Here is a 65,304-nt window from a genome sequence, read left to right on the forward strand (position 1 = left end):
ATTTATAATCTCTCCATATTTTTGTTTGAATTTGAAACACCTTTTATATTTAAAAACATGTCTATTGAAACTTTTTTTCTCTTATATTTATATTATTTATTATATATATATATATATATATATAAACTTTATTTTCATAAAAAAAATTATATATTACAAAAAAAATTTTAAAAATTTCAATATATAATTGTTATAATTTATATAAAAAACATAAATAAATAACAATATCAAGTCTTCACGAATACTTTAACTTTTAAAAAATTATTTTAAAAATTAGTAAAAGTATTAAAATTCTATATTTATAAGCAAGTAATGTAAATATGTTATTTTATTAGTTACCTAAAATAAAATATAAAAAAAATATTTAAAAAAAAGAAAAGAAATTATTAATAATTTTATAAATTAAAATATATAACTTACACTTTAATTTATAAATAATTATTGGTTAACATTTAAATTCAATGTTATGAACCTAAAATTGCATTATTAATATTATTATTGTATTTATATAATTATAAATATATATATATATATAAATCTATAAAATATTAAAAAATATATAAACTAATAAATTAAATTCATTTACTATATTAATAATTTATGATAATATTTTATTTTTTGTTTAACACTTATTTAAAAAAAATATAAAATTAATAAAAATTAAAAATATAAATAATTTTTTAGATAATATATAAAACAAATATTTTATAATAATTATTTAACTTTATTAAATATTTTTATTATAAATAGAAATTAAATATTAGTATAATATAAATAGATAAATCGGTGTTAATTATAATAAAATATTATATGTTTTAATATAAATTTATTATTTTAAAATATTTTTTATTATATTATATGTTTTTTAATAAATTAATTAATCAGATATTAAAATATTTATACTTTATTTAATTTATATAAAAAATATATTTTAATTTTCTAACTCAAATATTTTACTTTTTTTTCTTTATAAATATTTTAAATTTGAAACCCGGTATTTTTATATAATATAAAATTTAAAAATTAAACTTGGTTTAATATATATATATATATATATATATATTATGTAATTTATTATTAAAAATATAATTTCTTAATAAAAAAACTTGTTTCAAATTACTTTTTATTTTAATTTTGATATTATGTAACTTCATTCAAATTACTTTTTATTTTAATTTTCTTATATATCTTATAATTTTTATTTTATTTTCTGATTTTGCAAAATAATCTGATAAATAATGTCAATTTTTTTAGTATATGTTTCATTGTCAATTTATTTTATATTTTGGTGTGTATAAAATGATAAAGTTGATAAAAAATTATAATGAAAATTTCTAAAGTAAAATATGTTAAAAAAAATAAGTATAAAAAGTATTTGAAGCATTTAATGGTTAAAAGTCTAGTTTTACGTGCTTATATATCTTCTAATTCAGGTTTAACAGTGCAAATAATATCTGAAATTTTATTTATGTAGGAGAAATCAGTCTATGTTGATAAGATCATGTTAAATTTTAAAAATATAAATAATGACATGCATGATGTTGTATAAAATATAAAAGTATTATTATATATTTTATTTAGCTCATAAATATATAAATATATGGTGAATGGTGAATATTTTAAGTTCTAAGGGATTATCAAAACTTATTTTCTTGAAAAAAAAACTATTCTCAATGCTATTATATGTTTATGTTGTAACTTTCTATATATTTACATCAAAATCATTTATTATATCTCTATATTACTTTTTGAGTTTGATACACTTTTTATAGATATAAACATAAAATTCTATATTGTGCAGTTTTTCTCTTATATTTATTATATATTTGATTTTTATTTATTATATATATATATATAATAACTTTATTTTCATAAAATTTTAAGCATAAAAATTTGACTTACCTGTTTTCAAATAATATTATTATTTTTAATAATAGTGAAATGTATTTTAAAATTTATATTTAAAATAACTTAAAGAAAGAATTAAAATATATTTAAGGATTAATTATTGTAATAATTAAACTTTAATTAGAAAAATTATTCTAAAAATTTGAAAATAATTTGAGGATAAAATATTGTAGTTATTTTACCCAAAATTAGACAAAAAAAGAACTTAAAAATATTTAATTGTGATTTAATCATGAATTATGTTTAATTTATAGTTTAAACCAATTAAATAAGATACCCCAAAATTCCTAAAAATACCTTAAAAATTAAATATGAACATAATTGTTATTGCGTTGATAAAAATATTTTTTTATGGATTTTTTGGTGAAAAAGTGAGTGACAAAGGAATTAAAAATCGATTTTTAATAACATTTTAATAAAAAATAAAATCTAATAATCTGGTATAGCAGAAGTTATTTTTAATTTTTGCAGCATGATTCTAGGCCATTAGATCGATCTGGATTTTCATCTAGTGCTCAGAAAATAGCCAAGCTCGCACGCGCCTGCCACACTAGATCAACTAACGGGATGGACTAACCCCATTAGTCAAAACTGCGGACCGCGGATGGAACTCGAATGATGTTAAGCAAAACGACGTAGTTTTAGTCTTCTTCTTCGCCGAAAACGCGACATCGCCGATACGTTTCTTCCAGAGAGGAAAACTTTGTCACTTCTCGACCTTATCCACTGATTTATTTGCATACACATTCGTCTCATCATCGCCTATCATAGCCCTAGACCTAGGTTGTACACCTCGCGCTAAAACGGGCTGCCACAAAGAAGATAGGATTTAGGGATAAGACTGGAAATGGGCGAATTCAAGTTAAATTGGGCTTCTTCAACCGACCTTCCTCGACTATAAATATCTCTTATGCTCTGTAAATCAAATCATCAAACAATTACACAACTTAACGATTTGAATCAAGATTTGAAGAATCTGGCAAAGACTAATTTTTGTCAAAACCTCCTTTGGCGTCTCTTGCTTCGATCCAGGCTTCTAGATAGCCTCCAACACATCCCAAGAGTGTTCTCCAAGTGTTTGTATGAATCCAGAACACTTGAATTTCAGATTATAATTGAAATTTTGATTTTTTTTTCAAATTTTCTTGTTTGATCGGGTTTGATCTATTCTTGAGCTTGATTGTATGATTTCATTGTTTAGAATCATTATATATCATGTATGAACTTTTTATTGAAAGAAAACATATCAAATCAACATAAATCAAGAATTTCAAAAATTGAAATTTGAAAACTAGATTTTTTAAAATATCATGTTCTTGAGTTTAATCCGATTTTTTTGATTCAATTAGTTTCTATACAAAGTGGGACTCGGTCATAATCATTGGTCCAAGGTCTAGGGTTCTTAGTCTTAGGTCAAATTAAGGCTCGGTCCTAGGTTAGAAATATCGGTTATAGGCTAAGGGGAGGGCTCGGTCCTAAGTCAGAAAACTCGGTCTAGCTCCACAGTCCTAGGCTAAAACCATCAGTCGCGAGACTCGGTCCTTCCTCAAGAACACTGGTCCTGGTCCTCGGTCCTAGCTTAAGAACATCGGTCCTGGGTCAGAAAACTCGGTCTTAGGATCCTCAGTTTTGGGTGCGTTTTCTCGGTCCTGGGTTTTGACCAAGGGTTCGTTTTCTCGGTCCTAATTTCGAACTCAGGATTTGTTTTCTCGGTCCTAAGCTAAAACCTTAGGACCGAGTGTTCTTATTTTGGTCTAAAATTTCAGAAGTCCATAACTTTTGATTGGGATCATGAAATCATGATCCGTAAGCTACATTAAGTTTATATGATCATGAAGAACAAAATCCCTAAAATAAATCACGATTTTGAAAACTTTACGAAGATCAATTTTAAAACATCATTTTTAGGTCATATTTTGGAATCTTTTAAATTATGCCATTTCAATGTCTGATTTTTGTTTCATTAGCTTTGAGATGATAAATATAGTTAATCTAAACCAAAATAAGAACTTCATAACATCATTAAAACAATTTTTGAAGATTGAATTCAAATAAAAAAAATTAAAAACAAGATTTGATAAAAAAAAATGATCAAAGTGATGAAACAGTTACTTGAAATTCATCCTAACATGTTAACAAACATGTATAACAACTAATTGGATAAAAAAATCTAGATTAAAACTCAAAAACACATAAATTAAAATTCCAGTTTTAAGCTTAAATTTTCAAATTTCAGTTTGATCAAACATGATCAAAACGTGATTACATATGTTTGAGAATCATTCTAACATGTTAATAAACATGTATAGCAACTAATTGAACCAAAAAATCGGAATAAACTCAAGACATGAGATTTAAAAAAATTCAGTTTTCAAGTTTGATTTTCTCAAATTTTTTATTTAGGTGGATTTGATCTTATTTCTTTTGATAGAAAACTTATATATGATATATAGAATGATTCCAAACAAAGAAATTTCACAATCAAGCTTAAGAACAAGATCAAACCGATCAAACTTAAGAAATCTGAAAAAATTCAAATTTCAAATCACAAATAATGATACAAATGATTTTAAAGCATACCAACAGCTAGAGAACACTCCTTGGAGATGTTGGATGCTTTCCCAAAGCTTGAATCGCGATTGGGATCGTTCAAGACAGTTTTCATAGAAACTGTTCTTTGCCGGAATTTGGATCTGTCGATTGAAGCTGTAAGGGACTATGATTGTTCGATGTCTTGGTAGTGTAAGGGTGTTGGAGTATTTATATTGCTCTAAGGTCGGTCGGAGATGGGTAATTGAAGTTTAAATTTCCCTTCGATAATCTTATCCCTAAATTTTATCATGTAGTTGGCAACCTTATCTAGTGCAAGATAAGGCTGGAGGATAAGGGCGAAGTGTAGGCATCGATGAGGGGAGCACGTGGCCAAAATTTGGAGCGAGAAGGATGCCCGTAGCGTGCGTTGTCCCTTTTGGAAGAATCGCGCTAGCGAGGTCACGATTCTGGCGAACCTTGCGTCCCAACAAAGAAGACGAAGGAAACGACGTCGTCACAATTTTATTTTATTTTTGGTATTTTTAGGAATTTTGGAGTATTTTATTTAATTGCTTTAAGTAATGAATTAAACATAAATCATGATTTCTTTGGTCTAATTTGGGTAAAATAAATACAATATTTTATTTTCAAATTATTTTTAAAATTTTGAATAATTTCCTTAATTAGAGTTTAATTATCACAATAATTAACCCTTAATTATGTTTTAATTCCTTCTTAAGTTATCTTAATATAAAAATTCAAAATACTATTTAATATTATTAAAAATAATAATATTATTTGAAAATAGGGTAAATCAAATTTTCATGCTTACAAACTGTAATAACGTTTTGATCATGTTTGATCCAACTGCGTTTTAAAATTTAAACATAAAAAACTGGATTTTTGATATCTTGTGTTCTTGAGTTTAATCTGAATTTATTGATTCAATTAGTTGTTATACATGTTTGTTAACATATTAGAATGATCTCCGCAACTGTAACATCGATTTGATCATGTTTGATCAAATTGTGTTTTTGAATTTTTTTGGATTTTGATTCAATATTCAAAAATTGTTTTAATGTTTGAATAATGTTCTTATTTTGGTTGAGCTCAATTATATTCATTATTTCAAATCTAATGGAACAAAAATTAGACATTGAAATGACCTAATTTAAAAAATCTCAAATTTTGACCTAGAAATGGTGTTTTAAAATTGATCATTGTAAAGATCTTGAAATCGTGATTTATGTTAGGCTTTTGTTCTTCATTATCATATGAACTAACTGTAGCTTACAGATCATGAATCTATGATCTGAATCAAAAGTTATAGACATTTAAAATTTTAACCAAAATAAGAACACCTCGGTCCTAAAGTTTTAGCCAATGACCGGTAATCATCGGTCCTGTTCTTCAGCCACGATTGAGAAAACTTAGCCTCCGGCCGAGGACCAGAATCTGTGTTCTTCAGCTCCGACCGAGAACCAAGACCGGTGTTCTTTAGCTCCAACCGAGGATCGGGACTGGTGTTCTTGAGGAAGGACCGAGTCCCACGACCGATTGTTTTAACACAGGGCGGAGGAACCCAATCGAGTTTCTCAACTTAGGACTGAGTCCTCCCCTTAGCCTAGAATCGATTTTTCAAACCCAAGACTGAGGAACTCGACCGAGTTTTTAAACTTAGGACTGAGCTTTAGGACCGATGTTTCTAACCTAAGACCGAGCACCCCTTTAACATAGGACCAATGTTTCTAACCCTATGACTGATCATTCTCTTAGCCTAAGACTGGTAAACCTAACCATAACCCTAGACCTAGGACCGATGACTAGGACCAGCGAACTTGACTCGGGACCGAGTAGACCGAGTTCGGGACCGAGCCCTTTAGTCCCTTGACCCATGCGTCAAAGCCCTAGTCCGGACCACCCCGGCCTTGACCGAGCCCGATCGAGACTAGATCGGCTAAACCGTACCCAAACCCTAGGAATCGGGTCCTAAGGCCTATTTGGTTCCACTTTTCAAAATTCAAAATTATTTTTGTAATTTTGAAACCCAAATCCATTTTCAAATATTTCTGAAAGGTTAGAAAATAATATTTTAATATTTTTGGGATACTTCATAAACCAATGTTTTGGCTAAGGTCCTGGTTGAAATTTATTTTTAAATTCTAACACTTTTTTTTATATTTTTAGGTTTTGTACTCAGATATATATCAACGCAGTCGCAGGTACGCCTTCTAAATATTTTTGTAGAATTATTTACGCAACTTAAGTCTATCCTTGTTTAGGACTCTCGGACTACTAATTGAAGAAAATAAATGTTTAAAGAAAGTTTTAATAGCTATAGTATTTTTGAAAATAAAAAAGATGTCGTCCTTTAACGGGCGCGAAAGCCCTTTCTCGAGCGTAACCGGAACATGAACCCCTTTCAGAAATGCTGGTATAAAATACGTTTATACACATATCATTTTATTGATTTTCATAAAATTACTTAACGACTCTGATTTTTATAAAATAATCTTTTAAATTAGTTATGTTTAATTAATTTTAACCGAGTTTTGGTAAATTGTTATTTACAAAGGATTAATTATTTTTACATAATTATTTTCTTACCGTTCTAGGTATTATCAAAATATTTTAAAAACTAAATGTTTCATTTTAAAAGATGTTTGACACGCAAATCAAAATTAAAACGCATCGAACCTTGAGTCACTCCGTGATGTGTTCCCTGTATTATCACGCGTCCACGGTGCATGCTAAGCTCCAGAACAAGGGGAAACGATTTACCGGGCTTACAAAAATAATTATAATATTACAAAATTTTATTTAAAAAAATATATATTAGTATATATTTGTTATAATTTATATAAAATAAAAACATAAAAAATATCAAGTATTCAAAAAAAAAATTAATTTTAAAAAAATTATTTAAAGAATTAATAAAAATATTAAATCATTATAGTTATAAGCTAGTCATGTGAATATATGTTTATTTATTTTGTTAAATGTGAACTGAAAACTTGAATAATTTTATAAGTTACCTAAAATAATATATTAAAAAAATTAATATTATAATAAATTTTATAAGAAATTATTGTTTGTTAATATTTAAATTCAATGTTATTAAATAACCTATAATTGCATTATTAATAATAGAGGAGTGATAGTGGAGGAAATTTGAGGGAGAGAATGATGTGTCATACATCACTGGTTGAAAAATGATAAAAGGTTGCGCTATCTCATTCTCTCTTCCCTATCATTTCTTTTAATAATATTATTGTATTTATATAATTATATTTTTTTTCTCCAAAAATATGAAGAATTATGTAAACTAAAATTAAATTTATTTACTTTATTAATAATTTATGATAATATTTTGTTATTTTTTATTTTAACTCTTATTTAAATAAATATTTAAATAAATATTTTTAGAAAATATAAAAAAAATATTTTATAATAATAATTTGGACTCATTAAATATTTTTATTATATATAAATTAAATATATAATATAAATATATATAATTCAAAAAATTTAGTAAAATATAAATAGAGAAATGATTGTGATAGAATTTGAGGAAAGGAATGATGTGATTAGCAAAATTTTCCTTTCTTCTACATTTTATTTTTTTTTTCAAACATGTAGTGACACATCATTCCCTCCTAATTCTCTCCCTCAAATTTCTTCCCCTATTACTCTGCATATAAATAAATAAATAAGAGAAAAAAATATTAAGCACTAAAGATAATAATGTTAATTATGATAAAATATTATATTATGAATGTATTATTTTAAAAAATGTTTATATTACATTACATATCATTTCAATTATTTTATTAATTAAATATTAAAATATTTATACTTTATTAAATTTTAATTACAAAAAATATTTTAATATTTTAACTTATATAATAATTATTTTTCTTTATAAATATTTTAAATCTTATATAATATAAAATTTAAAAATTAAACTTGGTTTAATATATATATATTTTAATTTATGATTAAAAATATAATTCCTTAATAAATTTTTTGTATAACAAATAGAGAGAGAAGAAATGTTTTACTCAAACCCTAGCTTTTATAATCATAATCTAGACCTAATTAATATCATCTATCTTCTATTAGTTTAGAAATTGAAGATAATATGCATATAGATAGGGTCAGCGGATCGAAGAAGTCGTCCTGGATCAGCGGGGGACCGAGCGATCGGAGACGGATTAGCGACTCGCTGGATAAACAATCGGAGAAGTCTTCTATGTCTACATCACAAAGAGGTCTTCGAAATGGAATCAGCAAGGATAATGAGAGACCGACAATGATTTCGACGCCTATATCTAGAAAGTTTCAGCAGCAGCAGCAGCAGCTTGATAGCCGTGATAATCGTTCTTCGTCTACTCTAACCACTATGAACAAATGTTCTGATGGTTAGTATAACTTTACTTTGCAAAAAATTACTGTGATTAATTGTAACTATTTGTGTATTTGATGAATCCCCATATTTAAATCTGTACTGTAGATGAATCTGAGACAGACAGTGAAGAAGAGTCTGATGTTAGTGGATCGGATGCAGATGAAACATCTTGGATACCATGGTTCTGTAATTTGCGGGGAAATGAGTTTTTCTGTGAAGTTGATGAGGACTATATTCAAGATGACTTTAATCTTTGTGGATTAAGCAGTCAAGTTCCATATTATGAGTATGCATTGGATCTCATTCTGGACATTGAATCCTCTAACAGTAAGTTTGGATGAAACGAATTATTGATTTTCTTCCGTGTTCTTCGATTGATTCATAACTCTTTTTTTACTTGTATTCAATTCAGAGAATAAGAAAGGTTTGTTGCCTTGAAGCATACAATTTGTTAAACTAAACTATTCATAATTATGTAAGGAAAACTAAATCAATGGAAGGGCTAACCCTTATGTTTCAGTTTTGGAGTACTGTAGTGGTTCCATTCTGACACTGATTTAAGAATTTGATTCCAGAGAAAGGGCTTTTGTTGTTTCGCAATGTAAAAGTTAATTTGACATTGGATCAGTATGTGAGAAGATTGTTTTATGATATGGATTTCTTACTTTCGAGTATCTAGCGTGGTTTTATTGATACCCTTGTAGCAAATTTGATGGTGGTTGATTTTTTATCATTGTTTTAACATGCGTAGGTGACACTTTCAATGAAGAACAGAATGAGTTGGTGGAATCAGCAGCAGAGATGCTATATGGTTTGATTCATGTTCGTTACATTTTGACAAGTAAGGGAATGGCAGCAATGGTAAGGTCCTAAATTCTTCATCTTTTTATTTTTATTTTTTGTGTGTCCTAACAAAATTTCACCATTTTTTGACATCCAGTTGGAGAAGTATAAGAACTTTGATTTCGGAAGATGCCCAAGAGTTTACTGTGCTGGACAGTCTTGCCTACCAGTTGGTCAATCAGACATTTCACGTTCAAGTACTGTCAAAATCTATTGTCCAAAGTGTGAAGATATTTACTATCCTCGGTCCAAGTATCAGGGCAGTATCCTTTATCACCTGTTTCTCATTGTTATACCTTAATAGCTTTATGAAAATTTAGTCTCTTCCATCATAAAGTTCCTTGTATAGCCTGTGTGGTAAAATCTTGAACTTAAGACATCAAGATCTCAAGTGTGGTTTTCACTAAAAACCACCTCCATTGAAGTGGGGGTCATGGTTTTTGGATGTTATTCAATCCTTTTTAATGAAAATTAAGATATGGTCTAAGAAAAGACATTTATGCGAAACTGAAATTTATTTGTTATCCACTTAGGTAGCTCAATTTGTAACAGTATTGAACTAAGAGGCGGAGGTCTCAAATTTGATCCCCACCCAAGTTAGCTCACTAAAAACATCTTATTTGACGTGAGGGAGTTATAATGATAGTATTCTACGCTACCCTCCTTCAGAGAAAAAAAAACTCTGGTCTAGAAAAGAAAAAATGTTGTTTTGTCGCATTATTAGAGGTTAGGTATCATGTTAAATTTTCACTAAGAATCACTCGATTGAACTGGGAAGTTACACTTGCCTCGAACAAATTGTTTTGTCACATTGTTAGAAGATTGAACTAAGTGGGGTTAAGGTATCATGTTCAGTTTGAAGTGGGGATTTGGCCTGGGAAAGAAAAACTTATACTTTGTCACATTTTCTTATATATAAATATTTTGCATGGATTTAGCTTTGTTTTGCTCACCTTTGTGGATTTTGTAAGTAATCCTTGACGTTTCAAAGATATTGATGGGGCTTACTTTGGAACGACATTTCCACACTTGTTTCTGATGACATACGGGCAGTTGAAGCCAGAGAAGACGATTCATAGCTATGTTCCTAGGATTTTTGGCTACAAAATCCATAAGCCATAAAGTAGAACACAACATATATGTCTGTTACGAAAGTCTTGCTTGCAATTTTTATTGTGCAAGTTGTGTTCAAACATTAGAAAATGTTGGTTCCATTGTTAGGAATCAAAGATTTTTTTACTATTTGATGAAACAAAAACCTTAGACTTGAAAACTTCACTGTATATGCACAATGAGATCTTTTTATGTAAGATTTTATTTCTTTGGATGATAATCATGTATTAGTCTTAAATTGATTTTCATGGGTTATGATGATTAATGATTGATATGATATTTGGGCTTTGTAGTAATCATTCATAGTGTTTTTCTTTAAAACAAGGTATTTTTTCTTGGTAGAGGTTCAATTAGGGTATGTTATTATGAATCGAATTTGAGATTATAACCGATATTATTTTAATTGCCATTACAACTTATGGGTTCGAGTTTAGATGCTTTGAATGAATAAGTTAAGGTACTTTTCATTTTTTTTTTACCCGAATTTGATCCTTAGATATAATTCCTTTTAATTCATAGTGGTTTAGTGAGAAATTGAATTAGTGTCAATTGAATTTGAGACTATTATTTTTAATTGACTTTGAATGGATAGGTGTATTTATTTAATTATAAATGGTGAGATTTTTTCAGTGTCCTTTTCTTAAATTTGGGCCTTGATCGGTTTAATTGTGGTTATCAAATTATTCTTCGTTCAATTTATTAATCAAAATATTAAAATAATTTTTAAAATTATCACCGATCATTTAAATAATTCAGTTATTTAAACTACTCGAATCTGAAAAAGGTGTTGAATTATTGGAGTTGATCTTTTTGCTATTCTAAGGGTTGGAGCAAAGCAAGAAGATCAATTTAAAACGGAAAGGATCAATTGGCCGGCAGCATGTCATTATCATTAATCCTCTAGTGGAATAAAATTAATGGAAAGTAATTATCACAAAAGAATAAAATTAATATATTTACCCTTTTCAAGCTCTAACCATTAATATTAATAAAGTTGTAAAAAAGACTTTAATTTTAATTTTTTTGTACCAATTCCATCTGATGAGCATACTAATGGATTGATTTGAGATATGTGGTAGGTTCTTTAAATAATAAATTATTATAATTGTCTAAACAAAAGATATCTGGTAGGTTCTTTAAATAATAAATAAATTTATAATTGTCTAAACAAATATGAGTTCTCGGGGTTTAGATATTTTTGTTTTTTTAATCAGACATGAAAGGATCTAATTGTGTCCAGCTTTTGAATTTTAATTTTATTATTTGTAAATAGGGTGAGTCATCGGGTGTGATTAATCATTCGAATTAAACATATAATTTGGAAACACACTTAACAATTTAACTAAACGAACATCTTTTAAATTATTGTTATTACTATATTAGCATCTTAAAAAAATCATTGATGTAAATTACAATTTTTAACGTTATAATAAATTCAAAACTAACTATCATTATATATTTCAAAATTTATATACTAGTAACTAATACATTACAAGAATAATCAACAAAGGTAGCTCGTTAATAAAATCGACTTAAGAAATCAGAAGTTCACACGACAATGACGGTTAGTTCTCTTTATTTCAAACCAAAAAAAACTAACTAATACATAACAATAACAAAATTTAATTTATTATTAAAAAGTAACTACAAAAATAACCATTTAAACCAAATTATAACAATATTTTATGAATATAAATATGAATAATAACAAATTATCTATTAAATATATATATATAAATATAATGATGCTTAATTTTCAAAGTGTCTGGATTTCCGGGTCAAGATCTGTGATTAATTTGGATATATATGTGATTGTAAATGGATATTTGGGTCGAATTGTGGGTTAATCTGTCCATAAACTTAAAACGGTTAAAAATAAAATAAAAAATATTATAGGTATATTCCAAACTTAACTTAACAAAAACAAGTACAATTTTTAACTAATTAAACTAATAAGATTTCTTATTTTTAATTTAACATTAAATTTAATAAATGCGGGATATTTTAACAAAGTATATATATATATAAAATATGATGCTTAATTTTTAAAGTGTCTGGATTGTGAATTGACCCGTCCATAAACTTAAAACGGTTAAAAATAAAATAAAAAATACACCGTAATTTTTTTCACGATTTTTTATATTATTACTTGTAAAATGTACAGACTACATGTTAATTTATTTTAAAAACATTTGTTTGAAGATATATTAATTGTTTATAAAAAAACAAATATTAAATTATTATTATTAAATGTTTATCAAGATTTAAACTAATAACTTATAATTTAAAATTATTTTTAAAGTAAAATATTATCAATATTATCATGAACTCACATTCATGATAACTTACTTAGTTACTTAAAATAAAATTTCATAACAAATAAGTTCTATTATTAAATTATATTATTTTTTCATTAAAATATTTTAACCGAATTTGAAATATTGGTTTCAATAAGTCCTATTATAAGATAAACTTTTTAATAATATTAAAAAGGGAAAATTTGATGAAATGGCCCTCATAAGAGGCCTAATTCTAAAAAAGGCCCACGTTTGATAAAGTTGGCAAAAAGGGCCTTTTTGCACTGTAAAAAGTCTGTAATACCCTCGCGCGCCTGTTTTACCGCTCAATTACGAGAAATGTATTTCTCGCATTTGGTATTTCTCGCATTTGGTATTTCTCGCATTTGGCTCAATTACGAGAAATGTATTTCTCGCATTTGGTATTTCTCGCATTTGGCTCAATTACGAGAAATGCATTTCCCGCATTTGGTATTTCTCCTATTTGGTATTTCTCGCATTTGGTATTTCTCGCATTTTCTATTTCTCGCATTTGATATATCTGAGTATATATTGAGATTCAGACATTTGTAAAATATATGAAAATGACTAGGTTTCGAATCGATCTACAATAAACTACGAAAGAACAATCTCCAATGGAGGACGTTATCGCGATGCATTCATCTCTAGATATTAGATTAACACACATACATGACGACGACTCAAGACAAGAACGCCTTATCATCGGAGGCTCCACTTGCCCCGTCACCGTCGAACGCAATGTTCGCTCCGACCTCGACACCACACTTCCAAAGTCTTATATGTATTCTCTAGCTAGATCTTGTTCTTTCAAATTATTAGATCTTTGAGATTGGGTTTTTTTCATCAAATATGAAGACTTGGCTAGAGGGTCGACTGCTCCTGATATGGACCATCCACAAGAAACAATAGGGCACCCTCAATATGGCATGAGTGTCCTCCAGCAACATTCTTCCTTCTTTGATCAAGATGACAATGGAATAGTCATCTTTCGGTGCCAGGGCTTGCGTTTCTAACAATGACAGTAGACTCAATTACGAGAAATGTATTTCTCGCATTTGGTATTTCTCGCATTTAGTATTTCTCTCATTTGGTAAATATTATCCGGCCACGAACCCTAAATTTAGGGTTCTCATATAAATACTCTAAAACCCTAATTTCACACTGTCCTTGTATTTTAAAGCTGCCAAAATGTCGAACCGAGGTTAGTGTTTTCATCTTCTATACAATTCTCTGTTAACTACATGCTTGATACTTGATAGTGATTCAATATTGAAAAAAAAAGCGTTTCAGGTCGCGGAGGATTGGCGGGAAACAAGTTCTGCATATCACTGGGTCTTCCTGTGGCGACTATGATCAATTGTGCCGACAATACCGGCACGAAGAATCTCTACATCATACCAGTGAAGGGGATCAGGGGTCGTTTGAATCGATTGTCGTATACTTGTGTGGGAGATATGGTTATTGCGACGGTGAAGAAAGGGAAACCTGATTTGAAAAAGAAGTTCATGTTTGCTGTCATTGTTAGACAACGCAAGCCCTGGCGCCGAAAGGATGGAGTGTTCATGTATTTTGAAGGTGATTTAGTATATTTTGATTTTGTTTTGTGTTATAACTTGTTACTTGTTTAACCATTTCTTTGTTATTCTTTACTAGAACAGTTAGACAAGAACCCACTCTTTTCACGATCTGATTGATACAATCCCTTATTTGTTATGCTGAGGATTTAGAAATAGTTTTTCTTTAGTATTGGTTTTCAAGGGTATTTGGGTATTGTATATACCCACTGAGATATTAAAGAAATAGTATTAGGGATAATGAATAGAGTTTATGGTATGATGAATGATGTATTTAGAAACACTATACTCACTTATTTACGTTCTAAGTCTTACCTACTTCTCGATCTTTTTTATATATGAAATTTGTTGATTGTAATATGTAAATATATTGGTTGATAAATATGTTGTTACTATGCAGATAATGTTGGTGTGATAGTGAATCCTAAGAGAGAAATGAAAGGTAAAAAATGACTCAAAATGTGTTAAATTACTATATCATCTTTAAGCCTCATTCATTCACTCACAATTATTTGTTTAATGGTAAAAAAACCAGGTTCTGCCATTACTGGTTCAATTGGAAAGGAATGTGCTGATTTATGACCCAGAATTGCAAGTGTTGCCAATGCTATTGTCTAATAAAGTCGGGGGACTCTTTTGCTTTTAAAAACTTGTCAATTTTGTTTTTTGATTCACAACTGAGATTAGAATCATATACCCTTTCAATTCTTGTGATACGCATAACATATTTATGAATGTTGATGTATGTGAGTGTTTTCAATTTTGGGTCATACCAAACATGCTATTCAAATATGTAAAATATATAGTCAAGAAAATGGGGAATAAATAAAGTAGATGGTTAAAGGGTTTATATCTAATACCAACATATATAATGTCAACAATTCTTACAGGACAAAGCAAAAGCCGCAAGGAGTTTTGTGTTCTTATCAAGGCCCATAGTTAGCCTCTTACTTTTCTCCATAGTTAGCCTCTTATTGACATGATTCCAGTTGTTGAAGCATGAGTCTGTCGGATTGACATGAAATAAAGAAAAATATGTATCTTTTATAGAGGATATTTTAGCTATCACTTTAAGAGATTGTGCATGTTTTATGATGAAAAATGCTTATAAATGTGTACTCGTAAAATGAAACCAGACAACGATTTGTCAATTATCATCTGATTTTGGTTTTCATATTCATAAAATTATTTCAAAACAGATATTTTTCAGCCTGCGGTCTTAATAACATAATGGGTTTAGAAAAAAAAATAATAAACATTTGGATAGAAACTAACTGTAAAACTCCACAAATAAACTGTAATTTTCACTTAACAATCTGACTGTAAAAACTCCATAAATAAACTGTAATTGGCATAGTGTTTGCTTAAAGATGATGCAAAAGAGAGACATAAAGACAGTAATAGTTTACAAACTTAAACAGATTCAGGTTCAACCCAACAAACATATTTCACTGTTCTTCGTCACTATCATTCCCGAAAACTGAAGCTATTGGAATCTTTGCCTTCTTCTTTGTCGAGCTACTGTTTGAAATCTAGCCAACATAAGAAACTTCCTAATTAGGAAACAACAATGACAAGAGTCCCAACAGAAGTAACAATGAAAAACAATTGCCTCCCTTTTTGGCTTAGCTTGTTTTGCAGAATTTTGGACCTTGGCAGTAGAAGCAAGCAACCTGGTAATAAAAACTGCACGAAATTCTCAAGACCTTCCAAACTTGATGATACCAATTCCCCTCAAAAGACACACATATAAAAGAAATATGTGCTGTCTTCTGCTAATAAATGTTGGTTTTGTAAAAAAAAAAACAAGCATCAATCTCCAATTATCCGGGTATGCACACATACAAACTACAAAAAGCATACCTCTCGTTTCTTAGCAATCTCCTCTGTCTCCTCTAACTCCACATCAAGTTTCTTTCTTTGGATATTTTCTTCAACAGTATAAAAATCATCCTCTTCCTGTTTTCCAACTCCCAATTTTGCATCCCGCATACCAGACCTTATTGGCTAAATTATTCCTTAATATAAACCGAAAAAATAATTTACTACCCAATTATTTGATAGAGAAAACATAACAGATGCACAAACAATGAAGTTCCTGAAGAAATGTTCAATTTTAGTGTCTATGTTGAGAGCCAGTTTACCCATAAAACTTTGCTATAACATATTATAATCAATCTACTTCAATAGGAGAACTGATGTTTATTTACCTTGTTCATCCTTCCCAAGACCTTTTTCCTTTCCAACCCATCTTTTGGAGAAGCCTAAATCCAATATTAGAAGATGACAATTGTGTATTCAATGAAGCTTGTTCTACATTATCAAGATCAACATTTTCAGTAGGCTTGTGATTAATTGGCAGATAAAACACAAGAGTATGAATATCTGAAGTATATGTAAGACAATCAAATTTACTTTTGTAGAAATCCAACAACCAACAACCAACAACCTAAGAAACATCTCGATACTTACATCCACCTTTTCCGACAGTGTATCTCCCGGATTCGTTCCTTGTCTGTTGTTATAACATCTTTGGTGATTCATTTTATCCTATATACATAAGACGAAAACCCTTAGAACTAAAGAAGAAACGAAAAAAACTCAATTAATCATAGAGAGAAAAGATCCAACTTTAGGGATTCGAATTTCTAATCTCATATAATACCAACCATTTCTTTCAAACCCAGTTGACCTATCTAGCCAAGTCTGCATATTTGATGAAAGACCCAATCTCAAAGATTTAATAATTTGAAAGAACAAGATCTAGCTACAGAATACATACAAGCCTTTGGAAGTGTGGTGTCGAGGTCGGAGCGAACATTGCGTTCGACGGTGACGGGGGCAAGTGGAGCCTCCGATGATAAGGCGTTCTTGTCTTGAGTCGTCGTCATGTATGTGTGTTAATCTAATATCCAGAGATGAATGTATCGCGATCGCGTCTTCTATTGGAGATTGTTCTTTCGTAGTTTATTGTAGATCGATTCGAAACCCTAGCGAGAAATGTCCGAATCTCAATATATATACTCAGATATACCAAATGCGAGAAATACTAAAGGCGAGAAATACCAAAGGCGAGAAATACCAAAGGCGAGAAATACCAAATGCGAGAAATACATTTCTCGTGATTGAGCACCAAATGCGAGAAATACCAAATACGAGAAATACATTTCTCGTAATTGAGCGATAAAACAGGCGCACAAGGGGTATTACAGACTTTTCACATGGTAAAAAGGCCATTTTTGCCAACTTTATCAACCATGGGCCTTTTTTGGAATTAGACCTCTTATGAGGGCCATTTCATCAAATTTCCCTATTAAAAAAATAACAAAAAAAAAGTACAACTTCTAGAATATACTTGAAAAATATATATTGAAATGGGTGGTCCCCACATTTTTCTGCCACGTGGAAAGTTATGTTTGATCTGCCCCATTCCTCTTAGACTACCCACAGCAGGGTGTTAAATTTTTTCATTTAACACCCTGCCACGTCAGCTTAACACTTCTTTTAACACCCACTTTTTAACATGTCATACAGCAGCGTGTTATTCAAAGTATCAAAATTACTTTTTCACTTTCTCTCACTTCCACATCATTTAAACATATACATAATTTCATTTTTTTTAACCACAAACAATATTATTCATCACTTGATAAATCAAACATACAAATATTATTTAAAACGAAGAAGAAAACAAACACTCTAAACAAGGATGAAAGAGTTTGAAGATTTTAAAAGAAATGTGATACAAACAAGGATGATAATATGGTAGAAAATTTCTGAAATTTTTTGGTGTCCAAATGACACAAACCAAGTCTCTATTTATAGATCGTGAAAAATAAAAAATATTGATATAATTTTTTTATTTTTTTTATTGATCAATCATTATTAAAATGTATTTTTAAAATAAGAAAAGTAAAATCAAAAGCCTGCCACATGGCAGGATCTCATTGGCCAAACAAAATTTGACACCCGTGTCAAATTTTGACACCCAAAATTTGACACCCAAAATTGCTCCCCTGCTGCCTCCCACCCTCCTCTTTTGACACCCAAATAACCCTTCAAATACTCCCCTGCTGCGGCTGGTCTTATCTTTTTTGGGCCAGTTTTGGAGCCAAAGATAAACAGTGGCTAATTATTATATACTCCTTTTTCTTCTTCATAATTACATATATGCCATCATACCAAAATCAAGTTATTAATATATATAACCTATGATATATAATATATATTTTTCAAACCAAAGTTTATTTTAAAATAAATTTAACTCTAACCAACTCAATTAAGAAGTTTGTAAATAATTTTGAAAGCTAATAACTCAAATTCAATATTTTCTAAATTATTTGTGGTTATTTTAGTTTTTATTATTAAACAATTAAAACTTATTATACTTTGTTATATAATATTTATTCTTTTTATAATATGATAGTAATTTCCCTTAAAAATAATAATAATATGAGTAAGCAAATAAAAACTGCATTGTATTTTCAAATATGTAAATGTTTGTAAGTTACAAATGGATTTAAAATACTGTTTTAAACTAATTGAAAATATTTGATTATTTCATTAATGTACTTTTTTATATCCGAACTATAATTCATAAATAATTCTTCTTTAAAAAAAAACTCTACACAAATAAATAATGTTATATTTTCGTTCATAATTTATAAATATACAAAATATATATATATATATATATTAAATAAAATAAAGAAATATATTATAATTTTGATATTATGTTTATGAAGAAGCATCAAATACCAATATTATATAAAATAAAATGATTTTGTTTAGTCAATTTATAGTTATTTTCTTATATTATGAATGAATATTTTTCTTATGAGTAAAGGAACATATTAATTTTCTATCTCTCTCAATATTATAATCAATTATATTTTTAATTATTTGATGGCCAAATTGTCAAATATATCCCTATTTGTTTAATGGGCTGAACTGAGATTTCGGATATTTTTTAAATCTTAAAAATTTGGGCTCTTATAAGAAACAAGATTTTGTGTAAACGATTTGAAATATGTTAACTTATTATTTACGTGATATTTATAAATAAATAAATAAAATATCCATACCATAAATTATTTACCCAATTCAGCGAAGGAATGATTTTCCTTACCGAATTTTAAAAAATGGTAGTCAAAACATTAAATTTGTTGAAATTCAATAGTTAAATTAATAATATGAATTTTTATTTATTTTTATTTATAAATGTTAATTAAATAATAAATTGATGAGGTTTGAAACCATTAATACAAAATATTATTTTATATATATATATATTTTTTTTTATAATTTTAATATTAAAGAATTCAAATTGTGAGGTTTAAAAAAAGAGATTGTAGCTTCAATTTGACAATTCAACTCTTATTTTATATATTTAAAATCACTAATATATTTCAAATAAAATAATTACATTGTAATTGTCATGAAAGTCAAAATCCACAGAGGAGTGTGTAACAATTTATTTATTTGCCGAATCAACTAACCTCAAAAATAGATAACACTTAAGCGCGTGACCTATACTCACCCGTCATTATAATTGTTATGCTCCACTTAATATTTGAGACAAGCAAATGACTAGTAACATAATCAACCAAGTAACATTCTTTTCAAAAACACTTAAGTTACAACTTCTAAAAAAATATAAATGAATGTGTCAAAACAAGTCAATCATGCAAAAACACTCTCAATGTTTGAGATGAGGTCCTCTGTTTAGGGAATCCTCCATATTCCCTCTTATAAGGAAAAGCAAAATGACAATACTTTAAAAAATTAAAATACAATTACAAAAATTATTACCATTTTGTTACTTGTCATTGTCTACGTGTGCTCGAGAGAAACGGTAAAATAAGGGGTATGTGCATCTCTCCTTGAAAACTCGGCAGACTTGCTAACCTTGAAAACTCAAAAACTTTGGTTTCTCATAAGGTGTCAGCGAAGTCTTAAAAGTAACCTCCCTAATCAACATCGTTTATGATTAGATGATTAAGACTAGAACGGTATCGGATCATTTTCGAGACTCCAATTCCTCTTAATTAATGAAAACTTGATTTAATTTTTCTCACTACAAAATATTAAATCTGAATAATATTGTAAATGAAACAAAACTCTGTTTTAAAGTAAAATAAAATAAAATAATTTATGGTTAAATAAATTTTAGAAAAGAAAAAAAGAGTAAAAATTGATGGTAATTAAGTGAGAGTGTGGAAGGCTAAAGGTGTAAATTAGAGTCTCTGTTGAAGGCAGCCAGTCGTCTCTGGTTTGAAATTGCTCCCTCAGCAACACCATAAACTCCACGAAGAAATCGGTCACACTATTATGCACGGAGAGAGAGAGAGAGAGAATAACTATACATAGAAAGAACAACAACACATTCTAAACGTTCAATTCAATTCAATTCGTACAAAGAAAGAAGAAAGAGAGTGTTGTTTTCACAAACCAAGAAGAAGAAACAGATAAAGCGATTGATTGATTGATTGATTACTCTTCTTCACTTATGTAATGCATCAGAAGAAATCTGAAGTTCAGATCGGAAAAGAAAGCAGCGGCGTCTCTTCCGATTTCAACCCAACACCTCCCCTTCTTTCCCCTTCATCAATCCACCACAAACAACAACAACAACAACAACAACAAACTCACAGTAATCTGCATTTTGGGTTCCTCGATTCGTTCAAATCTTCCGATTTTACTCCATCCCTGACATACCCACATCTTACAAACCCACCATCTGATGGAATTGGAAAGTTACAGATTCTCATCACCCATAACGACCCAATTATCCAATCTCCATCTTCAACACCAACCCATAAAACCACCCCTCACAAAAGACCTCTCGTTTCTCAAATAACTCCTAACCCATCTTCATTTTCTTCAATTTCTATTCCCAATTCCAAGACCCTTCAACGATACCACCCATTATCAACCACAACACAACCCTCCATGAAGAACCACTGTTCTTTCAACTTTCTCATACCCTCTGCCGCCACCACCTCCGCCGCCGCCATCCGTTTCCTCCGCCGTCTCCACCATCTCCGTCGTCTTCGCGTCCATCTCCGCCTCATTCTATTACTCGCCCTTCCTTTCTTCTACTTCCTTGTTTCTCAACCAAGTCACTCCTTCACGCTTGATTTCCTCTCCGCTTTCGCATTCTCATCAGCCCTTTTATTCTCTCTCAATCTTGCTGTTCCTCGACTACCATCAATTCGTTTATTCCTCTCCCGTTCTTTCCCAATCAAGCTTTCTTCAAACACCAAAGTATCCAGACCTCCCTTACCTGTGTTTTGGTCGATTGGATCAAAGCCCAAACTGGAGAAGCGGTTGAATTCAGGAAATTGGGTGCAGGCTTACAGCAATGGTGATGTATATGAAGGTGAGTTCCATAAAGGTAAGTCTTCTGGAAGTGGGATTTACTATTACTACATGAGTGGGAGATATGAAGGGGAATGGATTGATGGTAAGTATGACGGTTATGGTGTTGAGACATGGACAAGAGGAAGCCGTTATAGAGGCCAATACAGGCAGGGTCTCAGGCATGGATTTGGTGTTTATAGATTCTATACTGGTGATGTTTATGCTGGGGAATGGGCAAATGGGCAAAGTCATGGCTGTGGAATTCATACTTGTGAAGATGGTAGTAGGTATGTTGGAGAATTCAAGTCGGGAGTCAAACATGGCCTTGGCCATTACCATTTCAGGTTAGCTAATCCCAAATTCATGAATGTTATATTGATAATGTTGATGACTTGATGTAGTAGTAGTATAAGTGTAAGTGTGTAACATATTGAGCTTAGTTTGGAAATTGGTATTCTTTAATGTCTGTTTCTCATAGGGTAACCAGGCGTGTTTGTTCTCTTTTGATTTTGCTGTTTCATTAGGTCTAATCTCTGTTTGATGTAGTGTAACCAGGCATGTTTGTTAAAAATAGAAATGACAATTGCATTGAGTCACCATTCCTTAACCTAGTTATTATTGGGTGTTTTTGGTTTTGTGCAATTGCATTAGGTTGGATTTTTAAAACGTAGCTTTGTTGATTGATTGAACACAGAAATGGAGATGTGTACGCTGGGGAATACTTTGCGGACAAGATGCATGGTTTTGGTGTATACCGTTTTGCAAATGGTCATTGTTACGAAGGAGCCTGGCATGAAGGGCGAAGACAAGGTCTTGGAATGTATAGTTTCCTAAACGGAGAGACCCAATCCGGACATTGGAACAATGGACTCCTCGACGTTCCAAGTACACAAAACACAACATATCCCCTCTCTCCTGTTGCCGTGTATCATTCCAAAGTGCTCAACGCAATTCAGGTAACTCCACTAACTCAGGGTAGTTCAAGTGTCTCATATTTGATTACATCTAAGAACAATAATTGTTTCTTTTATAAAATTGGGAGGTCTCATTTTGATTATCTCTAACAACTTCTTGATTTAAGTAAGGATTATGACATGAAATGTGTGTTTCAGGAAGCAAGACGTGCAGCACAGAAAGCATACGATGTGGCTAAAGTTGACGAAAGGGTGAATCGAGCAGTTTCAATTGCTAATAGAACAGCTAACGGATCTAGGGTGGCAGCAGTTAAGGCCATCCAGAAACAAATGCAATACGATAATAACAAAAGAGACTTAACCAACCCTTGAGGCAAAAAGAAAGTCCCACTTCAGTGTTACCCTTTTTGTTTGTATCGAAAGAGTTAGCATTAGTGTGATGCACGTATAATCGGGTAGCTAACCTAGTTTCCCTATTTTCGCATCAGTGGGAGGAGATGGAAAGGATCGATGTTAACTATACACATCCTTCACTCGCACCCAAGTAGTTTTAAGCCCGATTGTAAATCTGTAATACTACTACTACTTGCTGGTTCCATAGGAAAACAAAAACCTTAAAACCAGCTTATGTACTTCTTTGAAAACAAATTAATATGGAATTAAGTGAAGTTCTAAATCTTGTCTCATTAATAAAGGTTGGATTCAAAGGGCAAATGGGATATGTTTTGACAGACAATCTAAAATAGAGACAGAAGAAACAAACTAGAACATCAAAATTGAGAATTAAATCAGTTCTCTGTCTGCTCCCTCAACCTTCGAATGGTACTCCTGACAGTCACGGCACTTGCAGTGCTGCAAAAACAACCAAAACCCAACAAAATTTAGAAACCAACATTTTAAATTTACAGTCGAAATTGAGTTTGAGTTGAATAAGATCTCATGTTATTCTTACTTCAAAGTGTAAGCTCCTCCAGCTTTCACTTTGCCACAGTCTTTACATCCCCAGATTCCAACAGCCTTCCTCTTGACAGCAAACTGTAACAGTGGATAAATTAAATACAGATTCAGATTAAACTATGATGAGTTTCCCATTCAGCTGAGAAATGGGGATGATTTGGACTAACCTTTCCACAGAATTCACAGAAATACTTGCTGTGCTGACTGACTTCCATCTTCTTAATCTGCTTTCTCAGACTGGCACCATAACGGGTACCTGAATTATAACACCAAGGTTTAATCTTTGTATTCTATAGATAATTCCAATGAAAACCCATCAAATTTGATTCAAATCTAGATCAATAGGACGAGCATATACCATATTTCCCAACAATTCCTGCCTTCTTGGTTCTCTTTGTCTGCATTTAATCAAAACAGCAAATAAGTATAAAACAGATAAAGGAACTAACTTCCTACAACAGTGTTCTTAGTACTAAAATCACGATCCTTTCATTCTCTTAACAAATCTAACAAATGTTCATATAAATAGATATAGATTTACGCATGAATCAAAGAAACGTTTAAAGAGAGAAGCGATTAGGATCCATTACAGATACAAATGAAGAGAGATAGAGATAGATTTACGTACCATTTTGGAGAGAGGTTGGGGACGATGGCTGAAGAAGAATCGGTGGCAGAGTAATTTAGCTGCAGAGAAGGTTACATAGTAAACTTGTAATCGCTCATATATATCAATCAGTTGTGCCCTAGACTCAAGCCCATTGGGCTTTCTTATGAATCTAAACTGGGCCAACCAGTCACCATAATATATAATTTACAAATTCAATAAATTCCGAATTTTCTAATAATTACAGTTTTTTATATTCCAAATTATTATAAAAATAATTATTTTCATTTTAAATTTTGACCATTTTTCATTCAGATTATAATTATAACCAAACATGTAACATAAGAAATATATATAATTGAGTTGATGTTTTGAATAAATATAAGTATGAGCATATTATGTTAATTTTACTATATTCAGATTTTTTTTTTTTTAAAGGTCCATACAAATTATATAAATGAGAATCGTTTAAGCACAACGACAAAAACATAACAAGAAAAAAAGAAAGATAAAAAACAAAAATAAAAACAAACAAACAACGTGACATAAATGTTCATAAATGAACAAAGGGTGTGACAAAATAACAAACTTTAACGAACACGGAGATTTTCAATAAGATCAATGAGTTTCCCGACCGCATCAACTGGTTTTCCCAAAGAAACCTCCCCAATTGTCATAATAATAAAATTATGAATTAGACCCATTGGTCTGCTACTATATTCAGATCCTAAGTATATCAAATATTGGAATTCATTTTTAAGATTAATCGAACAAAACTATTTTAAGATTTAATTCTTCGTCGCTCCCTTTTTAAAGAGGGACAAGACGCGAGAGGCTAAACTTATACATTATTATAAATTTTACAGAATAAAAAAAAACTTGTGGCTAAGATGTCTAAGATTTTCGACCGAGAAAGATTAGTCATGGTTTGTTTTTCGACCTAAAAAGTTAAGCCAATGAATGTCACATGACCGAGAGAAAATGAATGTTAGACCGAGTAAAATGAATGACAAGACCGAGAGGAATGAATGCCAGGACCGTAAGAAATGAATTCAAGGACCGGGTGGAATGAATGTCAGGATCGAGAGGAATAAATTGACAAGATTGTGAGAAATCTTAAACTCATTTTTAAGATTAATCAAACAAAAATATTTTAAGATTAATGAAAAAATCATACGAATACAATGAAGTAAATCGAGTCGAAAAATGTATTTATCATCCTTGTCCCGAAAATTTTCTTATTAATATTTTTGTCTCGTTTGATTTTAGGGAATGAAAAAGTTAGGTTGTTATTTAAATTTATTGTAAAGGTTAGTGTTAATTTATAAATTAGGGAAAAGAGAGTCAAAGTTAGTTGGGCTTTCATTATAGGGGATTAATTTTGCAACCTTTCTTTGACCTTTCTCCGGTCGCCGCCGGCGGGTTTCCCATCTCCCCGCCGCCTTCGCCCGATCTTTAGGTAATTTTCAATGTATATATAGATAGACGATTTGATTAGGTTTCAAAAGCTAGGTTTTGAGAGAGATACATAATTCACGATTAAGAGTAGAACTCAAATTTGTAGAAGAACAAATAGATTTGACGCAATGTACATGCTTGTCAACTGTTCAAACTGCCGTACGCCCTTGCAGTTACCGCCTGGAGCTACATCGATCCGATGTGTAATTTGCCAGGCCGTTACTCAGATCGCCGATCCTCGTAATGCGCCTCCTCCACCGTCGTCAGCTTCTCCATCTCAATTATCTGGTTACAACGGACCTCCGCCGGCACCTTCACCTTACAATCACGCGCCTCCGGGACCGCCTCCTTCTCCGCACGGGAGGAAGAAGGCGGTTATCGTTGGTATATCGTATAAATTCTCGAGACACGAACTCAAAGGATGCATCAATGACGCGAAGTGTATGAAATATCTGTTGATGAATAGATTTCAGTTTCCAGAATCTTCTATTCTTATGCTCACAGGTATGATTCCTTTCTCTTTATTGAATTCAGTTCACGTTTTCCTTTTGAAATTTAGATCATCAAATCTGACCTATAACTAGTTTTGAGTTTCAATTAAGAATCTGTCGTTAGTGGTGTCTGCAATGAAACGATGACAGAAAACTATTAGTATGTTGAAGAAGTGCCATCATTGCCTCATTTAATGTTCTTCAAGAAAGCAAGTGTCTAACATCAGGACAACTTTGAAATTTGATTTCCTTCCATTATGGACTGTTTATGATTGAATGGTATATGATATCTCATCAGTAGATTGGATCTATAGCCTGTAGATTTAGTGGTAACTCATTTTAGTCAATGCTTAACTAACTAATTTCTTGTGATGATTTTATTAACCATGGATTAAACTGCTATTCTCGTTTGTTAAGAGTTCTATGTATACATTCAAGCAATGCTCTTGTGTTTCACATTTTGTAAATGCAGAAGAAGAAACTGACCCTTACAGAATTCCAACCATACAAAACATGCGGATGGCATTGTTTTGGCTAGTCCAGGGCTGTCAACCTGGGGATTCCTTGCTATTTCACTATTCTGGTCATGGCTCTCGGCAGAGAAACTATAATGGGGATGAAGTGGATGGATATGATGAGACTTTATGTCCTCTAGACTTTGAAACACAGGGTATGCTGGTTGATGATGAAATCAATGCAACAATAGTCAGACCTCTTCCTCGTGGAGTTAAGCTTCATTCAATTATAGATGCTTGCCATAGTGGTACTGTACTGGATCTACCATTTCTATGCAGAATGAGCAGGTTTGTTGTTTAGTCTTTTAGTCTCTTCATTCATTTTTTGTTTCTTTGCAAGGAGTTTGTTCAAAGAGCACTCTCATCAATAGTACACTATTAGTTTGATTTGGACCACAAAAACTAAAGCCCAAGCCTAAAAGGTACCTAATAAGTAATAATAGCCTATTAGCCTCACACTATTAGAGTCAATTTTTCCTTTCCCTACCCCGTCACAATCTCCCCCACCTTAGACATAGTCTTGTCCCCACGGTTGGTTAAGACTCTAGTAATGGCTCATTTGACACTTTGTTCCCACAGGATTGAACATGAAGTCTGCTTTAATGGGTCTGTGATGTGTGTGAAATTATAGGCTATAGATACCTTAGTCATAACATCTGGGTCACTCCCTAAAAACCCCAAACAGGTAGCTATAACCCACTTATAAGGAGTCAATATTTCTTTTCATTTCCTCACACATGACATCACATTGACTTCATCAAAAACACCATTTCTGTTAGGTATCTCATTCGGGCATGAATACTTAATAATGTTAGTATAGCTCATTAACCTAACACTTATAACAAGTCTATATTTCTCATGGGGAAATTCATTTGGAAACACCATTTATTTCAGATATCTTATGTGGGTGTGAATACCTAAGAATGCACTATAGCCCATTAACATCTATGTTAGGTATCTGATCCAGGTGTGAATATGTAAGAAGGTAACTAACTATAGCACATACACTTATAAGGAGTCTGTCTGTCTATAGATCCATTTTTGAAACACTTTCTACACCTGAGTTGTCATGATGTAGAATTGTAGATCCAGAAAGTATTTCCAAATGGGTCTAACCATGATTTACTACCATGGGACATTATCACATGGCTTCATTTGGGAAATACTATGTGAATTAATTTTTAGTAAACTAAATTATAATAATCTAATTAAAGATTTGCCACAGTCAATTGGTCAAGAAATAGAATCAGGCTACTGTAACCGAGCCTTTCAAACTAATACATTTAGAAACAATTGAATTTAGTCAGAACAGATTCAAATTATGTTAGTGTTATATCTTGTTATAGTGTTAAGAATGTAGATCTGCAATTTATAGAATTATAAAGTGGACTGGTTTTATAATATAATATATGACGTTATAACAGGAGCGGGCATTATATATGGGAAGATCATCGGCCACGTTCTGGAATTTGGAAAGGAACAAATGGTGGTGAAGCCATTTCCTTTAGCGGTTGTGACGATGATCAAACATCTGCAGATACAGCAGTAAGTTTGTATTATTTTTATTTTTAAGGTTGAAAACAGTTTGTAATTTTAATCTATACTACAATAACAACAAAACAGGCACTATCGAAAATCACTTCAACAGGGGCCATGACTTTCTGCTTTATACAAGCCATTGAACGCGGTCATGGGACAACATATGGTAGCATACTAACTTCTATGCGTTCCGCCATTAGAAGCGTCGGAAGCGGTGGTGGCGGAGGAGGAATAGCCGGAGGAGGTGCCGTCACTTCTCTTCTCAGTATGCTTATGACTGGTGGAAATGTCGGCCTTGGAGGTGGTGGCCTCCAACAGGTACTTTTTTATTCCATTTTTTTGTTTTATTTGACTAACAAAAATGGTTTTGCATTCATAATATCAGATTTTTCAAATAATCCTAGTGAAAGGTGAAATGAATTAAATGTACAAATATATATATAAAAAATAGATTAGATTTTAATTAATGAATTATTTTCTTAACAGGAACCGCAATTAACAGCTTGTGAATCGTTTGACGCCTACTCAAAGCCTTTCTCCCTTTGATCTTTAAATCTTTTTAAGTAACTATTTATTATGGGGTGTGTTTTTTCCTTTCTACATTATTTTCTAAGAAAAGGTTAAAATTTGTATTAATAAAATCGTTAACAATATTTACTCTTGTGTTATTACTTGTGGGTATTTATGGGATTGATAAATCTTGAATCACATGCAAAACCAATATTTGAGAAAGTAAATGATTTGTTATTGTTGTCTGTAATTCAATTATTATTTTATTGTAATTTAATTATTGTTTTATTGTTAAATTTAGAAATTGTTTAGATCTGATATTAAATTTTTGTATTTTTTTTTCTTTTTAAATTTTTTTTAAATAAAATAACACTAAACTGTTTAAAAAAAAAAAAGAATGACTTATTTTTGTTATCTATAATTTTCTTTTGTTAGAATTTCATTTTATTTACGAACTAGACAGTATGATTTTCAAGTATCATACTTTTTAATTCAATTCTTCTTATTTCCTACAACAATTTACTTTCTTAATAGTCAAAACTAATTATGTTAGGCTAGAAAGTGTTATAAAAAATTCTCTAGCTTGAACTAAAAGTTTATCAAAAAAATTACATTTTTCATTCATTTTTTACTTACAAAAATCATATAATTTAATCACACATTTCTTTCCTATCAAATGAAAATATAATTATTTTTACTTACTATTTTTAATTTTTGGTGTTTTTAAAAGTAATTGTAATTATAACTATGATAATGATAAAATACTACTTTTTAAATAAATGGTCCATATTTGATAAAAGGTGAAAGTCAATTTAGCAACTACCAAAAGTAAGATACGTATATACAAAATAACTTTTATATTCTCTACAACAAAGCTTATCTATTAATAATAAATAAGAATAATAAAATAGTTATTTATGAAGATTTAGTCAAATATAATATTTGATTTAATTATTATACAATATTTATAGTATATTATTAAATAAACAAGATAACTATAATCGAATAGTATATTATTAAATTTCAAAATATCTTAATTAAAAATAAAGGAAAGAAGAGTAAAAAATTTAAAAAGTTGAGAAAATCCAATGTAGATTCTAGAAATCACAAAACAAAATAAATATATAAATATATATAATGTACTTTGAAATTGAACATGTTACATCCTTTCACATCTTTCTCTCTTAAACTTCTCGCAATAACTAGTATTAGTTAGTGAAGTTTGAAATTTTAATATTTTTTTCATGTGATCTATATGCTTATTCCTTACACCTTATTCGACATGGAATTCCCTCTTACCATCTCTTTTAGAGTAGTTTTTCATGTGTTCCAAATGCTTATTCCTTACACTCCATTTTCATGTGTTCCAAATGCTTATTCCTTACACTCCATTCCACATGGAATTCCCTCTTACCATCTTTCATCCAGACACCCTGAAGCCATTCCTCTCTTATCTCAGTCCCGCAGTCAATTATTCGTACTTGGAAATGAATGTAGATGCGATGAAGTTAATTCAAGTGAGTCTTGTGCTTGTTACTTCGTACGTATGGCAATTCAATTCAACCCTAATTCTATTGCCCTTTTAAGAGATAATGGAATTGACTTTGTCCAAAACAAATTTGAAGGTATTAATTCAGGTTTGTTCGGAAATCTTCTAATTTCATCTGGCCTTTTGTGGGGTACCTCTCATCTGAATTGGATCACATTTTATGGTGGCTACGGCGTTGGATTTCTTGTCAAAATTTTGACTCAAAGACCCCTTCCACCCGATTTGATCATGTTCATGGGTAGAGAGATTTTTGGAGAAGCCGTGTGTCACACCATCTAACAACCCTAACATCTAAAGCTTCAACAAAGGTGGAAACCGATAATCAAGATTGTTAATGGTTGTAATTTTACCATGTTATTTATATTTACATGTTATTACTAATTAATGAAAGACTCAATAATTATTAAAATATCCTTACTATTAATATATAAGGATCTTAACTAAAAAGAGATGTTTTAGTTTTAATAAAAAAAACTCATTTTTACATTTCTTATTCTTGAATTCGTTCTCATCTTCTTCTCATCTCTCAATCTTCTTAAATGCGATACTAGTATCAAAGTCAATTATCTTTTTAACCATTGGAATTTAAAAAAAAAAAATATCACTTCTACTGCAAAAAAAAAACATATTATTTACGTCATGGTTGAAACGCGATCAAAAATAGAAAATTAAGATTCGAGAAAGACACGATCACATCAGCGAACATGTGAATGAATACAATTCTATGATCAAAAGCTTAGAAGATTTAGTCCTACATATCAATATCAGTTAAGTATTCAAAATAAGAGTTTCGAAGATTATAATGCTCAAATAGAATTAGAATTCAACAAATTACAAAAGGGATTCGATTCAGCGATCGAAACAATGATACAACAAATTAATAACAATAATACTAACATCAGCTGGGGAGTTCCAAGAGAATGTCAGGGACATCATAAGAATCCGACATCAAACGTAAATGCAAGTACAATAGGGATTCATTATGCAAATATTCAGACTCCTAATACAAACAATGTTCAAGTTGATAATACAAATGCAAGAAGGGGTCATAATCTTGAAAAATATAATTTTAAATTTTAAACAATTAACAATTATAATGATCAACACAATTTCAGACAACAAAGATCATATCAAATTCATAAAAGTCTAACGAGAATAGATTTTTAGTTCTGAAAACAGCATAAATTCATAGCAATCCACAATATTCCACTATTTTTATTCTCAAAATCTTAACATTTATTGAAGCACTAGATTCACCAAATAGGCAAATAACAATCCAATCAACAAAGATATGTGTAATTCTCAAGTTCTCCCAACTCATTCATAAAGTAACTTAAATTTTCAGATATATTTTCATTTAGAAAGAACATAACTATCAAAGGAAGATAATCGAAAAAATAATAACCACGGTTTTAAGAAAAAAAACACACTAAAATAAGCACCAAACACACTTCAACTCCACTAACGAGTCAATTATGGACAAAATCTCTGATCAGATCTTAAGTTATCATTATTTATCTGAAATCATGCAAGCAACTAAATGCAAAAAATTCAAATCGGATATATAATTTATAGAGCACGTAGTTAGTTACAGCTTAGGATAGTGAAACCAAGTGAAACCAATTTAAACAGTGAAAATAGGAAAGAAAATAAAAAGAGAAAGAAGGATCACAATCAATCAAGATAAACCAAAGTTTGTGCTCATTTTAAAATATTTTTTTATTGTTGAATATGGTTTAAGACAAAATAACATATAAATCTATGAATATATTTCACATTAAATTATGTTTCAAAGATTATCTAATTTAAATTAACATTCGGATCAGATTTCATAAAAAAAAAGTGTTAAAATGTAAAAAATACTGTTATTTTATCAAAATTATGACCAAGGATTTTTTAAATAAATATATATATATATATATTATCCATATTATTCTCTAGGGAAATTTGACGAAATCACCCTAAAAAGGGCTTTAAATGCTCTGATGACCCGCATATAAATTTTATTGTGCTGGTGACCACTTCATATTTTTTTTGACAAAATTATCCCGTTGTGAGACGCAACCGCAAATGCGTCTCGCAACCCATCACTTATAAAATCCATTTTTTTCATTTGTTTCTTCTCATTCTTCTCTTCTCGCTCTTCTCCGCTCTAAACCCTAAGACGTCGGTTGCATTTCTCTTCTTCTCTTCATCGCCTTTCTCTTTTTCTCTTCACATGCGAATGGTGAAGACAACTGCGAAGGGCAAAGACAACTGCGAACGGCGAACAAATTAATTTGAACATTATTTCCTTTATAGCTGAATGTTTTTGTGTTTAATTGATTCGTATTGATTGAATGCAAATGTTAATTGGGTCCTTGTTGATGAAGTTGGATGCGGTGTTGTCTCATGTTGATTTGTCTTGCGGAGCGGTCGCGATTGTTGATTGCGTCTCGCGATTACGTCGCAGATGGTTGCGTTTCGCGAATGCGTCTCGCAATTGCGTCTCGCGACTGCGTCTCACGAATGATCTTTTTACCCTTTTTTTTGCTGGTGCGAGATTCTTTTATAGATTTATGAGCCAAGCACGAAGATTGTTTTATCAGAAAGTCTCTCACAAGATACCGCTGCTGCGATCCACACAATCATACTATAGTTTTAAAGTTTTTTTTTTTTCTGTTTAAAAAGAGGTTGTTGATCCTGCTTGTCTGTATTTGTATATTTATACATGTAAGTCTTTCCCCTTTTGACTATCTTTTATTTTTTAATGGAAAGAGGAAGATTCATTGTTGGTACACTAATTCGAGGGGAGAAAGTGAACATTTTTATTTAAAAAATTGGTTAAGTTACAGAATCATTTGGGAAATAATATCTAAATTAGAACTTCACAAATTGTTATAGCTTTCACAAGTTCTTTGAAGCCCCCATTTGTATTAATTATTGGAGAAGAATGCAGGCTTGGGTTTAGCTTAACTTTACAAGTCCTATATAATGATGCCACGGCTTTTATCAGTATCATATTTTCATAATATTTATGATTGAAGAACTTAGCAAGTAACAACTCAAATGAAATACAAATGCTTGCTCACTTGAAAACTGAAAAAGCCATGGGCAACATTCTGAAGAAGAGGAGACCCATTGAGAAATGACCAACTAGTTAGAATTTCTACATAAACCACCTTCTTTTAATTATTTTGTTGAACTTTATCACTCAACATTCAAAACTTAATAATTAAAAGCATAGACTACATAATGGTGTTAACTATGACGGAAGAGACCAAATTTGGAAGAGAGTGTGACAACGCCACCATTGTTGAGGGAATATGACTTCAAGTGGACATGAGCAATTATGAGAACTTCAATTGATGTATTGAGCATTTGGTAGATTACCCCTTGGAAGACTTAATCTCCCTTAGAGATTTTGCGAGACACAACCGTAAGCTTCAGTGAGTTACTAGTAGTAAGAAGTTATACATGCATTAGTGACTTACACATCCGGTTCAAGCACGGTAGTTGAGTTCATTTCAATTCCCCTCTAATATTGAGTGCAAGTATTAAGATTCAAATGCATGTAACTCTCAGTCCTCATACTTTAAGCTTAACTAGAAGGGAGACTGGATGCTTACTCTCTTTTCTTCCAGTTTGTTAAGGCCAAATATCTTATGTCGAACTTCAGCTTCTTTAGAAGAAAACCCTGCTGGTGATGTCCTCAATTGTTCAAATACTTCATCCAAAGGTAATCGCTCTGGTTGGATTGGCACCAGTTAATTATCACATTGTAGTATCATTTTTATATGTATTTTCTGGACATTCTAATCCTTACCAGATCAATCCATCACGGGTGAAATTCTCATATCCAACAATGGCTTCTCCAGCTCCCAACCATTTTTTATACCTACAATGGAATCTATCATGAGGTGACAGTAATAAAAGTTTTCTTAAAGCATTAAGGAAATGTTAATAGTAATACAATTATGAGCAACTTACTAACACTTTTGAGTCATAAGCTCTTGTCAACAATGCCAGTTCAAACTAAACTTGTAGAATAAGGTATGAAAATCCAATAGCGTAATTAAGCAGAATTACTTACTAAATAAGAGGAATTAGTTTATATATCTTAGTTTGTCAAATTCAGGAGATACAACGTCACTTACTTGAGTTGGAAGAGAATATCCTAAGTTTTACTAGAAAAAGCTGCAGGATTCAATTCCTGGATTTCATGGATATGGATGATTAGCATTCAATTCGCGAAACGCAATCGCATTATCAAGACGCAATCGCATTAGCAAGACGCAACCGCAATTCGCCGCAACGGAGACATTTATATCAGTATACCAATCCCTAAATCCTAAACCTAACTATGCGTTCAAACAATAAATAAACAACAAAAGAAGGAGAAGGAAACATACCAGTACCGGACATCATCCTTGTGCACCAGATTGCCTTTGTTGGGATTCCGTCGTCGGGTCGGGTAGTTTAGGTTTTTAGAGAGAAGGAAGAGAATACCTTGAAGAAAAAATAGGAAAGAAATAAAAGAAAAAGAAAATGGGAGGAAAAGAAAAAGTATATTAAATAGTAAGGGCGTTGTGGACGTTTCACAGAGCATCTGGTTGCGTCTCGCAATGGGGGCAATTTCGTCCAAAAAAATTTAAGTAGTCACCAACGCAATATAATTTATGTGCTGGTCACCAGCGCATTTAAGGCTATCTTTAAGGTCATTTTGTCAAATTTTCCATTCTATAGACAAACAAAATAACTTATTTATTTTTAACCATGACTATGTTAGATTGTTAGTGCCCTAGTGGAGGAAATATGACGCGAATGACCCTCATTCTGTATATAAATAAACAATTTTTTTTCATTTCGTTATTTATTTTCTCTATCTACTCCATATTCTCTCTCGACGACGACGAAACTCTAAACAAATACATCATACAGATCGACGACGAAAACTTGTTCTAGTATCATGTGATTTGATCGATTTATGTTCTTATTTTCATTATAACTTTATTAAATGTTTTGTGTTCATCTTCAATGTAGGTTGGATGCAGATGGAACCCTAAACCATGATATTTACAGATGCATGCATATGAGGTTATTCTTAGTGTTCATCTTATTGTTTATCTTAGTTGTCCATCTTGTCGATGATGATATTTGCAGATTATGCTTTGATTCGGTTCCGTTTCAGAGAAGATTTATGTGATTCTTGCGAAGGGTCATCCCTTCTCGCGATGGGCCATCCCTTTTAGCGATGGGTCATCCCTTCTAGCGATGGGCCATCCCTTCTCGCGATGGGTTTAGGGTTTAGGGCATACTATTACTCTCCCTGTCTTTTCTTGAAGAAGGGAATGACTTGATGGGGGATTTCTTTTTTCCGTTCTTCTTTGCTTTAAACATTGTTTGTCGTGGCTGCGCCTGTGTATTTTGCTATAAGAATAGGAATGCAATTTGGGATTGAATAAGTAATTGTCCATTTCATGTTTCAATTTCTGTAGTTATTGAATAAGTAATTGTCAATTGTTATTTGTTAGTAAGAATATAATGTGTTTTCTCTCTTTTGGACATTTTGATTTCTTTTATCGGATAAAAAATTCATATAGTGTACAAATTTGTTTTATGAAGTGGTTTAAAACTTAATTTGATTGCATAAATTGAACAAATTAACTACAGACTGATCCAAGTCAGCCATATCAATGTCAATAATTGTACAATCTTATTGAACATTTGACTTACCTTGTTTAGAGAATACAGTGTATGAAAAATAGTCTGTTGTGCATCTGATGATCATTGATGACATTAAAATTTATCGTCTTAGAAAAGAAAGCGAAAAAGCGTGCACGATAATTAATTTTTGGTTTTAATTAAACAAACATAGAAATGTGCAGAACATCCTTAAAATAGAAATGACAAACAAACAATTCTAATTATACAAAGGAAACAACACATGAGATTACAAGTAAAACTGAAGATAAAATAAATATTTGGTTAGTCTTTTGGCAAAAATAAGATGAGATTTGCAAACAAGAAACACAAACAGTGTCAATGTCATCGTCTTCTTGTAGAATCAAATATGACACACTCTAACCTACCAATTTGACAACCTTCCTTCAATAATGTAATGAATTTCAACTTCCCCATTCATGACCAAGTCCATATGCATCCATAAAATCACCATGCCCATGATCCTAATCATCGTGAACATGGTGGTGGTGATTGTTATCAATTGCTTCATCATGAATCTTCTCCACACGCTGCTCTACCAAAATTTCCTCACTCTCCCTAATAAGTTTTGGTAAACTTGACAAAAACCCATAAATACTTCCAACTAGTTCATCAGCATTATCATCCTAACCATCATTCACAACAACAACAAATCAAGTATGAGATTTAGCCCATTTCCTAAACCATTTTTTTATCAACTATTATTAAGTAAGTTAGTTAATTACCGGAGGCCACCTTCCTCCCGAATGTGTAAGAATCGACGCATGTGATAAAAAACATATGTCAAACACAAAAGGGTCAATCAAATCAATTCAATTTCTAAGCAGTTCAACAGAAAGTAAAATCATACCAATGGACAATAAGAAATAATGTTAGCATCGTCCACACATTCAAGCATGGTCAAATCAAGGATCTTTGTAATAATCATGAAAGAAATTGAAACAAGTACTTGTCAATGGTACACAAAAGGCCCATACGCTGCCAGGAAGACAGTAACAACCAAAGTCCCCATAACCATTAACTTCCCAAAGCTTCTAAGGATCCCTCAACGACAATAATGGCAAAATGAGTATACAAAATACACAGGCGCAACCACGACAAACAAATGTTTAAAACAAATAAGAACGGAAAAAAGAAATCCCCCCATCAAGTCATTCCCTTCTTCAAGAAAGGGATGGCTCATCGCTAAAGGAATAGCCCATCGCTAGAAGGGATGGCACATCGCTAGAAGGGATGACCCATCGCTAGAAGGGATGGCCCATCGCAAAAAAGACGGCCCTTCGTGAGAATCACATTAATCTTCTCTAAAACGGAACCGAATTAGAGCATAATTTGAAAATATCATCATTGACAAGATGAACAACCAAGATGAAAACTAAGATTAACCTCATTTGCATGTATCTGCAAATATCATGGTTTAGGGTTCCATCTGCATCTAACCTGCATTGAAGATGAACACAAAAACATTTAATGAATCTATAATGGAAATAAAAACATAAATCGATCCAATCACATGATACTAGAACGGGTTTTCGTCGTCAATCTGTATAATGTGTTCGTTTAGGGTTCTGCCGTCGTTGAGAGAACGCGGAGTAGAGAGAAAAAGAAAAATTAACAAAATGAAAAAAAATTGAGTATTTATATAAAGATTTGGGGTCCTTCGCGTGACAATCATCTCTTTCGCTTTACGCGAAGGGGTATTTTCGCTTTATGCGCTGGTAGCGTATTTAAACCCATTTTAGGGTCATTTGGTCAAATTTCTCCCTAGTGGTCACCTTGAACAAAACAAATAAAATGAGGCTGGTAGATATAAATTTAATGTGATAAATAATTATTTCAAGCTTAATAATTAAGGAGAACAACTTCTTGTGGAACAATATTTTGTTCAACAAAGTCCCGTCTAAGTTTCTAACATGTGTTTTTCATGTTTTATAGTTTCTAGAATTTGTTTGTGTTTGTTTATGTGAATAAATGAGTTTGAATGCATTACATTTTCAATATAAGGTTTGTGTTTCATGGTCATTTTAACAAACAAACGCATTACGTTTTTAATATCAAGGTTTTTGTTTCTCGGTCATTTTAACAAACAAACGTAATTTTTGTTTCCTTGTCATTTTAACAAACAAATGCATTTATGTAAGAAAACTATTTCCAAAATTGTTTCCTAACAAAAATTGAATTATGATTGTGTTGAAAATTTAAGATCCAAAAAATAATACAATATAAGAACTAGTTTATTCGCTAAATGATAAGATATGATTGATACTTAAATGTGCTTATTTTGGTTATCGCTTCAATTTAATTAATAAACATTAGGGGTAAGTTCGCACAAACTATTCAACCACAACTTATAAAATAAATCAAACTAACCCTAAGTAATGCATTCAATTGTTTAATTTAATTATATCTAATGACAATCAATTAGGGTGTGTTTGATGAGGGGGAATTAGAATTGACATTGGAATTCTAATTCCAATTCTATGAGAATTGGCATTGAATTATAATTCAATTCCTATGTTTGGAAACATTATAGAATTGTAATTCAAATCCAAATCCTATGTTTGGAAAAATGATAGAATTGTAATTCAATTCCAATTCCTATATTTGTAAAATAAAATATCGGTTCAAAATGTTAACTTCTTAAATATGCTTTCACGTTTTTGGCATGTTTAATACGTTTTTGACATGTTTAACATATTTAACACGTTTTGACATGTTTAACACGTTTAACATATTTTTTGACATGTTTAACATGTTCAATACGTTTTTTACACGTTTAACACGTTTTTGGCATGTTTAAACACATTTTTGACATGTTTAACACGTTTTCATACTTAAAACACATTTTCACATGTTTAACATGGTTTTCACGTTTTTTGTATGTTTAACACATTTTTGACATTTTTAATACATTTAACATGTTTTTCACACGTTTTGACAAGTTTAACATGTTTTTCACGTTTTGGCACGTTTTTAACATGTTTAACACGTTTTTTTACATGTTTAGCATGTTTTCACGATTTTTGCATGTTAAACACGATTTTGACATGTTTAACACGTTTTTCACATGTATTACACATTTATGACACGTTTAACACGTTTTGGCACGTTTAACACGTTTTTCACGTTTAACACGTTTTTGGCATATTTAACACGTTTTTGACATTTTTAATACGTTTAACATGTTTTTTACACGTTTTCACATTTTTGGCACGTTTAACATGTTTTTGACATGTTTAACACGTTTAACATGTTTTTCACACGTTTAACACATTTTTTTGCACGTTTAACACATTTTTTTGCACGTTTTACACATTTTTTTGCATGTTTAACACTTTTTAACATGTTTAACACGTTTTTGATACGTTTAACACATTTTGACAAGTTTAACAAATGTTTGACATTTTTAACACGTTTTTCATGTTTTTGGCATGTTTAACACATTTTAAAGATGTCACAAGTGTGTTAAACGGGCCAAAATGTAAACATGTCAAAATGTGGTACATGTGTCAAAGTTTATCAAACGTGTTAAACGTGCCAAAAATGTGTTAAACATACCAAAACGTGTTAAACGTGCCAAAAATGTGAAAATGTGTTAAACATGTTAAAAAAGTGTTTAACGTGCCAAAAACATGATAAACGTGTTTAATGTGTTAAGAATATGTTTTTTTGTTTTGTTTTGTTTTTTTGGGGGAAAACAGCTTAGTGCCATTTCATTAAGAAAAACTCAAAATAGGGGAAAAAATACAAAAGTTTAAGATCAGATCTAGACAATTTCTAGATTTGACAATGAAACGATAATTGAATTACAGACAATAACAATAATCAATTAGCGCCTACAGCGTTTTTATTTTTATTCTACATGTGACATTCTCAAACGAAATATCTCATATATGACAGAGCTTTCTATTCTCTTCATTCCTTTCGATTCTCTCCAGGATTGAATGAGTGCATTTCCATCTGAAGTTATATCTCTCCAAATATCTTCAGCGGTTCTACTTCTTCCACTGTGAGTTCTTGAATTTCTTTCTTTCCAGATATTGTAGATTACTGCTCCAAAGTAGCATTTCAACATACTTACATAGAAGGATCTTCCTTTTGCTTTATTCTTCATCCACTCTTGGATTTCTTCCCATATTCTTGGAAAGTTGATGATGTTCATGTTTGCAGCATACATCCTCCAGATTTGTATTACAAAAGAGCATTCCCCAAATAAATGGTTTATGCTTTCCTCAACTCCCGAACATAGGGCACAGTTGATATCAGGAATGTTTATATATTTTCGAATTCTGTCTTTTGTTGTCAACTTTTTCCTGTATACCAGCCAGAGAATAAATTGGTGACGAGAAATAATCTTTGGAGACCATACCACATTATGCCAATCTACCTCCTGTCCTCTTGTTCTAACCATTTCCCATGCCTTTCCTGTAATAAACTTCTCATTGCTTTCTGTTTTCCAGCTTATTTCATCATTATTTTCATTGAGTTGCTTCTGCCTCATTAGGTTTAGGATTCTATCACCTTCTGGAATACGCCTCAAAAGTGAATCACATCTACCTTCATATACGTCTCTAAATGAGTACTTGATGTATTCTCTTCTAACTCTGTTTCCTTGTATTTCTTCTTTGAATATAATGGGAATATTATCCAGCCAAGGATCATGCCAGAATAGTACCTCTCTTCCATTTCCAATTGTGGTTTTCACCATTTGAAAGGAATATTTTCTTGTTTTTAGGATTTTCTTCAATGACCATGCCATTCTTTCGTTGATGCTTAGTGTCCAGATACTCTGCTCTTCTTTCATAAATCTTGTATGCACCCATTTGACCCATAGGAAGTCCGCTTTTTCCTCCAACTCCCATAAGCTCTTGATGGTGAGGGCTTTGTTCCATTCAACACAACTTTTTTATTCCTAGTCTTCCTTCTTCTATGGGAGTGCAAACATCCTCCCATTTGACTTTTTTTCCTCCTATGCCTTGTGTTCCCCATATGTAGTCTCTCATGATTCTATCGAGTTCGGCCATTACTTTCTTTGGGATGACTATCAGTTATGCCAAGTAACCAATAATTCCAAAAATGACTCTTTTAACGAGCTTGATTCTACCTGCACAAGACAGTTTTTTCGTAGCCCAACCCAAGACAGTTTTTTCGTAGCCCAACCCAAGACAGAATTTCTAACATTTTCTACTAGTTGTCTAAAGTGATTGTATCAGAGTTGTTTTGATGACAGGGGTACTCCAAGGTATTTCACTGGTAGTTCACCTTCCTTGATTCCCATAATATTGAAAATGTTTTCTTTCCTTTCTTCATTAACCCCTCCATAGAAAGCCTGACTTTTGTCCTCATTGATGTATAGACCTGTAATACTCGAAAAGATTGTTAGAGCTTTTTTGATTATACTAACAGATTCAACATCCGCATAAGCCACAAAAAAATAGATCATCTGCAAAACATATATGGGTTATTGCTTTTTCTTTGCAGTACAGGTGAAATTTGAAATGATGACTTCTCAGAAGCATTTTTAAAATGCAGTCAAGAATTTCCATTATTAAGACGAATAGATAAGGAGATATAGGGTCTCCTTGCCTTACTCCCCTTTCACCCTTGAAAAAGCCTCCATGAATACCATTCACGCTCACAACAAAGTGAGGAGTGGAAACACATTGCATAATCCAATCAATGAAAATAATTGGAAAACCTGCAGCAAAGAGGAATTCGTGGATTGATCCCCATCTGATCGAGTCAAAAGTTTTTTTAATGTCAATTTTGAAAGCCACACGCGGCGATATGTTTTTCTTTCCATATTCATTCAATAATCTCAACATGAGTAGGATGTTATGGGAAATAGAGCGTTTGGGAATAAATGTTGATTGCCCTAATCCTACAAGTTTATCAATAACTATTTTCAAACGTTGCGAAATAATTTTTGAAATAATTTTATAAATAACATTGCAGCATGAAATAGGACGAAAGTCCTGATTTTTTCCGGAATTGAATTCTTAGTAATCAAATTCAACACTATGACGTTCCATTGCTTCAACATTTTCCTGTTTTGGAAGAATTCCAAAACCCCTTCGCTTACATCTTTACCCACTATTTCCCAATTTTCTTTGAAGAAGTTCGCGTTGAAACTATCTGGCCCTGGGCTTTTATCCCCTTTCATCGAAAACACAGCTTTTCTATCTTCTTCCATACTGACTCTTGTAATCAATTTGTTACCACTTTCTTCACTGATTTTCCTTTGCACAATTTGTTGAAGCAATCTTCGGCTGTCCTCTATTATTGTGCTAGTTTCTGTTCCAATCAGCTCTTTGTAGAAACTTATTGTTTCCTCATGAACTGCCTTTTATCCCTGTAAAACATCTCCATTTGAGTTTGTGAGTCTTAGGACCTGATTTCTGAAATTCCTTAATTAACATTTTTTATAGAAGAAAGAAGTATTCTTGTCTCTTAATGAAAGCCAATTTTCTCTAGATTTTTGCTTAGCAAAACTTTCCTCTTTAGAACAGAGATCTCTGAATCGCGTAAGAACCTCTTTTTCCTCTTCCCTGTTATAAGGTAGATTTGGGGCTCTTAGTGCCTTGCTTTGTATTTCCTCTAGTTTCGTTCTGGCTTCCTCTACTCTTTTAGAAATCCCACTATATTTTTTCCGGTCTAGTTTATTCAGCTTCCCTTTCAGTAATCTTAGTTTCTCACAAACTCTAAACATCTTTGTTCCATTAATTCTGATGTTCCAAGTTTCATTAAGGGTTTTATTAAATTCTTCATCTTTCATCCAGAAGTTGAAGAACTTAAAGGGTCTTTTCTGTTTTTTCTCCTTTTCCCAAAAGAATTTCAAAGGGCAGTGATCAAAGATACCTGGTTGCAAAATTCCACCCATTTTTCATTCACTAGGCCTCTATCAATTCTGCTCTTTCTCATGTTGTCCGCCCCTATTGTAGTTGACCATGAAAATAGATTACCTGAGAATGACGGTTCAATGCAGTTTATGTCTCGAATGCATTCATTAAAATCTTGCATGTCTTGTGTTATGTCTGTCTCAGGCTCTCTTTCATTTCTGAATCTTGTAACATTAAAATCTCCCATAATAACCCACGGTTCGTCGTCCGTAATGCTTCTTCTTAAATCATTCCAAAGTGTCTTCTTCTCTGTCCCAGAGTTGCTTGCATAGACTACCGCAAAGAATATTTTTACCCTTGTCACCAGATTGATAACCTCTATCAAAATAACTTGCTTGCTTTCAAAAAATTTCTTGATTTCAACCCTTCTTTTATCCCATCCTACCCAGATTCTACTTTTAATCCCATCAGAGTTATGAATAAATTCTCATTCTTCTTTGAAGCAACCTTGGGCAACATTCTCTATTTGACTTTATCTGACTTTTGTTTCAATAATTCCAAATACTGTGATTTCATTCTTTTCTGCTATTCTTCTAACTTCTCTTCTTTTTATGGGGTCATTTAACCCTCTAATATTCAATGTCATTAAGTTCATTAATGAAAAGAAGATGTTTCAGCTTTACTTCTCCTTCCTTTACTTTTTCTTCCTTTCTGTTTTTCCCATATAGTAGGGCTATAAGGAATTGTATTTTCCTTAATTTTCTTACCTTCTTGTTTTGAGATTTTTGTGTTTCTCTGGTCAACTTTTTTTTGAATTGGAGATTGTACAGTTTCAATCGATTCAGCTGTCTCTTCTTTATCTTTCCCATTTCCTTCACCCACTTCCCCTTTCTTGCTTTCTCCCACACTTTCCCTTTCCACAACCTCTAAGGTATTGATTCTTGCTTCCAGTTCAAGTTTCTTTGTTACCTCTTCATTCTCAGCCTTTGATTCTGAATCTCTTACCACTCTATCTTCCTTCCCCTGTTCTTCAAGACCATGTTCTGAATTTCCTTCCTTATCTTGATCCTTCTGTTTACTCAATACTGATTCTTTAGTAACCATTTTCTGTCTTTCATTCTCAACATTTTCCTTTTCCAATATTTCTTGTTCTTCTTTCTGTTTTTTTCTGTCTATGTCTTTGTCTCTTTCTCGATCTTTTTCTTCCTTTTTCTTCAATTATTTTCGGGCACTTATAACAGACATGTTCGAATGTATTACAGTCAAAGCATCTATTCGGCCTCCACTCATATGAGATTCTCATAATTGTGGGTTCACCTTTTCTGTCTGTTACCGTCATCTGGTATGGAAGATTTGATCTCGGTTGTATCTCAATGCACATCCTAGCATAAGTCATATGCTCACCTTTTTCTGTAGTTGGGTCCATGTAGAGTGGACTCCCCAATAGGCTCACAAAGTGACTTAATGCTTCAGGGTTATACATGTGGGGAGGGATGTTGCGCAATTGGAACTAGATTTGCGCAGTTTCTTTGGCTTGCTGAAGAGGTTCGTACCTTCTGTCCATTTTTCGAGTTTCATGTAGTTTTTTTCCAACAAATGTGTGCCCATTGATCAGAATACTTTCGCGATTTGATCCTTCTTTGAATTTGAGAAAGTACAAGTCATGAATGTTTGATGTTACCTTTTCTAGACCATTTTCCCCCAATTGTTCCATTAGAGTTTTTTTGGTTACTAGAAATGGCACATTATTTCTTCCGATGAAGTTGCTCACTATGACATTCTTCCATGAATTTACGCAGTTTTCCTCAACTTCTTGGGGTAGTTTGAATTCAAACGGGGAACAGATAATTTCAACTTTTGGCTTAAATGTTCCAAGGAAAATCTTTCCCTTCTCTTGAACTGGATTGTCAGCTTTTGTTTCCCCTATGTTCTTCTGCCCTACATTCTGTTTCTATTGTTCATTCTGCTCGTTACTCTGGTTTTGCCCTATTTTCTGATCCTTCCCTTGAATTTTTCTTTGTTCTTCAACTTTCTTCCAGACCTGATCTACATTCCAATTAGAATTGTTCTTGATGAAGTAGACTCTGGTTTTGGGGCATTTAGAGAGCTCTCCCAAAGTTTCAACAGACCAGCTCACAATAGTATCGTACTCCTCTTTTTTTAGGAGATTTCAGTCTTGTAGGTAATGTAGGTTGAGCTGCTCTGTGTACTGTTGGCTTTTCTCTTTGTTTAAAACGATTTGACCTTTCTTTCCCAGTATTAATAATTTCGTTATCTGATTTCTAAGTCCTTTCAGATTGGCTCTTTCATTAAAACCAACTCTCCATTTCCTCGGGTCTGTTTCTTTACCCAATACTTTCGCTGCCATTCTTTGCATTTTTCCTGTTTCACCCAAATTTTCTGCATTAATTCTTTCTCTTTTCAATTCTTTCTGAATTATTTTCTTTGCTTCTTCGTCTGAGTCAGGTATCTCAATAGTCTCAAGTTGAATTTGATTCCCATTAGAATCTGAGTTAATGACCTGTGCATTTTTATTTCCTAGACTATTTTCCAGAACTATTCTATCTTTTCCTAGAGCATATCCTAAACTATCACAATCTAGGCTATCAACATGTATTCCACTAACAGTTCTATTATCATTTTCATTCATCTCATGAGTGTTATTGGGATTGGTAAAAAACATACCTAGCGTGTTGACTGCAAAATCTTTATTATTGCTCTTGCTCACGTCAGTCAGATTTCCACCATTTCCTCCTGGCTTTGGAGACCCATGATTTTTAAAGAGGATATTCGTGTGATTCTCTCCTGAGCCTATGTGGAGGTTAGTTGCATTCGAATTTTCTATCTTAGGATCAGGGGAGCATGTGTTGGATTCACCCATTGCCCGATTAAGAGAGTTGGCCGGGCTTGTATCAACTGTTGACAAAGAGGGAATTTCTCGTACTGTTGAAGCTACAATGTTTGCAAAAGTCATATTTAAAGTGGCCGACACAAACGGATTCGTGTCAGCGAAGTTTTTAACAACTTTACAGTACACATAAGTTTGAAATTGATTTCCTGATGTACTCTAGTCTTGACCGAGAGATCGATGAGTAGATTTAGTAGATTTCTGTGAAAAGACGACCCTTTGATGCAGCGTGCGTGGCTAGGATGAACCTTTATCAAGATTCGTTGATTCTTACGAATACCGAAAGTCGATAGATATTGAGGAAACCTCGTTTTCTGATTAATAATCTTTTCTTTTTTTTTTTCCTTACAATGGAATACCTTCAGGGTATTTATAGGACTTACACGTATTAAATTAGGAATTACGTCTAATTACAATTTAATTACACTAATTTAGGATATTCCTTCCATAACAAGAATATCCCTACCTAATTTAGAATATCCCTTGTAATCTCTTCCTTAATTAGAATATATATTATAATCCTTTCCTTGATTAGAATATATCTTCCAATCCCTTCCTTAATTAGATTATCTTCCAATCTCTTCGACTCGCACCGCATCATTCCCCCCAGGGTAGAAAAGATTCGTCCTCGAATCTGGAACCGCATCATCCTCATCAGAAGAAGACTCACCCACAAAAGGAACAAGATGCTTCACATTGAACACATCAGAGGTACGCACATGGCTGGGAAGGCGTAAACGATAAGCATTGGGGTTGATCTTCTCCACAATCTCAACAGGACCAATCTTCTTAGCAGCAAGCTTGCTATATTCATGAGCTGGAAAACGATCCTTAGTCAGAATAGCCCACACAAAGTCACCAACTTCAAAATCAACAGCACGCCTTCTCGAATCAGCCTTCTCCTTGTACTTGGCAGTAGCAGCAACCAAGCGGTCATGAGTGGTCTGATGAACCTGAGCCAACTGACCAACAAAATCCGCAGCAGTGGAATGAGGACGCACCTTGCTGGGCAGCGCTAACAAATCAAGAGGAGCACGCGGAGACAGCCCGTAAATCACATGGAAAGGACTGAAACCAGTGGAGCGATTAACAGCATGATTGTGAGCAAACTCGGCCTGAGGCAGCTTCAGATCCCAAGCCTTAGGATGATCCCCAATTAAACTGCGCAGAAGGTTCCCCAAAGACCTATTAACAACTTCAGTTTGGCCATCAGTTTGCGGGTGATAGGCACTGCTAAAATTCAGCTGAGTATTAACCAAACGCCAAAGACTCCTCCAAAAGTGACTCACAAAGCGAGTGTCCCGATCAGAAACTATGGAGGCAGGAAGTCCATGAAGGCGATACACATCCCTGAAATAAAGTTGTGCAACAGTCACAGCATCAGAGGTTTTCTTGCAGGGAATGAAATGAACCATCTTCGAGAATCGGTCAACCACCACAAAAATCGAATTAGAACCACGCTGGGTACGTGGCAGCCCAAGGACAAAATCCAGTTTGCTAAACACAGAAGCACCACCCAACTGATCCAACAAGTCATCCAACCGGGGAATAGGAAACCGATAACGCACTGTAAATTTGTTGATAGCACGACTATCAATGCACATACGCCAAGACCCATCCTTTTTTGGGGTAAGAAGGGCCGGGACAGCACAGGGACTAAGGCTCTCTCGAATGTGTCCCTTAGCCAGCAAGTCCTCCACCTGTCTACGCAACTCGTCATGTTCTTTGAGACTCATGCGGTAATGAGGACGGTTGGGTAGGGCAGCACCTGGAACCAAGTCAATGTGATGCTGGATATCACGCAAAGGAGGCAAGGCACCAGGCAGATTCTCAGGAAAAACATCTGCAAACTCCTGTAACAGCGGCTGCACTGGAATAGGAACCTCAGAACTAGCACCACAGGTAATCAGCGAACAAAATAGAGCAAACACCATGCCAGATTCAACCATGGCGGTCTGAAAAGGACCCCGAGACAACAAGGTGGCAGGGGGGACGCATAATGAGTGGGGGCAGCACCCTTCTTGGGCTGATTTGGCATCAACACAATCTTGACTCAGCCAGGACAGGCGATAAGGCTTGGGGTGAGGTTCAGTGGACAGACCCAGCTTCGAAACTGCAACCTCAGAAATCACATTCTCACAACTCCCAGCATCAATGATGAAGGTGCAAACTTTGCCACCGATGGTACAAGTGGAATGGAACAGATTATTGCGTAACCACTCGTTGTCAGGAGCACGAGGGGTTAAACATGATCGACGAATCACCAAAAGGGGGCCAACATCAACAGAAACATACTCCTCCGTTGCCTCATCATCATAAACATCATACACTGGGGCTGAATCTGAAGGAAGAGCAGAGTCAGTATCATCCACCTCAGTAAAAAGACCACGATTGGTGGACTTTGGGTTGCGACACTCTGCTTGGCGATGGCCAACTTCACCACAATTGAAACAACGCAAGCCACCGGGACGTCCCTGCGGGGGGGCTGTAGTGCCGCGAGGGGGGGCTGGGGTGGGATGGGCCGACTGGGAAGAAGAACCAATGCCACTAGTGGGGACAACCTGTTTTCCAAAGCTACCCGAACCGCGCCTGGCTAGCTGTTTCTCAGCCTGTGAAGCACGCTGATGTGCCTCAGAAACAGTCAAGGGATCAAACATATTCAAAATATCCTGCAACTGGAGGCGAAGGCCACCAATATAGCGAGAAACCAACTGGAGAGGGGACTCAGACAGGTCAACACGAGCCACAAAGGTGTAAAACTCAGTGGAATAGTCATCCACGGAACGAGAACCCTGACGAAGATTCTGGAACCGCTGGTACAGGTTACGTTCGTAATTATATGGTAGAAACGCAGCCCTAATATGCTTCCTGAATTTGTCCCAATTCGTGAGCTTTGCCTTACCATGACGAACACGTGTCTGTTTCAACTGCTGCCACCATGCTTGTGCACGACCATGTAAGCGGATCGTAACAAGGGGTACACGACGATCTGCAGGAACTTCCTTGAAATCCAGAATCTCTTCAACCTGAGAAAGCCAATCAATAAACTCTTCCGGTGATAGACTACCATCGAACTTAGGGATGTCCACCCTGAAAGCCTGCTCCCAGCGATGATTGGGGCGTTCAGGGGATCGATTCCGAAGACCACCGAAAGGGTTTTCATCTGTCATCGTAACATCATCTTCAGGGTGGTGCATGTGCATAGATGCATCCATCCGCTGCGTCAACCATTCAACCTGCCGCTTCAAATCGTCGTTATCACGGCGAAACTCAGCGTTTTCACGTCGCAACTCAGCAAGGTCACCATCATCAGCACCAGGGGTAGGGTTGCGCGGCTGTCTTCGGGGCGGCATACCTCAGGGTCGACTGGAATCTGATACCAACTGATGCAGCGTGCGTGGCTAGGATGAACCTTTATCAAGATTCGTTGATTCTTACGAATACCGAAAGTCGATAGATATTGAGGAAACCTCGTTTTCTGATTAATAATCTTTTCTTTTTTTTTTTCCTTACAATGGAATACCTTCAGGGTATTTATAGGACTTACACGTATTAAATTAGGAATTACGTCTAATTACAATTTAATTACACTAATTTAGGATATTCCTTCCATAACAAGAATATCCCTACCTAATTTAGAATATCCCTTGTAATCTCTTCCTTAATTAGAATATATATTATAATCCTTTCCTTGATTAGAATATATCTTCCAATCCCTTCCTTAATTAGATTATCTTCCAATCTCTTCGACTCGCACCGCATCACCCTTCCGACCGAGAGATGAAGTCACGACGCACACGGATCGCACAAATCGCACAGATGACACAGTTCGCACGGCAACGAATGGTGTGTGATTTCTTTGCGACTGCGATCGAGGGTTACTTCAACGACGATTACGACCGCGACGGCATATCGCGGCACACACGGCACGCTGATCGCACAGTTCGCACTTCACCTAGGGTTTTTTGTGTTAAAAATATGTTAAACGTGTCAAAAACGTAAAAATGTGTAAACATATCAAAAATGTGTTAAACATGCCAAATTAGTGAAAAACTTGTTAAATGTGTCAAAACGTGAAAAACGTGTTAAACGTGTCAAAAGTGTGTTAAATGTGTTACAAATGTGTCAAACGTGTCAAAAACATGTGAAACATGTCAACAACGTATTAAACGTGTTTAATGTGTTAATAACGTTTTAAACGTGTTAAAAATATGAAAACGTGTCAAAAATGTGTTAAACATGCCAAATATGTGAAAAACTTATTAAACGTGTCAAAAATGTGTTAAACATGTCAAAAACGTGTTAAACGTGTCAAAAACGTGTCAAAAACGTGTTAAACATGCCAAAAACATGATAAACATGTTTAATGTGTTAAACACGTGTTAAATGTGTCAAAAATGTGAAAACGTGCTAAACGTGCCAAATATATAAAAAATTTGTTAAACGTGTCAAAACGTGCAAAATTTGCCAAATTGTCAGTTAAACGTGTCAAAAACGTGTTAAACATGTTAAAAATGTGAAAATCGTGTTAAACGTGTCAAAATATGTTTTACATGTCTAGGAAATGAAAAACGTGTTAAACGTGCCAAAAACGCGTTAAATGTGCCAAAAACGTGTTAAACGTGTCAAAAACATGAAAACATGTTAAACGTATTTAATATATGAAAAATGTGTTAAACATGTCAAAAACATGAAAAATGTGTTAATTTGAAATTACAATTTCGACCTAAAAAGATTGAAATTAAGAACTCTCAAATTACACTATATAAATTACACTATATTGTCCATTAGAATTCTAAATTTTAATATTAAAGTGTCTGACAAACATTGAACCCTCCAATTCCAAGGTTATCAAACACATCCTTATAAGGAACTATGAATTTAAATAACACATGTATATTAGCCAAATTGTGAACTAAGGGAGAAAAAAATTAAAACCCTCAAAATAAAATGCAATAAAAATACCATTTTTTGAAGCTAAGATTTCTCTTTATGCCAAGAAGGAGCAAGTTAAAATCCAAGTACACATTAATTCCATCGTAGCCTTTTCAATTTATAAAAAAAATAAAAATAAATGGATACTTCCAAATCCGAATTAAAGACTTAAGACATTAAACCTCCTTCTTTAAACATATATAATATTTATATATATATATAGTTATTAATTATCTAAATAAACTTGTTTAATCTGTGTGATTTTTTTGGGTCTCTTGATAGAAAATTCTCCAGCTTCAGATTAGACCTTGTTCGAATATCGTTCAGTACAGCTTCACCTTTCAAAGAATCAATCGTCTCCATAACAGTCGCAACCACTTCTGCAGCAAGCCCGATTTCAACCAACCGACCGGGCACTTCCCCGCCTTTTAAAACCAACTGCCCCATATCCGAGAGCGAAACCAAATTTTCAATTACCATTTTGCCCATAAGTCGTCCCAGGAATTCTGCTGCTTTAGGTGCGTCGTTTACAGATTCTTCTAAGGATAACAGAACTTCGTCGAATCTGTGTAATATAGTGAAAGCGAAAGCAGATTGATTGATTAGTGTGTATGATAAATAATAACATAAGAATTTTTACCATAGTGAATTTTTTATTTATTTTACCCATTAAGGAGATCTTCTTGAATTAAAACCCTTTCTTGAAGTCTTGCGAGATCGATGATTAGTTTAGATAAAAGATCCCTTTCTCCATCCTTTCTCTCAAATGAATCTGTGACCCAAATTGATATCATATTTGGATGGAAGCTTGGGGCATTAAGGTCTTTTATACATTGGACAACTTCATTCAGATCTTTGGCACTGCAAATAGAAAACAATCCATCACATAATAAGTAAAATCCAAGATCCAATCAACAATCTCATCATTCGAATCATTAACCACAATACTTACTATTTTTCTTCTAAATATTTACTATATCCTTTTGATGTTGAGTTATTTGAAAAAAAAAAAACTACTTTTTCATCAAACAAGATTTAAAAAGAAAAACTAATAATCCAAACATCAAACAAGCTCTTAATGTTTCTTACTCAAATAACCCTAAAAAACCTGATTTTTCATGACCTACATCAAACGGGGATATTTGAAAATAACCACCCAGATCAAACAAGGCCTAAGATATCCTACAATCAATGCCGCAAACTAATTTGTAAGTTCAAAAACCAGTGAAAATCCTTCATAATAAAGATCTGAATAAAATGATCCATTATGCTAAACCTATTTTACTAAAATCAGTAGCATTTCAGTGCCGAGTTTTGAAGGAACAATGGCACGACCTCAATCGATATAGTTATAAAAACATTTCAAAGGTAGTTGCAGATTGATAAGTAAAAATGCAGGACAGCTGACAAATACATACCTGTAGAATTCTTTGATAGCAGCTATAGACATATCTTGCAAACGTTTTTCAGAATGAACATTTGGCAACGAACTTGAACCCTGACCATGTTCTTGCAAAGGTCTAGTAGCACCACGGTCCATACCCAAAAAGTCTCTATTACCACCATGATTAATATTTTGATCATAAGTCGGAACATGAATCCTGTCTTGAGTGGGGTGGTTATAACCATTAAGATCACCACCAACTACCCTTCTATGACCGCCACCACCACCTCCAACATTTGGCATATCTGTTGAAGGAATGTTGTTCTGTCCTCTACTAGAAGCCATACCCCTAGCAAGTCCACCTTGAGGGCCAAGGGTGATTGAGTTTTCACCCATAGGCCTCTGAGGTAATGTCGTTAAAGTCCTATTCTCATATTGTTGTCTTTCGTCTCTACGAATGTCTAGATTTACATAACCCCGCTGTGGGGGGCCACGAAAACCACCCATTTGATTGTTTGGAGACATCATCGGAGGCGGTTGTCCTCTTTGTCCAAAATCTGTTGTCTGACGAGCTCTGACAGAATTAGGGTTTATGTTTGGACCACGGGAGGATAACCTACTAGCTTGAACCTGTCGTTCTTGGGCAGCATCCCTGTGAACTTCGTCGATCTTTTTCGGTCCTTCGACTTTCCTCCTCTCTTGCCACTTGTTCTTTCTCAAATCAATTGAATCCTTGAGCATGAACCTGACACGTGAGGATAATTTCATGTTGTTCGATAAATTCCCCATCATGTCGAAATACGCATCTATATGCTCCTTTGCCTTTTGATGGTCGATCATTTCGCCGATCGTACTCATTAATTTGCATAAGCATTCAATATCTTCCTCGTCTGGATTTTGATACTGACCTAATAATTTCTTTATACATGCGTGCATTATTTTTTCTGTCAACATCTTTTTCTTATAGAGCTCTCCGATTAACCTAATGTTACCCAGCATTCGTCTTCTCGCCTTGAGTCTCTTTTCCTCTCGTTCTTCATCAGATAGCTTTTCCACACCTTCTTCATCAGCTTTGTCGGCTTCCTCTTGTTCACGTTCGCCTCTTTCGAATTCCTCCTGGCATTTGTTCAGAAGAAGCCTCTTGAAAGTGATCTTTTCGTTATCTTCATTGAAATCAGGCAATTCCGCGGCAAGATGAGAGCAAAAATTTGCATACATTTCGCAGAAAGTCGGTTCCATGAGCGCTTTATCAAAGATCTGCGCTATCACGCCATCGAGAGTGTTTCCGTTGTCGATGTTGACATCTTTAACTTGCTGAAAGAGTTTATCGAAGTTCTGCGGAGTCAACTTGTTTAGAATTGCTTTCAACCGTCTCTGTTTGCCTTGTTCCTCGTCTGATATCTTATTGATTTCATATCTCTTCTCGGCCTTGTGCATAACCTGCATTGGAGTCTGCGGAGAAGGAATTAAGCCTTTCTGAAACGAAGATGAGCGCTGCCACCTGTCTGAATCTGCATTATTTCGTATAGGCCCTGTTTGGATTGCTCCACCATAAGGACCGGCTGGTGAACGTGGGTTATTTAAAACACCATAATTTCCGCCTTGGCCAGGACGATTGTTATAATTATCCATTCGAGGATTTCGACCTGAGACACCAGGACTGGGTAACCGCCACTTGTCATCCTCGCCCATGCCACCAACACGACCATCTGATCGATATGGTTCGCGAAAATTGGGGTATTGTTCGCGAGAGTTGTTCACATTCAAACACATCACGGCCTCTGATATTTCGGGACTTATTTTAAAGCCTTTGGGCAGATCAGTGTGATGTTCTGATAATGTCAACAGGAAATCCCTAGAATACTTTTTACCCGTGATTGTATCATCATCGGCATGTTTACTGTCAACTTCCCCTTCTAACTTTGGGGTTGATATATCAGCAGCATCTTCCCAATCATCTGGCTCGAATTTACTATTTCCACTCCTTTCACTTGATATTATATCAGTTTGAGGATCGTCAGCTACAACCTCGTTTGGATCTGAAGGCATACTTTCTAAATTATCTGAAGCGGCAGTTGTATCTTTCTTTTCCTCAGTTTTCTTATATGCATTATAAAGATCGCTTGATGCACCACCAGCATCTGCTCTTAGGAGATACTCTTTTCTCTTCTTTTTGTTCTTGGAGATCATACTTTTGGTTCTAGTCAATTCTGCAACAGGCTTTAAGCTCGGTTCTGAAACTGGTGTAGTAGATGAAACCAGGGGTATCTCTGCACTCAAGGAAAGAGGCTTTGTAAGTGTTGGTGTGGCATCTGAAAGTGAAGTCTCGTCATTTGTAGATAAAATATCACTTGAAGAATCACCGTCAGTATTTGCCAATCCAGAACTTGATATCTCTAGTTTATCATTAATATGCTTTTCTGATTTCTCTTCGGGTTCTTGGATTTCAACCTCACTGGTTTTAGCAGCTATGTTCTTAGCATTTTGATGTTCAGATTGACTAGCTACTTCTGATGGAGAAACAAGATCTGGAGATATGTCAGAAATTTTTCTATCATCTGGCTTAGACTCTTCCTTCATCCCTACTACAGTTTGTTCTTTAATGTCTGTATTAAGAAGCTTTTGCGGTTCAGACGAGCTTGTACTGGTTGAAGCATTAACTTGTTTCACATCTGTTTCTTCAGATACATGATTATCAATGGAATCGATTTGAAGTGAAGTTTGGGAAGATAAATCTGACATAGAGGTAGATTGAGTTGAAACCTGCAAAATAAATTCTCAATTTCATGGAGTGAATTTAATTAATCCAAGCAAATAGAATATAGAATATAGAATAAATTGAAGTACCTGATGTGTTGAGGGTGGCCCTCCCTTGCTTTGTTCATTTTGCAGATTCTTAGGAGGGTCGGACCTATTAACTACTTCTGCTATTCTGCATTCATCACTGACCGCAGCAGATGCAGGTTCTTGAATGGAAATCGAAGATGTTCCCTTAGTTTGTTGCTTAACAGTCCCAGGTAATGAAGATAATTTCATATCTAGACCAGGCTTTGGCAGCAGTAAAGAACTCTCTGGATGAGCAACTACCTCCCTTTGAGAATGAATCGAGTTCGCTTCACTAGCTTGTTGAGAGAATTTTGGAAATCCAGCTTTTTCAACAAAAGTTGTGGGGGCCTCAACTTTAACAGCATGAAGCAAAACGCCACTAGGTCTACTAACAGTCACCTGGGGAGAGGCTGATGGTGCTGAAGATAATATATTTTGAACATCACGTGAATGATCAAAAACAGACTGTTCAGTAATTCCATGCATTTGATGACTGTTCTTATGAGAATGGGGGTTTGTGAAAGCAACCGATTGCGTACCCTGAAGAATGGGATAGCCAAACCTTGGCAATTGGGAACCGGGATTTATTTGGTTATTAGTCAAAGGACCAGAAGGGTAAGAACCAGGGTGGTAGTAATTGACCGAATGAACAGGCATAACAGATGTAGTAGTGGGTAGAGTTTGCGGTGTATTTGAATGTGACTTTGGGCCCAATGACTCGTCAAGCCTCAACTCTTCACGAGTATCGGGATGAGTAATCTTTACAGGTTTACGATGGCCACCGAATTTTCCTGCCTGTTGTGGTGAGAAGTGTGAACCCATACCAATTCCTAAGTTTCCCAACTGAGGAGCTAGTTGGGGATTCATTTGTGGGGTAAAATTTAAGCCCTGCCCTTGATGCATTAATCCCTGGTGTGCCATTGGATGAGGTTGAAGAAACACCTGCTGCTGAAGTTGAGGAGGATTTCCCATTTGCATTTGCATAGGCATTTGCATTGGCATTGGAGGCTGTGACTGAATTAATGAACTGGGCCCACCGAATTGAACTGCTACTTGAGGCTGATGGTATGCCATTGGCATGGGAACACCTGACATAGGATGTACAGTAGTAGCCTTCTGAGGCTGGGGCATAGGAGGTGTAGCTGAAACTTGAACACCTCTTTTGGCCTTGGGGTATTGATGAGAATCATCAATGTTCGATTGATTAACATTTGTTACAGCTTTCCTAGGAGTTTGTTGTGGCTTAGGAACAGAAGGAACAGGATAGTTCATCCCAGGTCTTACAGCATGCCGAGCCTGACAAAAAAAAGTTAGGCTTAGTAAGTAAGCAACCAGCCACCATGAGATCTCAATTCTGGTGATTATCAATCAGAAACAAAGAGCTATACCTAATAGATAACATGGAATTTAGGTAATCAAGAAAAATAAAAGCTACAAAAGAGGACACAATGAACCTATATGGAAACTAGCATTTTTCACAATCTCAGCCTCATTGGAAAAACGCCAAGTTCAAATTGGATGTGATCTTCTTTTTCCGTTTGCCATAAGATCCTTTTGGACATAATCAAAATAATTTTTTAGATCATCGTCTAGATTATAGTGTAATTTCGGTTCCTTTATTTGTTATACATATAATTTTCTTCAACATGATCATAATTATAGTATTAATTTTTTGTTTCATTCGGTACCGAGTTTTCTTTTTTGGATTATCTATTATTATCATTGTGATTTTTGGCAAACATAACAATTGTGAACCTTTCATATCATGATCCACAAGATTCCAAAAATTGGTTATCCAAACATCCCAATGTTGACTCATACATACATGAAAATAAAAAGGGAAAAGATCGTAATAACTTAAGCCAAGAAGAGGTTGTGTTAACTGACTTGGTCGTGTTTCTGTTCATCCAGATTTGGAGGTGCTGAGCTGGTTCGTGCAGGTATCTATTCAACAGATTAAACGTATTACACAACCATAACATTACAATGCAAACAAAAGCTTTTATATGAGATGATTATATGCTGTATAGATTATCTTACATTCACAAAACCAGGGCTTATGGAACCAAATTGAAGAGGAAACCCCCTTGATGCATCTCCTGTGGCTATAAATCATATATAAAGTAATATTAGCTCATCATCAAGAAATCATATGAAGCAAAGAGATGTCTCACCTTTTGCAGGAGTATTGGGGGCTGGTGCCTCTGACTTTCTAGGAACAGATTGAGGCAATTGAGCATTTGTAACTCCCCCTGTATTAGTCTGGGATAGCGTTTCAGCTGTTGATTTGGTGGGAACACCTCCTCCTCCTCCTCCAATTGGAGCATTAGCAGTTCCTAAAACAATAATAAAGCATCAGATCATGTTTTGTCTTTCTTTGTTTCTTTGGATTGCTAATGAAGTTATAAATCTAACCCTGTAGTGTTGGTACCGGATGTGCCCCATTCTGTAGAGGACGAACCAGAGAACGATTTTCAGATTCTAAATTGACACTACCAGTGCCAGCCCTAGGTTGAGCTCCTTGTGCATTGTTAGACTTCTTATTATAGCTAACCAATACCAAATTTAGAAGAAAAAAAAAAATATCAGAACAAGCCCTAAATTTGTTAAAGAAAAATAAACATTCTTCTTCTACCTTCTGTTATTAGAATACGATGGATTGACAGAAGACGGTGGATGGCCGGTGCCGGTTCCTCCTCCTCCTCCTCCTCCGCCTTTAACGTTTGAATAGTTCCATTGATGTCCTGAGTTACCAGATCGACCCGATTTTTTAAATTGTGCCGAGTCGGTCTTCTCAGCCCTTGATTGATTGAAGGACATAAATCCCGTACTGGAATTCCTTCAGACTTGTGTATATATATATATATAGCTGATATTCCAAAACAGATCCATCGATGATCGGAAATGAAAACAAGAAAAGTCAGATGAAATCAATCAATCAATGAATGAATCGCATAGATGAAACAATAAAACGAAGAGTGATGATCGAAAAAGAGGTAGATAAAGAATTTTTTGAGTGGAGAAGGTTGTTTTCACCTGGAGTGCGCTGTAGTGGATGAAAATTAGGGTTTTTTTACGTGGTGAAAAGAGAGTGTAGATAGTGAGGAATCATCACGGCAGTTGTAGATAGAGAGAGAGAGAGTGTTGAAGAGAGAATGGAACTATAGAAGAGAAGAGATGGCGCTCGATTGCGGTAACAATGGAAGAAGAAGATGTAAGAGAGAGAAAGATAGAGAGAGAGAGAATGAAGAAGATGCGTAAATTAGCCTAAACTGGAAGTTAAAAAAAAAAAAAAAAAAAAAAAAAAAAAGTAGGTTTTTTAGGAGATCGCAAATCGCAATCGAACGGGTCGCACCCCGACTAAACCTCTATTTTCTTGGAGCTTGTTTGTTTTACAACAAGATATATATAGTATTATTTTTGTAATATTAGTTTTTTTTAAATAATCTAAAAAATTGTGTCTTGTCTTCCACCCACCATTTGTAATATTATTTACAATTTTATTCTCAAAAAAAAATTATATTTATTAAAAATTACAATATTTTAAAATAATATTATAGTAAATAAAAAAATAATTATAATAAGAGATAAAACAAATTTAATGATTGATAATGATTTTGATGAGATAATGATTGTTTTAGTAAAATATGTGAGAGTATTAATATATAATAATAAAATAAAATTTTAAAATATAAAATATTTAGTATTTTGATGAATGAATTTAATGATAAAATTGAGGAGAGATATAATGAAATTATGTTATGAGAATAAAATAAACAATCCAATATGAACAAGGTAGTTAGGGTCTAATGCTTAAATTATATGATTAGAATTATCATATAAGAACTATTTTTTATCTTATCAACAATCTTCTTTAGGTTTGGTACCTTACAACTTACTCAAGTAAAGTCGAATATTGTTTCTAAATATAGATCCTGCAACAATTCTCTTATCTTAACATGGACATTAACATAAAAACTTTTTTTTTTATCTCTTCAACAATATTCTTTGGTTTTGGTACCTAACAACTTACTCAAGCAAATTCGAATACTGTTTCTAAATATAGATACTGCAACAATTCTCTTATCTTAATATGGACATTAACATAAGAACTTTTTTTATCTCTTCAACAATCTTCTTTGATTTTGGTACCTAACAACTTACATAAGCAAAGTCGTCGAATATTATTTCTAAATATAGATCCTGCAACAATTCTCTTATCTTAACATGGACATTAACATAAAACTTTTTTTTTATCTCTTCAACAATCTTCTTTAGTTTTGGTACCTAACAACTTACACAAGTAAAGTCGAATACTGTTTCTAAATATAGATCCGCAACAATTCTTTTATCTTAACATGGACATTAACTAAAAGAATGAAAAATGAGATAAAGTAAAATTTTAGGACAAATTCGAACTAATATGGATTAGTTTGAGTTTATTAAATAACTCAAATTATCAAAGTTTATTTTATCTTAATATTAGTGGGTATTATTTTCTTTTAATAATTTTAAATACTTTATATAATCATGAATGTCCATGTTAAGATAGAGAATTAAATAAATTGATTTTTAATATTGTTTCATATTATTAGACATATTTATATTAACACATGAACAACATTAACATTTGAAGTAATGATGTGCCTAACTTTATTGGAAAAAATGTGAGAAGAGAGAGTAAAGAGATTTTTTTTTTTAATTTGATCAGATTGTACACTTCATTTTCTATTATTCTCTCCCAAATTCTTTCATGTATATATTAAAGTTTCATAAATAGAATCGTTATGAATACCATTGTTTTTTTAATAAGTCAATCATCAACGTTTATATTTAATAATGTAAGTATATTGTATTACACTATTAATTTAAGAAACTAAATGAAAAGTCAAACTATTAATAAAATACTAATCTCAATAATTACAAATACCTTCTTCTTTTTTAAATGGTACAATTATAATACTCCAATTCATGAGAGATATAAATTATTTTGAAGTTAAATGGATCTTCATATTAATTGAATTAACTTTTTTCAATTAAATTGTAAAATACTTGAATTAATAAATCATTAGTTAGTTTATTAGTTATATTTATAACTTAGTAAATGTTTAGTAAACTTTAATTAATACTAATTTATACTTAAAAATCATTTCTCATTAATTTTGATGTTATTTTAATATAATTTAGGGAGAAAAAAAATAAGACAACAGGTATATAACTCGCAAACATACTCAACTATTTAAATAGATGCAAAACTTACCACCTTATGGACTCTCGAACCCAGGATCTTAGGGTTAATATTCATTTTTTTTAAATATAATTTAAATTCAAATATATTTAAAGTATATAATGTTTGTAAGTGAAGTAATATTAGATGTATTTTATATATTTTTCAAGTTAACTAATTTAATAAGTTATTTATTTTGAGTGGTTTGTATGATAAACACTTTAAACTAAATGTTTATCATCCTAAGATTTCTTCTTCATTTATATTGAAAAATTAATTTAAATTGAAGTTGGGACACTTCAACAATAATAAAAAAAATTAAGTTGACTCAATATCAGTCACATATTTTCATATAAACTTAATGAATTAATCATTTTGTTTTGTTTTCTAAGTGCTAAAAAAATATTGTATGTTTAGTTAATTTTATTTTTCAAAATATTTAGTTTATACTTTATTACTATTTTTTTATGAAATATTTTATTTAATTATTAGATAAAGCATCTCCTTCCTCTCCCATTATAGAATCTAAGTTTTAGATTTTTTTATTTGTTTTTGAACATTGATCATACAATAATAACCAAATACATGAAAATTGGAGAATTTGTGGCCCATTATAATGGGCCCTAAAGTTTGGGCTACAAGCGAAGACTTTGTTAGTGGCCATCATTAGTTCCTTTCTTTTTGTTTATTATTTTACTGGTATAATAAAATATGCTTCATTATATCTTACATAAATATATAAAAAGGATAAAATCTCACTTTTTCAAATATATCATGAAAAATGTATAAAGTTCATGTTAGTTATATGTAATTTTAGAAAATTATATTATTAAATAACTTTACTAAAATATTTTTTTGTTATGTTGTCATCATATATAATAAATATTTGAACATTTTTGGGTTAACATGAGCCCAATAATCAACCATAAATATTTTATTCAAACCATATAAAATATAAGAAAATAGAAAGCTAATGTAAGTGTATTAATGTTATTCAAAGTTTTTAGTTTATTTTATTTTTTAATATAAATATTTATTTTTTAATTTAAAATTATTTAAATTTAAACAAATTTATATTTTAAATATTATTTTATTTAATATTAAAATTTTGATAAATAAATTAGACATAAATAAATAGTTGATATATCATATAAATCCAAATAAAAAATAGAAAAAGTATATATATCTGAAATAAAAAAATTAAAGAATTGATAAATATTTAAATTATATAATTTCACATATATCAGTATAATATTTTTTTACTAATTATTAAAATTTGTAAATTATAAATTAATAATTATATTATTATGTGTATATATAATAATAATAATAATATAAATAATCTGAAAAATTCAGTAATAAAAAAAGGTGTTGAAAAGTTAATAAATAAAATAATTTAAAAAATATAATATAATATAATATAATAAATTGAAATTTAATAATTAATATATTAATTTTTTTTATTTGAATTGTTATAAAATGTTATTAATTTGAATATGAAGAATCAATTATTAATAAAATATTGTAATATTGAATGAAATAATATTTTACAATTTAAATTATAAATAATAATAATAATTATAAAGAAATATATATATATATATATATTAAAGTGAATAATGTGAAAAAAAAGTTAAATAAACAGTATACACTTCTCTTTATTTCCAATTTATAACTTTAAATAATTTTTTGAAATAATTTTTTAAATTCTTATACGTGTTCATGGGATTAATATTACACGAGATTAAAATAAATAATTTATTCCAAAATTATTAAATAACTTATAAATAAAACCGATCAGTTCATCCCAGTTCCAAAATCATTTTAGCCCAACTTGATAATTAAGCTCATAAAACTTATGGTTTCAAATTAAATAAAAAAAAAAGAAAAAGTTGGCGTGTTCTGTTTGAAAAGTGAAGCCAAATAAAGAATGAATTTTCTCTCTCTCAAGGGGACTAATGAATATCAATATTAAAACATTAAATGTCGATCCTAGGATTGGAGCTGGAGACTTCACGTCAGCTCAGCCAAACCCGATCACTTCCAAGATCTCCGTTTGGACAGATTGTCCATGATTAAGTCTACCCGTGTGCCATTTGACTTTCATTTGTTTCTCTTCAACTTACATTTTGGAGTTTTATTGATAACTTTGAAGAAAAAAATATATAAACGGTTTAAGCAATAACGACAAACATTATATGAAAATAAAAAAAAATACGAAAAAGTAATAGTTAAAAAGTTATCGATATCGTAAAATCTTGAGAAGAACGATTAACTTTTCGACATACTCTACTAGTTTTTCTGAACGAATCTCAGAAATCATCATAATGATAATAATATTATGAATTATACAGACGGTTACGATCATTGAAAATTCGTCGATTTCTCTCCAACCAGGTAGTCCACTAAAGAATAATTTGGATGGTAACCCAAATATATAGGTCTGTCCTATCATCCGCATAATCCAAACTTTCCAATAGCTACCTAAAGACTCGGACATCACCCAATGAATCTTAGTAATACTCCACAAAATGATCTAAATACTAGTCACCCCTCGACAATACAAAAGTATGTGAGTTGCCGATTCAACCTCTTCTTGATACATACGACTAACCATAATACAACATTTTTTCATGCACATATAATCTGTTAGAATTCCACCATGATTAACGCTTCATTCAAAGAACGAGATCTTGGATGGAATCTTTGACTCCCAAAGTTTTTCCCAATAAAAATTATATGAAATTATCTTAGGGGAACAATTTGTACCAATGTCCTACATGGAAACTATTCATATCTTGCCAACACATAATGTCTTGTTTAGACGATGACACTCTTTTGCGTCCTATCAAATGTAAAAACTCTATTATGGGACGAAGTCTCCATAATGTTTAATCTCTTGCGAAACCACTACACCGAGAATCAAACATGTCCTTAACTATGTCCTTAACTATGATATTTCTACATATAACAATGAAAGCAAGCTTAGGATACGTCGTAACTAAATTTTTGACACTACACCAAATGTCATCTCAAAATATAATCGATGAACCATCCTCCATAATGAATCTAGACTCTTCACGAAAACTTTTTCACATTGGATAAATTCTCCTCCAAATGCTACACCCGCTAGATAATTATACATTTTAGTGAACCAACCAGACCAATCATTACCATACTTACATCTGATTATCGATGCCCAAAGATTATTCGACTATATTGTTAATCCACTACACCATTTTGATAGAAGATCTTTATTAAAAGAAATAAGATCTCGAATATCTAGACCTCCTTGATTTTTAAAATATTAACTTTATCTCAACTAATTAGATGACAAAACAATGAGTTAGAAGATCCCCATTGAAATTTACACATTATTTTCTCTATTTTTACCACCACACTCTTAGGGAGAATGAATAACGACATCATATATGTGGACATAGATAACAACAAACTTTTAATGAGGATTAACCGACCCCTTTCGAGATTATTTTACTTTCCATCTAGACATTACATTATATTTTAGTGATACAAACCTTTAGTCACATGATTAGGTTTGGATTTATCCTTAAACACATGTACTAGGTTGGATTAAATAAATGAAGTCTAAAAGAAATATTTTGTATAAAATGACCAAAAGTTTATAATAGAGACAATTATTTGATGGGCATAAAATACATAGCATTGTCCTTTTTCACGTGTAACAAAATCCTGAGCCTTGATCAAAATCTCTTTTATTCGTGTTCGAGAACACACAATATTTTATTTTCCCGATTTCTTAAAGAGAAAACTGGGTTGGCGACTCTAAAAAGTAGTATAATCAATATCATTAAATCATAGTTTGGTTCCTCACCTCATTTTAGACGAGATAACTTCTGGGGAAGTCGTACTATATTTTGATTTATGAGGTTTGAGATGAAGATAAACCACTTGATTTAATGAAATCGACATTAAGTTAGACTCTAGTTTAACCTATCATTTTAGTTTCTCATCCCACTCAAAATTCGTGAGGAAGTAAAATTATGAGGCTAAAACTATTGAGTCAAATAAACGCTTTAAAATGTCGACCGTTTTTAGGTGTTACAATTATTTTAAATTGTATATTTAGAAAATAAAATAAAAAAATTAAATTTAAAATATTTTGTTTATTCTTAATTTTTTTATAATTTCATAAGTTAATAAAAATAAGATGAATCTATATTTAATAATTTGAAAAAAATTATATTTTGTATTCAAATAAATGTTGTTATATATGTAATTTTGATTTTGTAATTATGACTTTTATTTTTATGTAATCTAATTATTATTGTTTCTTGGAATAATTTTTATATTTAATTATATATATATATATATATAATAATATATAACTGATATCTTTTATAAATAATTTTCTTCTTTTAGACATTTATAAATTTTAAGCAAACTAAAATGCCTAATTTTAAACGGTTCAAAAATAAAATTTGAAGGCAATTTCAATATCTTACTAAGTCACAAAATTTATGTTCTTTTTAAGTTAATATTAAATAGTAGATATTAAATAACAATAGTTTTAAATAATTTCCCCATTTTTCAACCAAAAATATTTTATAAAGATACTTAAATCGGGATATTTTTAATATAAAATAAGATATGAATCCTTGGGGGCTTGCTCTCTCAAGTCATTTTCATTATTTTCATTCATTTAACACTAATGTCTATTTTTTTTTCTATAAAAACAAATGTGATAGTTTAAAATATCAATTTATTCAATAAGAAATTAAAGAAATGAGAGTTATGATTCAAATTCATTTTTAGCTTAATCCAAAAAAAATAGTACATTCATTAACTATATAGTAAAGAAATATTCAAGAAAAAAAAACTTTGCTGATTATTACAATTAGTATG

The 65,304-nt window shown here is 32.4% G+C and overlaps 7 protein-coding genes and 1 long non-coding RNA gene across 9 annotated transcripts; 4 read left to right on the plus strand and 4 right to left on the minus strand.

Moving 5' to 3' along the window:
• The first annotated feature begins 8,554 nt into the window (after positions 1 to 8,554).
• LOC124921680 (casein kinase II subunit beta-3-like) lies at positions 8,555 to 11,018 on the plus strand. Its single transcript, XM_047462369.1, has 5 exons — positions 8,555 to 8,861; positions 8,954 to 9,175; positions 9,600 to 9,709; positions 9,789 to 9,954; positions 10,683 to 11,018. The coding sequence occupies exons 1-5, from the start codon at positions 8,582 to 8,584 to the stop codon at positions 10,811 to 10,813; spliced, it is 909 nt and encodes a 302-aa protein (XP_047318325.1). The 5' UTR covers positions 8,555 to 8,581; the 3' UTR covers positions 10,814 to 11,018.
• Positions 11,019 to 14,310: 3,292 nt separating this feature from the next.
• On the plus strand, positions 14,311 to 15,278 carry LOC124933039 (60S ribosomal protein L23-like). The gene is made up of 4 exons (XM_047473766.1): positions 14,311 to 14,323; positions 14,413 to 14,697; positions 15,097 to 15,138; positions 15,232 to 15,278. Exons 1-4 carry the CDS (start codon positions 14,311 to 14,313, stop codon positions 15,276 to 15,278), a joined length of 387 nt encoding a protein of 128 aa, XP_047329722.1.
• Positions 15,279 to 16,144: 866 nt separating this feature from the next.
• LOC124933047 lies at positions 16,145 to 17,587 on the minus strand. Its single transcript, XM_047473778.1, has 6 exons — positions 17,479 to 17,587; positions 17,014 to 17,081; positions 16,907 to 16,960; positions 16,746 to 16,853; positions 16,560 to 16,655; positions 16,145 to 16,228 (listed from the first exon to the last, which is right to left on the minus strand). Exons 1-6 carry the CDS (start codon positions 17,585 to 17,587, stop codon positions 16,145 to 16,147), a joined length of 519 nt encoding a protein of 172 aa, XP_047329734.1.
• Positions 17,588 to 20,967: 3,380 nt separating this feature from the next.
• Positions 20,968 to 23,717, plus strand: LOC124918965. Its single transcript, XM_047459055.1, has 3 exons — positions 20,968 to 22,402; positions 22,753 to 23,014; positions 23,171 to 23,717. The coding sequence occupies exons 1-3, from the start codon at positions 21,210 to 21,212 to the stop codon at positions 23,342 to 23,344; spliced, it is 1,629 nt and encodes a 542-aa protein (XP_047315011.1). The 5' UTR covers positions 20,968 to 21,209; the 3' UTR covers positions 23,345 to 23,717.
• LOC124918967 (60S ribosomal protein L37a-1) lies at positions 23,637 to 24,670 on the minus strand. 2 transcript variants are annotated; one of them, XM_047459057.1, is made up of 5 exons: positions 24,558 to 24,670; positions 24,288 to 24,327; positions 24,097 to 24,185; positions 23,925 to 24,007; positions 23,637 to 23,824 (listed from the first exon to the last, which is right to left on the minus strand). In XM_047459057.1, the coding sequence occupies exons 1-5, from the start codon at positions 24,558 to 24,560 to the stop codon at positions 23,761 to 23,763; spliced, it is 279 nt and encodes a 92-aa protein (XP_047315013.1). In that variant the 5' UTR covers positions 24,561 to 24,670; the 3' UTR covers positions 23,637 to 23,760. The 2 variants fall into 2 exon arrangements, with proteins under 2 accessions (XP_047315013.1, XP_047315012.1); XM_047459056.1 differs by lacking the exon at positions 24,558 to 24,670 and having other exon boundaries at positions 24,288 to 24,333.
• Positions 24,671 to 25,894: 1,224 nt separating this feature from the next.
• LOC124921682 (metacaspase-1-like) lies at positions 25,895 to 29,291 on the plus strand. The gene is made up of 5 exons (XM_047462371.1): positions 25,895 to 26,498; positions 26,958 to 27,288; positions 28,425 to 28,545; positions 28,624 to 28,857; positions 29,026 to 29,291. The coding sequence occupies exons 1-5, from the start codon at positions 26,123 to 26,125 to the stop codon at positions 29,083 to 29,085; spliced, it is 1,122 nt and encodes a 373-aa protein (XP_047318327.1). The 5' UTR covers positions 25,895 to 26,122; the 3' UTR covers positions 29,086 to 29,291.
• A 4,551-nt stretch (positions 29,292 to 33,842) lies between these two features.
• Positions 33,843 to 35,082, minus strand: LOC124916390. The gene is made up of 3 exons (XR_007096878.1): positions 34,990 to 35,082; positions 34,404 to 34,475; positions 33,843 to 34,325 (listed from the first exon to the last, which is right to left on the minus strand). It is a non-coding gene; the product is annotated as an uncharacterized LOC124916390 (long non-coding RNA).
• Positions 35,083 to 51,054: 15,972 nt separating this feature from the next.
• LOC124918969 (eukaryotic translation initiation factor 4G) lies at positions 51,055 to 58,420 on the minus strand. Its single transcript, XM_047459058.1, has 10 exons — positions 58,230 to 58,420; positions 57,829 to 58,062; positions 57,609 to 57,742; positions 57,368 to 57,529; positions 57,234 to 57,298; positions 57,081 to 57,137; positions 55,215 to 56,489; positions 52,402 to 55,130; positions 51,650 to 51,844; positions 51,055 to 51,548 (listed from the first exon to the last, which is right to left on the minus strand). Exons 2-10 carry the CDS (start codon positions 58,011 to 58,013, stop codon positions 51,218 to 51,220), a joined length of 5,133 nt encoding a protein of 1,710 aa, XP_047315014.1. The 5' UTR covers positions 58,014 to 58,062; positions 58,230 to 58,420; the 3' UTR covers positions 51,055 to 51,217.
• Positions 58,421 to 65,304: the final 6,884 nt, after the last annotated feature.

This window comes from Impatiens glandulifera, chromosome 1, assembly GCF_907164915.1.
Source record: "Impatiens glandulifera chromosome 1, dImpGla2.1, whole genome shotgun sequence".
In the NCBI taxonomy this organism is placed as follows: domain Eukaryota; kingdom Viridiplantae; phylum Streptophyta; class Magnoliopsida; order Ericales; family Balsaminaceae; genus Impatiens; species Impatiens glandulifera.

What these genes read in the sequence shown, in the direction of transcription:
- LOC124921680 (XM_047462369.1), top strand. Translation starts at nt 8,582, where the DNA reads ATGCATATAGATAGGGTCAGCGGATCGAAGAAGTCGTCCTGGATCAGC. An exon ending in GGACATTGAATCCTCTAACA is followed by an intron (nt 9,176 to 9,599) that starts GTAAGTTTGGAT and finishes TAACATGCGTAG; the next exon opens with GTGACACTTTCAATGAAGAA. An exon ending in TCGGTCCAAGTATCAGGGCA is followed by an intron (nt 9,955 to 10,682) that starts GTATCCTTTATC and finishes GACGTTTCAAAG; the next exon opens with ATATTGATGGGGCTTACTTT.
- LOC124933039 (XM_047473766.1), top strand. An exon ending in AGTGTTCATGTATTTTGAAG is followed by an intron (nt 14,698 to 15,096) that starts GTGATTTAGTAT and finishes GTTACTATGCAG; the next exon opens with ATAATGTTGGTGTGATAGTG. An exon ending in TCCTAAGAGAGAAATGAAAG is followed by an intron (nt 15,139 to 15,231) that starts GTAAAAAATGAC and finishes TAAAAAAACCAG; the next exon opens with GTTCTGCCATTACTGGTTCA.
- LOC124933047 (XM_047473778.1), bottom strand. Translation starts at nt 17,587, where the DNA reads ATGACGACGACTCAAGACAAGAACGCCTTATCATCGGAGGCTCCACTT. An exon ending in CACCACACTTCCAAAGGCTT is followed by an intron (nt 17,082 to 17,478) that starts GTATGTATTCTG and finishes CATATACTTCAG; the next exon opens with ATATTCATACTCTTGTGTTT. An exon ending in AAAATGTTGATCTTGATAAT is followed by an intron (nt 16,961 to 17,013) that starts GTAGAACAAGCT and finishes TATTGGATTTAG; the next exon opens with GCTTCTCCAAAAGATGGGTT.
- LOC124918965 (XM_047459055.1), top strand. Translation starts at nt 21,210, where the DNA reads ATGCATCAGAAGAAATCTGAAGTTCAGATCGGAAAAGAAAGCAGCGGC. An exon ending in CTTGGCCATTACCATTTCAG is followed by an intron (nt 22,403 to 22,752) that starts GTTAGCTAATCC and finishes GATTGAACACAG; the next exon opens with AAATGGAGATGTGTACGCTG. An exon ending in AAGTGCTCAACGCAATTCAG is followed by an intron (nt 23,015 to 23,170) that starts GTAACTCCACTA and finishes TGTGTGTTTCAG; the next exon opens with GAAGCAAGACGTGCAGCACA.
- LOC124918967 (XM_047459056.1), bottom strand. Translation starts at nt 24,333, where the DNA reads ATGCAGACAAAGAGAACCAAGAAGGCAGGAATTGTTGGGAAATATG. An exon ending in AGGAATTGTTGGGAAATATG is followed by an intron (nt 24,186 to 24,287) that starts GTATATGCTCGT and finishes GTTATAATTCAG; the next exon opens with GTACCCGTTATGGTGCCAGT. An exon ending in TCTGTGAATTCTGTGGAAAG is followed by an intron (nt 24,008 to 24,096) that starts GTTAGTCCAAAT and finishes CCACTGTTACAG; the next exon opens with TTTGCTGTCAAGAGGAAGGC.
- LOC124921682 (XM_047462371.1), top strand. Translation starts at nt 26,123, where the DNA reads ATGTACATGCTTGTCAACTGTTCAAACTGCCGTACGCCCTTGCAGTTA. An exon ending in TTTCTATGCAGAATGAGCAG is followed by an intron (nt 27,289 to 28,424) that starts GTTTGTTGTTTA and finishes ACGTTATAACAG; the next exon opens with GAGCGGGCATTATATATGGG. An exon ending in GAGGTGGTGGCCTCCAACAG is followed by an intron (nt 28,858 to 29,025) that starts GTACTTTTTTAT and finishes TTTTCTTAACAG; the next exon opens with GAACCGCAATTAACAGCTTG.
- LOC124918969 (XM_047459058.1), bottom strand. Translation starts at nt 58,013, where the DNA reads ATGTCCTTCAATCAATCAAGGGCTGAGAAGACCGACTCGGCACAATTT. An exon ending in TCGTATTCTAATAACAGAAG is followed by an intron (nt 57,743 to 57,828) that starts GTAGAAGAAGAA and finishes GGTATTGGTTAG; the next exon opens with CTATAATAAGAAGTCTAACA. An exon ending in CAAGAAGATCTCCTTAATGG is followed by an intron (nt 51,549 to 51,649) that starts GTAAAATAAATA and finishes TATATTACACAG; the next exon opens with ATTCGACGAAGTTCTGTTAT.